Below are 72,089 nucleotides of genomic sequence, written 5' to 3' on the forward strand. Positions count from 1 at the left end.
TATGTAGTGTTTCTTCTGACAACCACCTATTCTATTTGATTTCTGGTCTTTTGACTTAATTCAAACCTATTCCTGGTTGTATTGAGATTTCTGCCCTATTTTCATGCTCATATTTGCACCAGGCTTTTAACTTATTACAGCTTCTCCCAAATCCCACCTTCATCTGTTTGCTGACTGTTCAGGATTCTGAGTCTTTCTGCCTCATGGACAAAACCCAATGGAAATATAATTTAAATATATGATAACTATTTAAAGGTTTGCTTTCTCATAACTATCTTTAGCTAATATGAATAAAATTTCACATATAAATGATTGTATCTTAGAGAATGTACATGTCACTATTTGACATTTTGAGTCCAAATTCCTAAATTATGTGCAAGGTATCCATTCACTTAAATATGTATATTCACTATTACTATGCAGATTTACTGAAATACAGTTTGTAGTCTAAAATTTGGATAAAATTTAACTTGCAGAAAAATGTGTAGATCCTTTCAAACTTTTAAAACCTTACAGTGGATATTACTATTTATCTCATCTGCCTCAATAAAGAATAGTGAGAAATAAAAATAAAATCCTCAGTCCCCCAACAGACTGAACAGACCCTCCTCTTCATCAAGGAATCTCAGAATGCAAAACAAAGCATTCTGAGATTTACCAAGATAATGAAAATGTATAGGCTGTCTTGAATGAAAGTTATAAGATGTTGGAGCTAAACCAATAATGGCCCTCAGGAAATACAAATTTTTCTTGTTAGATTGCAAGGCAAAAGCAAGCCAGTAGGGCCATTACAGCTGGCCCTACAATTATCTTATTGTAATGGAGATCTTACTGAAATGTAAAAACTAGGTAGTGGTATGAAAACAGAACTGGATTCAAATGGAAAGCAGAATTGAAAGGAAAGAAGTTAAAAGGAAATTTGAACAGATTACTGAGAATGAAAGAATTAATTTTACATAAGCCTATTTTAGGGAATACAAAGTTCACATTCCAGAATGTGGCAAAGCACACAGATATCCTATGACTTCATTTATTTCACCCTACAACAAAAAACAAATAGAAAAAAAAAAAATTGAACAGTGATTGCTAGAGCTGAGAGTGGGGAAAATTACTAAATACAAAGAGATGGCACGGGAACTTTTGGGGGTAATAGGAAAATCCTACAACTTGAATTTGACAGAAACGTCAAACTTCATAGAACTATACATCTGAAAAGAGTAAGTCTTACTGTATATAAATTATACATTAATACATCTTACTTTTAAAATTATAAAAGAAAGGATAGTGACTAGATACTGAACCCTGAGTAATGATTTGCGTGCCGAAATGTTTAAGGATAAGGATACTGATATCTGCATTGTACCTTAAAATGCATTGAAAGGGTAAAATGATTTGATAGTTGGCTGGAGGATAAAGAGATGACAGGTAGACATGTAATAAAGGAAACATAGCATAATGTCAGCTGTTTAGAACTTTTTTCAAATTTTCTTTTTGTTTTTCTCTGAGACGGTCTCGCTCTGTCACACAGGCTGGTATCAAACTCCTGACCTCAAGTGATCCACCAGTCTCAGCCTCCCAAAATCCTGGGATTACTGAGCCATCATGCCCAGTCCCTCAAATTTTCTTTATATCTGAAAATTCCCATAATAAAATAACAAGAAAAATTATACAGACACACTCATGACCGCACACATACATAATTTGTGCATACAATAAAACGTTTCAAAGTACATCATCACACACCAAAATATTGACAGCATTTACTCCTATGTAATCTGTATGCTGGGTTGATAATAGATGGGAAATGGGTGGTACTTTAACTTTTTTCTCTATAAAACTTTGTATTGTTTAATTTAACTATAAAACTAATTTTTATTAATTTTAATTATAGTACAATAAAGTAAATGAGGATGATATATTGCTAATTTTGTAAGTATATTGGAAGTTGTAGACTGGAGAAAAAGGCCTTCAAGCATGTGAATAAAATCTGAGAAAATTTTAAGACATACCCTAATGGATTAACAGAGAATTACAGGTGCATTAGCATAGGTCTCTGCGAAAGGAGTCACAATCAAGCTCTTGAGCTCTCACTTGTTCCAAACTCACCTTCAAACTGTTTTATTGAAACCTCAGCATTGATAAGGCTTTGCTTGTTCATGAATAGAACTATTATTGGAAGCAGATAAGTGCACAGTTGTGGCTTTCTCCCCCATCTTCAACGTTGCTTTCTATGTCTGAATAGATAAGACGACTGTTACTTTCCATGGCTTTTTTCCTCACATAAATATTCTGTTATACCGTGACTCCAAATCTCAATTTGGAATGTCTTTTATCAGTATTAATAAATCAGAAAAAGAGTGTGGAAGGAATTATGAAGACATTACAAAAATTTCAGGTGCGAATTTTGACATCAGCCTAAAATACTCTATCAAAGCTTAATGATTTTCATTGGAGTGTTGGAACCAGGCCCAGAAGTAATAAGCTCGATACCTAACAAGTTTGGCTCTGTGTTTCCAGTCAAATCTCATCTTGAATAGGAATCCCCACGTGTCACATGTTGAGGGAGGGAAGTGATTGGATCATGGCAACGGTTTCTCCCATGCTGTTCTCCTGATAGTTCTTATGAGATCTGATGATTTTATGAGCATCTGGCATTTCCCCTGCTTGCACTTCTCTCTTCTGCCACCATGTGAAGAAGGTTCTTGCTTACCCTTCACCTTCAGCCATAAGTGTAAGTTTTCTGAGGCCTCCCCAGCCATGTGGAACTATGAATCAATTAAACCTCTTTCCTTTATGAATTACCCACTCTTGGGTATTTCTTTATAGCAGTATGAAAATAGACTAATACAATACTTTTAAAAAATCAATTTAAAAAATCACTTGCTAAGATATCTATTAAGAAGTAGATGCAGCCAATGCAGGAGCCATATCCTTGGCATCTCCGGCTTTACTATATGACATGAGCAATGAGTTGTGCTAATTTCAAAACATATATTAATAATCATTATTGTTCAACTTTGGGTAGTCACTTAGTATGTTATATTGATAAATTTATCAAATTTAAAATATTAGACTGGGATAACAATAGGCAGGGCTAGCCTGACCAAAATGACAAATTAAAGGTAAAACTTATTTTGGTGTTATATCATTTAGATATCAAAGCATGTAGGCATGTAGGTGTGTGGAGGAATGAGGGGATAGTGCTTGACATCTGATTGCTCTATGAAGTCTTCACAAATTTGTATAAGGAAAGAACTGAGCTAGCATTAAGGCTGAGTTCTAAGGCCAGATGAAAGATGAAAAAAGCAAATACTAAAACTCGTAATAGTGATATATTTTTTAACAACAAAGTATGCGTCAGATTAAGGTCACCCATCATTGTCAGGCCTCTGAGCCCAAGCCAAGCCATGGCATCCCCTGTGACTTGCACAGATGGCCTGAAGTAACTGAAGAATCACAAAAGAAGTGAAAATGTCCTGCTCCTCCTTAACTGATGACATTCCACCACAAAAGAAGTGAAAATGGCCGGTCCTTGCCTTAAGTGATGACATTACCTTGCGAAAGTCCTTTTCCTGGCTCATCCTGGCTCAAAAACTCCCCCACTGAGCACCTTGTGATTCTCACTCCTGCCAGCCAGAGAACAATCCCCCTTTGTAATTTTCCTTTACCTACCCAAATCCTATAAAACGGCCCCACCCTTATCTCCCTTCCCTGACTCTCTTTTCGGACTCAGCCCGCCTGCATCCAGGTGATTAAAAAGCTTTATTGCTCACACAAAGCCTGTTTGGTGGTCTCTTCACACGGACGCGCATGACAATCATGCTTTTTGAACTTAAAGACAATCCATGCTACAGATATGCCCTAGGTAAATTCTCCCCATCCCCATCCCTCCTCCATCCCCATCTCAAGTGAGCCTCTTCGTGTTTTTCTGAGATCTGGCCACATTGATCTTTTTATAAATTTTAAAGCATACAATATTTTCTCCTGTTTCAGGATTGTACCTGTGTTTGTTTTGTTTTGTTTTGGATCTCAGTCTGTCAGGCATTTGAACCAGGGTTACTTCCTCCTGAATAGGGGGCGGGGTAAAAATGAGGCTGAGACCTGCTGAGATGCATTTCTAGGAGGCTAGGCTTTGTTAGTCACAAGATAAGACAGGAGGTCATCTTGTTTCAAAAGATATAGGTCACAAAGACCACACTGATAAAACAAGATGAACCAGTCGCATTGGCTCATGCCTGTAATTCCAGCACTTTGGGAGGCTGAGGTGGGTGGATCATTTGAGGTCAGGAGTTCGAGTCCAGCCTGGCCAACATGGTGAAACCCTGTCTCTATTAAAAATACAAAAATTAGCCAGGCAGTAGTGATGTGGGCTTGTAGTCCCAGTTACTCGGGAGGCTGATGCGGGAGAATTACTTGAGCCTGGGAGGTGGAGCTTGCGCGGTGAGCTGAGATCATGCCCCTGCACTCCAGTCTGGATGAGAGAGTAAGACCCCGTCTCAAAAAAAAAAAAAAAAAACAAACCTGGATGTGGTAAAGAAGTCAAAACCCACCCAAAACCAACAAGGCAATGAAAGCAACCTCTGGCAGTCTTCGCTGCTCATTAAATGCTAATTATATTACATTTGCAAGCTAAAAGCCGCCCCCACCAACACCATGATAGTTTCCAAATGTCGTGGCAATGTCTGGAAGTTATCCCACATCCTCTAAAAAGGGGAGGAATCCTCAGTTCTGGAAACTCCCCACCCATTTTTAAAGGAGTTGCCAGAACTGAAAAGCTCTCCTTTTTAGACCATACAGGTAAATTTTTAAATTTTTAACTTTTCAAATCCATCCGTTGTTTAGCATATGACCAAAAAAATCCCGTAAAAATAGCCAGCTAACAGCCCTCGAGACTGCTGTGCCTATGGAGTAGCCATTCTTTTGTTTCGTTACTTCTGTAAGAATCTTGACTTCATTTTACTCTGTCGACTCACCCTAAGTTCGTTCTTGTACGATATCAAAGAACCCTCTCTTGTGGTCTGGATTGAAACCCCCTTCAGGTAACAGGTCTAGGATCATTTTTGAAAGAAAGCTTCCCTAAACTTCAGTATAATTTAGGCTCCCTGTAATATGTTCTCTTATGTCATGTTTTTTTCAAAGCGCTTACCATATGTGTAATTATATATTTTTATATATTCAGTTGTTAACCACATTTCTCTCAATTGGCTCTAAATTCCAGAAAATCATGCACATGACTGCTGTGTTCACTCTCACTCCATCATCGACTCACACAATGCTGACTGCATCGTAAGGACACAGTACATGTCTGTTCGATGACTTAATATTCTGTTATTTATGCAAATGTCATTTCATTCTTGGAAACAGATATTGCTTTGTTTCCTCTGTAGCCCTCAGAATTCCCAGCACAGTGTTCTGCATTATTATTTCTAACGTGAAAATTGGTGAAATTTTCAAAATATTAGGAAATCATATTTATTGAGCCCATACTAGGTAATTAGTATGGGGTTAACCATTATATTTGTGAATCTCAGTTTTATTTTCTGTGAAGTTAAAATGATGTGCTAGATAATATCAAAGTTTTTTAGGAACTGCTATTCTTGGCTTTTTAAAGATTCTGCTTGCCTATCAATGTCAGTTCTATTAATTTAGTGGAGGAAAAGGTGTTTTTTTGTAGTATCTTCCTAAAACAAACCTGTTAAATAGTTCAAGGCAATCTCAATTTTTCCATAAAAGTCTGCAACAAATTCTCAAATCTGAGAGAAAACTACCTACATAATATTGAGAATATAATTTGGCTACTGAAGATATATGTATCTTTTGAGTAGACTTTCTAGAGCTTTGTTAAAATTAAAATTGGTGGACTGATACTTGTATATCAAAAGATGTCTAAGGTAGCCAAAACTGGCTTCTCATGAAACAGGAAAGGAAATCTGATTGGCAAGCTCACGTTTTCTCTAAAAGTACTTGTCTCATACCAATTTTATACCAGATGGAATATTGCTTGATGGTACTGGGCTATTATTTACATACCTGTTGTCACTCAAATTTCAGTTTTATTCTTCATATTATTATTCCAAAATTAACCTAATAGAAAACACATAATATGATATGTTGAGGAATGATGATGTATTATTCCCTCAGAGTAAAAGTCATACCTCATTTCTAAAATGAGAGAAAGACAAAGTTAATAGAACATATTTTGACGTATTTGATTAGAAACTGAGTGTCTTCATATATCTGCATTCATGATGGCATTCCAAGGGAGGGAAAATAAAGTCTTACTTGAAAGTACAAACAAAAGATAAGAGAAACTGGCACATTGACATGTCAGAAAATTTCTGTTGGTAGTTTAGTTGAAGATCCTGAGAGGAATTGTATACCGTTCCTGAAAGATAGACTTTTATTTTTAAAAAGTCTTGTATTTTTAGCACTCATTGGCATAAGCAAGTTCAATTTTGTATATGTCAAATTTTTTCACGTGCTAAAATATGTTGTATACACAAATCAACAAATGATTTAAAATATAAAATCAAATGTTATATTTGTACAATGTGTCTATATCAATATGTATTCATACATATGACTCAAGATATTCATTATATCAAACTTAGAAGCAAGCCCTATGTCAGAAAAATTAAATTTTTGTACCATTTCAACATGGGATATTTGGCTGCTTTGGTTTATTTTGCTGATTTGACCAACTGGGACTGTATTAGTCTGTTTGAAATTGCTATAAAAAAAAAAATCTGAGGCTAGGTAATGATGTATTTGGCTCATGGTTCTGCAGGCAGTACAAGAAGCATAGTGGTGGCATAGCATAGTGATGGCATCTGCTCCTGACGAGGGTCTCAGGAAGCTTACAACCATGGCAGAAGGCAAAGTGAGAGCTGGCATATCACATGGTGAAAGAGGGAGCAACAGAGAGAGGAGGTAGGTGCCACACTCTTTTAAACATCCAGAGCTCATGTGAACTCAGGGTGAGAACTCACTCATTACCATGAGGGTGACACCAAGCCGTTCATGAGGGATCCACTCCTATGACCCAAACATCTCCCACCAGGTCCCACCTTCAACACTGGGGATCATGCCTCAACATGAGATTTGAAGGAGACATACACCCAAGCCATATCATGGATAAAATTTCCTTCTTCTATTATCGTATTTTAGTTTCTTCATATACAGGATATGATATAAAAACTTATATCTGAAAATACATGAGTTATTTTATTTCTTACAATATATGAACAACCTCTTAATATAGTTAACAAATATTTTTGGCTCCTACTTATGCTTATTATACATAATTAATGTTTCATTTTTCTTTGGTGGAGATTAGACATGGAAGGTTGTGAACTTAGTAATAGAGGAGAAATGCATGAGGATTTTATGAAAAGTCTTCCCCACAGAATCTCCTTTTATAAGGCCCAAGATTCCTGGTATTGCTGTGTTCCCGTGCTGGAGGGTATGGCAAAGAGAGTGGTAACGAATAGAGTAGCTGGGAAGCGGGCAGAGGAAGAGATCAAAAATCTGAGGTTGATGTTTTCAAGCATGCCTAGCTCTGTTTACCCCTTCTTCTCAAACTAAATTATATGTTGATAACCAGGGAAATGGTTTTACAATGTTTTCAGATAACCAGTAAAATGGTCCTCTTCCTCTGAGATTGCAGTTGTCAGAGAACTTACATTTCTCCTACTTTTCAAACTTGTCGAAACATTCTTCAGAGGTTACCTGCATCGTAGACAATTTCTACAAGGTCAACCTCTATTTCCTAAAGATACATTCATATGTGGAGTTCACCAGGATTTGGGCAGTTGAAGAATCTCTCATGTAGGCAGAAAGCAAGGGCAGAGTGATCAATATCTGAATATTCCTTGCAATCGTATTTGATAGGAAACAAAATCTTTTCAGCTTAATCTGTTTCGTTAAATGTTGAATTTCTATTTCATTGAGGTGAAAGACTAAATAAATTTAAACACAATCTTGCTTAGAGATGAGAGAAAGTCCTTATGTTAGGTAAAGAAGGAGGTAGTGTAGAGAGGAACATAGTTTGGCTTCAGTGTTCCATACTGAAGCACAGCTTTTAAATGTTTAACACTAAAATCTACCCATATCTATTGCTGGGAGCATAGGAGAGAGAGGTCTCATTTGTGTTGTCGTTATTCTATTACAATGGACTCCTGAAGTATGACAAAGGAGTCTTGAGACCCAGTAGAAATCTGGATAGAAACCTGGCTCTTTTACTGTTGTTCTCACTTTATGATAGAAGGTTTAGTTCTCTCTTGCTTTTGAAAGTAGAGAGCAAGGTAGGTTGATGGTACTTTTCTCACGCATCACACCTACATCACTAAACATTAGAATGCAACTTGATTTTGCTGGGTCAATTCTTAAGTGAGTGATACTCAGAATACCCAGAGAAACAAACTAGAGGTAAGGAAACATATCCAGTTAAGAGTACACCTGCTCTTCACTCTATTAGGGAAATCATGCATCTTACTCTATTACAGAGACTCTTAAAGGAGATTGTTGTTATCTCTACCTCAAAAATAATAAAATATAGCCCAGGTATTCAAGTTCCGTAGTTTATCGATGTACACACAGCCACAGAGACAAGCTGTGAGTCAGTCCTAAGTCTTGATGTTTCTAAAAGCAAACTCCATTTGTAATAGTACACTGCCATTCACGGGCGGCTAGATAATTTGCAGGAAATAATGCAAATTGAAAATTGGGATACCTTATTCAAAAAGCAAAAATGGTGTTATTAAAATATTAAAACATAAAGGTTTTTTCTTTCATTGGCTCTTTCTTGACTCGTTGTGATTTAATATTTTTCTAAGTAAGGCAAAATATAACTTTATTTAATAGCATGAATTAGCCATTTATTTGTATATTGTGCAATGCAATTTTAAAGGCAAATATAAAATACTTAATTTGTATGCAAAATTACCCAAAATATACAATTCATATTTCTTTATTTTTGTCTTTTTTTAGTCATGGCCTCGCTGTATCTCCCAAGCCTGAGGGTAGTGGTGTAATCATAGGTCACTGCAGCCTCATCTCACCTCTACCTCCAGCAATCATCCTGCCTCAGCCTTCAGAGTAGCTGGGACCACAGACACGTGCCACCACACCCAGTTAATTTTATTTATTTATTCATTTATTTATGTATTTATTTTTGTAGAGACAGGTTCTCACTATGTTGCCTCGGCTGCTCAAATTCCTGGACTCAAGTGATCCTCCCACCTCGACCTTCCAAAATGTTATGATTACAGGCGTGAGCTACTATACCCAGCCCATAATTTGTATTTCACAGCTCAAACACACCTATCTGCTTTATTATGACCAAAACAGCAGAAATGCTGCACAACCCTGGTTAAATTGTTCTTCTTGTAATTATGATATGTGCATATTCTACCAACTCTCTCTGCTTCAAACTTACTGATGATTAAGGAATGATTGAAAAAAGGGATTATGGATTTCCTTATCTTTCCCGTCCCATTTCATTGTTTTTAATTTAAGTAAGAGGCTATCCAAGGAAGTAGCACAAGAAAGAATATTGTAGAGCTGCCTGATGATTCATTCTGGTAGAATGCCACCACTTTCTTTCTGTGTTTGGAATAAGTTATGATTTGAGTGGAAAGTGTAAGCTTTCTTGTACTTTGTACTGGCTTTGTGACTTGCTCAAGTTCTAAACATTTTGAGTGCTTACAAAACTCTATGCTTATGGGGTGTCACAATGCTATAGGTGAATGGGTTTGCAAGGAATGGCAGACACGGATGTTACATGTATCTCCTCCTTTCATGCACATCATCCTTTGCCTTTGTTTAGACAAAGACCCTTTCCAGAAATTAACATTGGATTGAAATTCAATTAAGAAATTCAAAGCAGCAAAAACAGAGCATTAAATCAAGCACAGTACAACTGCAAAGGTCACACATTCATGAAGCCAGCTCTACAGCTTTTTCACATTCTGAGCTGTGGGGCCATATAGGACAAGTAGAGCAATATTCTCTGAAATTAGCACATGACAACAGAGGACAGTGAACAAATTACATGTCAGTATACCTTCTTGCAGAGGGCATGGTAGCCAATTTGGTGAAAGAAATTCATGCCCTGGAGGTCTAGTGAATAGGCCAAGTGGGATTGACTAGGTATTTGAGGAGGTTGACAGTGATGAAATAAAGTTAAGTAGACCCAGAAATTCAACAACCATTTAATAAATAACTGTGAATGCAGTAAAGGAATGTTATGATATTGATGGTTAGTAAGCAGAGTATAGGTATAAAGAAGTTATATAACTATGAGATCACTAATGTTAACTCCATTATAAATGAAATTTAAAGCAGAGAAGTAAGAGAAGTGTCATTTAAATACAGTAAATACAAGGAGTTAAGTCCCGCAGAGTGACTAAAGTGCATGTGCTTCCAAGATAATGTACACAACACTGAAATAACTAAAGTGAATAGTCAAAAAGCAAGTTGTTATTAATATGACAGATATTATTATCAAAGCAGTTGATAGTGGAAGAGATTGACTTCTCAGTAAAGTTTTCTCTGCCTAGTTTAAGTATACAAATAAGCTGTATTTGGTTTAAAAAGACAGAATTTTTTTCTTATTTATATTAAATTATGGTTATAAAATTTACATAATAGAGTTAACATAACTAACTCTATAATATTTCTAGATATAAAAAAGGAAGACAACAATGTTGTAAAACAATTTCTATTCCCAGGTCTGACAAGTTTTGGAATGACATGTCCGTATGTTCAACGGTTCCTCAAAGGCTGTAAGAGTCTGTGTGTGTGCATGCATGTGCATATATAATTTCAGGAATTTGGCTTATATAGAAGTTAATGCAACATGGTTGTACTGATTAAGTCCACTCAGTATCTTCTAAAAGGGCATATAGAGTTCTCCTCTACATAAGCAAAGCAGATGATATCGTGATATGATTACATAAAAAAGAGACAAATATGAGGAAATAAATTCCATTTTGCCATTAGCTAAATATACTTGAAACTGTTCAGTGCAAAATATTGAAAGTAAGAGAGAAAAAATCTAACTATTTAGGAGGTACTGCAAATTTGTTTTCCCTCAAAATTCATATGTTTAAATCCTAACCCACAATATAATGGTATTAGGAAGTGGGGGCTTTGGAAGGTGATTAGGTCATGAGTGCAGAGTCCTCATAGATAGAATGAGGGCCTTTACAAGAGAGACTCCAGAGATCTCCATTGCCCCGTCCAACATGTGAGGTTACAGCAAGAAGACGGCCATTTATAAACCAGGAAGTGGGCCCTCACGAGACACCAAATCTTTTGTCAACTTCATCCTGGATTTCTCAGTCTCCAAAACTGTGAGAAATAAATTTCTGCTGTTTATAAGCTAGCCAGTCTATGTTATTCTGTTATAGCAGCCCAAATGAACTCAGGCAAGAGGATAAGAGGAATTATGAAGAAAGATTTGGAGGAAGTCATTAAAGAAGTGATCAAATGTGAGAAGAGGCATACAGTATAGAAGTGGTTCTGTCATTTTATTTTTCTGTTTTTACAAGTTGTGAACAATTAAAATGTATCAAATATTTCAGATAAATGGCATCAAAATTATTTTGTTGCATATGAGAGCACATTTCAGGAGCAGAGTCAAAATTAATTAAGCTGAAGGTAAGTTATGTTTATTTAGATATATTTAGGAAAAAACTCAACCAACCAATTCAAGAGGAATTGGATAAATAAATAATTGTTGCTGGTTAATATTAATTTGTGGCTTTTCACAATGCTATATATAAATTTCCAACATCAGTGAGTATAAAAAAGTAAGTCAGCAAAAATAATAGTATCCTTATTTTATGAAGGATGTATAGAAGAGATGATGCACAAATCAAAAGGTCATATGGTCACAGGATCCTTGGGGTGTCACTTCACCAGCCATATTCCTCTGTGGCCAGTGTTGCCTTTGCTCAAGTTTTTCTCAGGCCCACTGGCCTCATTAAGCCTAGTCAGTCTGGCAGGTTGCGCTTGGCTTGTGCCATCTGCCCAGATCCCATCCCTGCTAAAGGCAAGCCAGGCGTGGAGCGACTAGGGGTGCAAGAGCATGTGAGTGTGGGGTCTGATCACTGCGTACAGTCAAGTACACTGACTGTGACAGGGTGGGCAGTTCCAGGCACCAGCACGGGTGCCACCTCCCTTTGATGCTGTGGCTGGACCAGGCATACAGCAAGCAGTTTCCGTTGCAAGCACTGGGGAACGTGGTAGTGTCCAGAAACTTGGAGATGCCAGGAACTGCAGAGCCCCAGAGTGTCACAGCCCTGGCTTGGGGAACTGCTAAGTCTGGGCTCCCCAAAGGGTCACAGCTCTTCTCTCTCTTCTTCTTCTCATCGCCTACAATGTGACAAATAAGGGGCATGTTTCAGCCCTGTTTGTGTTACAGCACTTTCAGCCCTGCAATTTGGCAAGTCTTGAGTTCTTCTCCCACTTCTAGAAAGAATGAAGTAAACACACAAGTGAGATAAGCCAGGCGAAGAGGTGCTTTATTGAGCTACAAAACAGCTCAGAGAAGACCCGCAGTGGGTAGCTCCTCCCTGCAGACAGGTTGTCCCATCTTCTGCTTCAGTCTGGCTGAGTCTGGCATTTTTATGGGCCTCAGAAGGAAGGGAAGTGCATGCTGATTGGTCTATGGGCATGCCCAAAAAAAGCACCATAAGTTCTCATTCTGGTCCACAGAACTGGCAGCCCGGCCCACAGGCATCCAGCCCTTTCTGGCCTGAAGGTGGGATTTCACCAGAGACCTGTCCCTTTCTGCCCAGGTGCCTGTCTGCCTCCTGCCACCATTAACCTGCAGTCTAATATGCCCATGACACCTAGGCTGTTCATGCCAAGGGGTGTCAGCAGGCCCACACCAAGCTGCTCTCAGCACCCCCTTAGCCTCCCTCTCATGCTCGTCAGTACCTAACTTCCAGAGGGGGCCGAGGTGGCAGAGAGCTGGCATGTCAGACCTTTTCTGAATGTGCGCACACCTGGCAGATTGCAACAGCACCCAGGCTTGGCCTCAATTTGCTCTGAAATTGCAGCAAGAGCCAAGAGCAGGAAGAGGACAGGCAGCAGGAGTAGGCACTTCTGATACTGTGGGGGAAGGGAGGCTTCCCAGGCACCCAAGGATGCAGAGGTGAAGGGATTCCTGGGACTGCAGCAGCAGCTAGGCAACTGCAGCTGTGCCCAGGAGGCCAGGGCTCCTGCCTGCTCCCAGGCCCCAATAGCATAGGGATGCCTGGGTCCAGAGTCACGACTGGGTGTCTGCACCTGTGCCAGGGAGCGTGAAGCTTCCGCCCTCCCAACTTGGTTGGGGGTGGGGCTTCCACCTGTTCCCAGCTCCTGCCAGCTCCATGGAGCACGTAGCCCTGGCTGCACCTCCCCCACTGCAGCTGGCATCATGGCAGCAACCACTTTAGAAGGGCTGCTGCTGCCATCAATATAATTAAAATCATCTCATTTTATATAATAGTATAAAAACTTGTATGTGCGAACTAATATTGATATATATTTTTTAAATGTATTCATAGGGAAAGAAAAAATACTGGTCGAACATCTTGACTTACAACTCACATTTCATTTGTTTCTGCTCAGGCAGTTTTTGGAAAATATACCAATAAACTTTTCCTCTAAACTGTATATAACTATTGGCTCTATCTAGTTTCACATTCACATTACGTAAAAAATTTCAAAAAATATCTACCAGGGGCTTGCTATGTACAAGCCACATGGTAGGGCGAAGATAAAGAAAAGATAAAAATTTCTCTATCACAAAGCTCCTAACAAATTATAGAGAAAAGACATTAGCTTTTCTAAAGCAATAGAACCATCAAAAATATCTCCAAGTTTACTAATTAAATGTTATGTTACTCTTTTAGTGTTCTATTGCTGTGCAACACACTACCAAATCTTAGAGGATTATAACACTAGCTTTTAAGTTAGTTTTGTGATCAGAAGTTTGAAATAAGTTTCACTGGGCTAAAGTTAAGGTTTCGTTAGGGCAGCATTCCTTCTGGAAGCTCTAAGAAAGAATCTATTTCCTTGCCCTTTCCAGCTTTCAAAGGTCACTAACATGCATGACCACTTTTTCATTTTCAAAACCAGCAACAGTGGGTCCAGTTCTCACATCACATTATCTCGCCTCCTCTTCTGCCTTCTACTTCTGGTTTACAGGTCCCTTTGTTTACATCTGGCCTACATAGATATTCTAAAATCATCTCCAAATTTTAAGGACAGCTGGATAAGCAATTTTTTCTTTTTTTTTTTTTTTCTTTTTGAGACAGAGTCTTGCTCTGTCACCAGGTTAGAGTGCAGTTGCACAATCTTGGTTCACTGCAGTCTCTGCCACCCGGGTTCAAGCGACTCTCTTGCCTCAGCCTCCTGAGTAGCTGGGATTACAGCTGCATGCCACCACACCCAACTAATTTTTGTATTTTTAATAGAGACGGGGTTTCACCATGTTGGCCAGGATGGTCTCGATTTCCTGACCTTGGGATCTCCCCTCCTCAGCCTCCCAAAGTCTTGGGATTACAGGCATGAGCCACTCTGCCAGACCAGTAAACAATTTTAATTCTACCTACAACCCTATTTCTATTTGCCATGTAATGTAACATATTCACAGTTTCTGAGGATTAGGTTTGTATATTTTTGAGCATCAATATTCTGACTAATATAGGTACATCTGTCAAAATTTGAATACCAGAGGTGATAATGACTGAAGTTTGAAAAAGTAGGGATTAACTATGTAAAAGATATGACAACTAAACTAGGCTCCTATATGTATGTAAAATTCAAAACAGCAACTATGTCGATTTTGAGGTTATCAGACAGCGAAATATCTTTAGTTCAAATTACTAATTCCTATAAAGTCAGGACTAGAAGTTGCTCCATAAGCCATAAGTATAAATAGTAAACATCATTACATATACATGTTTTTTACTCAGGTCACCAAACATAAATTAATCAAATAGTTATTGGGAATCATAATTTTTGATACAAGTTTTAAGTTCAGCACAAACTTTGACAGATATTTTGCAATTTGTTCTAACATAGGCTATAAAATGGCACATGTTTTTATTATGATGCCACAATATAACTGAAAACATATTCAGAAAAGCACATGATTTAGTATAGTTTCAATTATTTTCAAGAAAATCCTACTATTTTAGTTTATATCATAATATTTTAATTCCTGAGGTTGACAATATTCAATGAAACTGTAGACTTCCAATTAATCCAAGTATACAATTATTTTTTAGAAATACACATTTCCTGAGCCAAGGAGGAATGCTGAATTTTATAAAGTATCTCTACCTCTAGATGCATCGGAGTCAGTAGCCATTTTTTTCCCTCATTTTAATCTGGATGTCTGGTGTCTCAGGGAGAAAAAATTAGTTCTTATTTCATGAACACCTCAACAGACCTCAAATCTAGATGAATGACACAATTACTTGGATACATAATCCATTTTTCTATAGTGACAATCTGCCCTAATGCTTTAGTGGCGCTGCCTTCAAAATGTGATGCTAGATGCCCAAATATATGCTTTAGTCCCTGAAGTGACAGTTAAAGAAAGGTATCTTGAATAAGTATTTAATATGGAACAAATATAACATAAAAATGCAGTTATCCTTTCTTGTAAAATTAAATGGTATAAATTAATAAGAAAGTAATATTCTTAAAATAGTTATTATATATGATGATGGTGTTTTTCATCTCTTTTTTTGGGAATAATAATATATTTTTTTATTATTATTACACTTTAAGTTCTAGGGTACATGTGCATAACGTGCAGGTTTGTTACATATGTATACTTGTGCCATGTTGGTGTGCTGCACCCATCAACTCGTCAGTTTTTCATCTCTTTTATTGTACCTGCATCTAGAGGGCCTTTGATGGGAATGTCTTTAACATAACAGATCTTGTTAATAGAAGGAGGGGCCAGCAGCATTGAATTTTCATGTATCTTGTCAAACAACTAATACATTTAGGGCAGTGGTCCCCAAACTTTTTGGCACCAGGGACTGGGTTTTGTGGAAGACAGTTTTCCATGGACTGGGGTGTGGTTGAAGGGACGGTTTCAGGATGATTCAAGTGCATTACATTTCTAGTGCACTTCATTTCTATTATTATTACCTAATAATACATAATGAAATAATTATACAACTCACCATAGTGTAGAATCAATGGGATCCCTGAACTTGTCTTCCTGCAACTAGACGGTCCTATCTGAGGGTAATGGGAGACAGTAACAGATCATCAGGCATTAGAGTCTCATAAGAAGTGAGCAACCCAGATCCCTTGCAGCACAGTTCACATTAGGGCTCATGCTCCTGTGAGAAGCTAATGCTGCAGCTAATCTAACAGGAGGTGGAACTCCAGCAGTAATGAGAGCGATGGGGAGTGGCTGTAAACACAGATTAAGCTTCCCTTGCCCATGCTCACCTCTTGATGAGTGGCCTGGTTGTTAACAGACCGCAGACTGTCACTGGTCTTTGGCCTCAGGGCTTGTTGACCCCTGATTTAGGGAATCCCTGGGGCATTATATAATATTACATATTCTCAGTAAGCAGCTGATAACCTAAGAGACTCCTTCCTATATAAATATGCTGTAAAGTAGATATAATGACAGTAGTAAATACAATAGGACTTTAATTAAATTAATATAACAGATTATTGATGAATACATGAAAAAATAGTACTACATACCTCAAAGCCCTTAGAGAAATTGTCCCAGCTTTTAGGCACTGAAGGAAATTTCTGAAAGGTCAAAAACAGATGCTTTGTGAACAAGTTTCTTCAAAAGCCATACAATATGTAGGTTCTTTTATATTGCTAATATTTACCACAATTATTTATTATTTTATTCAATTTTATAGAAAAGGGACTCCAAAATACAAAGTTTTATCCTTTTATTTTTCTTAAATTCACGCTTCTATCTTCTTTTATTTTCTTTTAGCTTCAAACATTTCTTATAACATTTCTTTTAGCATAGTTTGTTTGACAACTAATTATTTCAGCTTCTGGCCAGCTAAATCTATTTGTTTTTACTTTTGAGTGCAAATTCTCCAACATAGAGATTCTAGGTTTCACCATTTTTTAGCAATTAAAAAAGTAATATTCCATTGTCTTCTGGTCTCCATTGTTTCTATTAGGAAGCCAACCATCTTCCATGGTTTTCAACCATTTGACTCCGGTTTGCATGGTTTTATTTGTATTATCTAGCCTGAGGTTTGTTGAGCTTCTTGGATCTGTGAATCGGCCACAGATCCTTTGTGAGTTGTTACCTTTAAGCTTTTTGCATTCTCTTTCCAGATATTTCTTTTGTCCAATTATCTCTCTTTCGTTTTTCTCTGTTTCCATTTTGGATAATTTCCAGTGAACTCTTTCACAGTCACTGACACTTTATTTAGTTGTGCCCAGGGTTTAGGAAAACCCTTCAAATGAGTTCAACATTTTGATTTAATTATTTTAGCAAACAAGTTCAATTTATTTTATCTCTCCAGCCCTTCTCCTTGAGTTCTGTGAACCACAGCTTTGCCCATAGGAAAAACACTGTAGGAATCACAGTATATCTGCCCACTTTCATCTTCAGCAGCCAATGTCCTGCAATCTGTGAAGTCCTGGGATAATTTAAAGGGATACGAATATAAATGAACTCTTTTGTTGTTTGATGTACTAACTCTGAGATCTTATAAGGGATTGTGGGATAGAGTTGGTGGGTTGCAGTTAGGACCCCACCAAATTCTAATCCCAGACACTAGCTGATATGCAACCATTAAAGTTATTTAAAACATCATTAATTCCTCCTTACTCTCATCTGTATTTGATCTTCCAAGAGCTGCATGTCATCCAGGGAGGAAAGCAGCTATAAAATATGCCACTGGAAGGGAGGCTCATTGCTTTCTGAATTTTATTTCACTTAGGCTTGTTTGGACTTCCCAACTGCCCAATATTTTTTTTTTAAAGATTTTGCAATTTATCTAGTAGATCTCATCGTTAGGATGGGAGTGACAATCTCTTGTGACTTTCTACAATTCCAACTTAAAGATGTCCATGAATTAATTTAGTCCGTAGTTAATTTTAGTAACCTAAAATGTGTGTAAGTATAAGAGTTTCCCTCTAATTCATTAAATTTCTTCTTCTTCTTTTTCTTTTTTTAGATGGAGATGGAGTCTCACTCTGTCACCCAGGCGGAAGTGCAGTGGCACAGTCTTGGCTCACTGCAACCTCTGCCTCCCGAGTTCAAATGATTCTCTTGCCTCACCCTCCTTAGCAGCTGGAATTACAGCCCATCTAATTTTTGTAGTTTTTAGTGGAGAGGAGGGTTTCACCATGCTGACCAGGCTGGTCTTGAACTCCTGAACTTAAGTGATCCACCTGCCTCGGCCTTCCAAAATGCTGAGATTACAAGCTAGAGCCACTGTGCCTGGCCTAAATTTCATACTGTAGGCATTTACCCTCTATTGAATATAATACACCAAATGAAAGTATAGAATATCAAGAAACAATATGGAATAATTTCTTATATACAAAAACTTTAAAATTAGTTAAGAAAACAAGTGAAATAAACATAAGTAAAAAGTTAATACCATTGAACAGTGATAAATTGTGTGGCACAGTTAAATTTTAATAAGAATTAAGCTTATTTAGACCTCTAGTTACATTTAAGACATCATGGGTGAGAGAAGATTACAGTTAAACCTTGACTCTCTCTTAAGTAAAACAAAGAAAGATGTAATAGCATAAGAAAAATTGAATGTTCTTCTGGTGTCAAGTCCCTTATTTTTTGTGTGTGTGTTTAAAGAGTGTATTGGGGATAATAATTTCAATATTGTAAATTATATGTAGGCCATAAACAGCACTGTAAGTAATCAGTATAAAACAAAAGTTCTGGGAGAACCAGGTACTAAAGATAAGACAAACCAAAGATTATTAGAATAAAATATTACATCAAAATAACTAAAGAGGATATATTTCCCTAGGAAAGAAAAACAACAAAATTTCAATTAAGTTGTTGGATTTTAAAAGCATACAATTTAAAAAAAAGAGTCTGACATTATCAAAGGCCAGAGTAAAACAGTGAGTTAAAATTCTTGATTAAAATGTTAAACTGCTAAAATATGAAATATATAGTCTTGATGTTAAGGCCAGCATTGAGTGTAGGCGTTCCATCCATGTTTACTACTTCTATATGTGTTGCAGAATTCAAATGTGAAAACAGCTATTGTACATAGTGGAACAGCAAAAGAAAAGGTAGAACTGACCATTAAAACTGATCATGTTATAGAGAAGGTAAGAATATTTTTATTAAGGAGATAAAATGCATATACATAAATTTTCTGTGTTCAAAGATTATAAACTTAACTGAGAATAAATATAAGTCAAAGCACTTGGAAATGTGCTGAAATAGTTACTAAATTAACAGAGCTTACGTTAATGTTATATAGACTCAAGCAGTCTAAGGTCATAGATTGCTTACAAAGTATTTTTTAAAAATCTAATTCATTAGATAATTCTGAAATAAATGGGAATTTTGTAAAAAGTCTGCAAAAAAACTCTTCAAATTTTACATTAATAGAAGATTGAAACAGATTGAAACATAGTGAGTGAAAATAGATTCATTCAAGATGAACATTATTTCCATTATTTCTAGTACCCATATCAAAATTAGAGATTTAAGATGATTACAGAAACGCTATAGTTACCTTTAATTATGTGGGCACTAGAAGCTTTGATTTTTATTTTCTTAACATCACAGGTTATTTCTAGGTATTTTGTTAATATAACAAATTACAAATACATTTTTAGTCAAATAGAAAAATAACTTTTGAAATAAAGGGTTTATGTTACAAAAGTAACTAAACTTTACTTCTAGTATAGTTTAAGAGAAACAGAACACTGTGTATTTTAATTTTGCAAATAGTTATGTAATTTGAAATGCAACTTTAACTGCAGAAACTTGGATGTGGAGAGTGTAGTAAAATCATTAATAACTTATCTTTATAACCATTTAATTAAAAATACTTTTATAACAATAAAAATACCTTATTATTGTAAATTCCAGTGGTTATATCTGTACTTGTAAAATATATAAAGGAAGTTATTTCAAATATGTAAATAATGACACTTCTGCAATTACATTTAAAATAACTTCAACGACACAATAAACTACAGTGTTAAACCATAGAAAAAACAATATATACTTTTACTATGTTAAAAATACATATTACAAAAAATGTGATATGGACAATGGATTAGAATTAAAAGTTAATTAACATTGAATAATTTCAAAATATTATACAATTAAATATTATTCTAATAGTATGTTTTTGGCTAAAATACAGTTTAAAGATGCTCTCATGTTTTTCTAATTTATTCACAGGTAAACAAGAAATTTACTTTAAAACAATAGCCAAAATTTAAGATTAATATTGATCTCAAATGTGTGCATTTTGTTGTTAAATAATTTTAGACTTAACTTTCCAAAATGTAGTTTGATCTTATATAAATCTATTTTATATTTTCTGTTCGCTATTTTGAACCGAAAATTTTGCCAGAGATGCTAAACTACTATCATTGACCATTTTTAATGGTGTTTTGTGATTTTAAAATGCATATTTAACACATCAATCATGAATATACATGTAAAATAAGAATTAATTTGCATATTTGTATTATATTTTCTTATTGATTCTCATGACTAATTATCTTATATATTTATACTACAAATTAGGAGAAGAAAAATAAATTTTTATGAGTTTTACTCTCAACAAAGCAGGAAATCTGGCATTTTATGATTTTAGATGATCATATTAACTAGAATCCAGAGTATCAAACTGAGGGCATAAAAATATTTTTTGGCTGCAAACTTTTCTAGACCCAATGGTAAAGCTAGATTGATGACTGTTTATAATAGCAATAATCCCTGCAAAATCAGTCATTAACACAGTTAACAACTAATTTGTTGGAGTGCTAACTGCCCTTGGCTTTGCCTCAAGCTGTTAGCAAGCTGGTCATTAACTGCTGGTTACAATTGATTTCTTGGGGCCCTATTTAACAGAAATTTGATTTCAATTCCACACCCACAGAGGCTAATTTTGATTTGGTAAACAAGTAAGTCTCTTTTCTTAAGGTTAGCCTTGATACAATTTTGTTCTTGTATGATATATCAAAAGGTATTTCCAAAAAGTTAATGTGCATGAAAAAAATATATGATTATTCCAGAGATAGCTAGATCAATGCCTATGTCTCTCAGCCTATGTGGCAGGACAGTCAGAAAATATAGGACAAGTAAAACAGTGAAGAATATAAAATCTTCAGTTAAACATGTTCATATATTGCGTATTTCCAAGGGCATTCTATTGAATGAAACCAGTATATATTCCTCAAATGGTATTATATTATTTAGCCATTTATGGTAACAAAAGGAAAGACTAACAAGAACTAAGTATGAAAAATGCCTTCTTTCACTAAGCCTAATCACAAAAATTCCCAACATATTGCCATGTGCGATTTTCAAATAAAATCCAGCATTCTTCCACTGAAAAGTGCTGTTTAGTATAGGATTTTAATCATGTACTCATTCATTCAACAAATATTGATAGAGCATAAGCTGTGTGCTGGGCATTGCTGTTTGTATTTGAGTAAAACAAAGATTACAGATTTGGGGAAACTTACTTTATACAAACAAACAATACACATAAATGAGATAAATAATGTATTAAAAAATGGTAAGTTCTTTAAAAAAGAATAAAAAGAAAGGGGAGTCCGGAAGTAAAAGTAGGTGTTATGGTCAGGGTCAAGTTTGAAATTATACAAATAGGATGGTCAGAATAGACTTCAGTAAGAAACACAGTTTCAACATAGACTTGAAAAAAGTAAGAGAGTTAGTCAAATAGATTGCAAGAAAAACACATTTGAAACAGAAGGAAGAGCTAGAGCAAAGTTCTTTTTTTTTTTTCCATTAGGTAAAATATACATAAAACAAGACTTACCATTTGCACCATTTTAAAATGTACAATTTGGTGACATATGGTACATTATCAATCTTGTATAGCCACCATCAAGCTCTATTTCCTAGTTTTTAATCAATCAAGACAGAATCCCTGTAACTACTACAAAATAATTCCCAATTACCCCTTCCACTTTCTGTCTTTATGAATTTGCCCAGACTAGATACCTCATAAAAGTAAAATTTTACCTTTGTCTTTTTATGACCGACTCATTTCACTTAGAATATTTTCAAGGTTCGTCTATGTTGAGGCATATATCAGAACTTCATATTTTTTAAGGCTGAATATTATTTCGTTATTTACTTATCTGTTGATCGACAGTTGTGTTGTTTCCACCTTTTGGTTTTTATGAATGATGTTATTGTGAACATCGGTGTATAAATATCTGTTTATGTCCCTGATTCAATCCTTTTAGGTATATACCTTGAAGTAGAATTGCTGCTAATGTGGTATTCCTTAACTGCTTGAAGAACCACAAACTGTTTTCCACAGTGCCTCTCCAATAGATAGGATTTTCAGGGTTTTGTTTGGTTTGGTTGGTTGTTTTGTTTTATAACAACCTTCTGAATGGAAGTGAAGTGCTATCTCATTGTGGTTTTAATTTGTATATCTCTAATGACCAATGATGTTTAACATCTTTTCATGTGCTTATTGGCCATTTATATATCTTATTTGGAGAAATATTTATATAAGTGCTTAGTGCATTTTTGAAATGGGTTGTTTTTGTTGTTACTGAAGGTATTGTGTTGAAAGAGGTTTTATATATTCCGCATATTAATTCCATATCAGATAGGTGATTTGCAAATATTTTCTTTCCTTCTATAGATTTTATTTTCACCTTCTTCGTAACTTTCTTAATTTTAACAAAGTTTAATCTATTCTTTTTGTTTTGTTGCCTGTGCTTTGGGTCTTATATCCAAGAAAACATTGCCAAATCTAACATCATGAGTATTTTTCCCTAAGTTTTCATTTGATTTTTATAACTTCAGATCTTATTTTTAGTTACTCATCTATTTTGAATTAATTTATATAGAGAGTGTAAGGTAAGAGTTCAATTTCATTCTTTTGCCTGTGGGTATGCAATTTCCCCATCACTCATTAGTTAAAAAGACTGTCCATTCACCAGTTATTGACCTTGGCACTCTTGTGAAATATCAAGTGACTACCCATGTGAGTGTTTCCAGCCTTTCTATTCTACACCATTGGTCTATGTGCCAGTACCAGACAGTTATGGTTACTATAGGACTGCATTAAGTTTTGAAATAAGGAAGTATGAGTCCTCTAACTTTTCTCTTTTTCAAGATTGTTTCAGGTATTTGGGATCTTTTGGAATTCCATAGGAATTTGGGGTTGAATTTTTCTATGTCAGAAAAAAAAAAATTCACTGAGATTTCATAGGCATTGAATTGGATTTATAGATAGATCTCTTTGGGAAGTACTGACATTTAAATAATTTTAATCCTTTTAACCGAGAACATGTTTTTTGTTTTATTTATTTATTTTTTTTCGTTTATTTGTGTCTTCTTTAATGTTTGTCAGCAATATTTATTAAGTCTTGCCTCCTTGGTTAAATTTATTTCTAAGTGTTTTATTATTTTCAAAGCTATTGCAAATGCATGTTTTAAACATTTTTCTTTTTTACTATTAATTGCAAGAGTATGCAAATGCAACTCATTTGTATGTTCTATAACTTTACTAAATTAGTTTTTTAACTCTAACAATTTTTTGTTTTGCTCTCTTTTCATGTGTATGTGTGTTCTTCAAGAGTATCTAAAAATAAAATCATATATCTGCATACAGAGAAAATGTTATTTCTATTTTTCTAAAATGAATACTTTATGTATTTTTGAAATCTAATTGCATAGACTAAAATTTGCAGCACTATGTTAAATATAAGTGATAATAGTGGGCATTTTTGTTTTGTTCTTAATCTTAGATTAAACACTGTTAGTCTTTCACCATTTATATGATGTTAACAGTGAATTTTTAATATAAAACATTAATCATAGTGCAAAAATTCCTTTCTAATCATAATTGAGTTTTTAAAAAAGTTATGAAAAAGTTTTAGATATTTTTGAATGTTTTTATCTGCCTCAGTTGAGATAATTATGTGCTCCTTTCCCCCTCCATTCAATCAATGTGTTGTACTACATTGATTGGTTCTTGTATGTTAAACTACTGTATTAGCTCAGTCTCTCACTTGCTGTAAAGAAATACCTGAGACTGGGTAATTTGTAAAGAAAAGGGGCTTAATTGGCTCATGGTTCCACAGGCTGTACAGGAAGCATGATGCTGACATCTGTTAGGCTTCTGGGAAAGCTTTAGGAAAGTTACAGACATGGCAGAAGGTAAAGGAGTGAGTGCTTCACGTGACCAGAATGGGAGGAAGACAGAGAGAGGGAGGAGGTGCCACAAACCTTAAACAACCAGATCTCATAAGAACACCATCAAGGGAAAAGCACCAAAGTAGGAAATTTGCCCCCATGATCCAATCACCTCTCACCAGGTCCCACCTCCAACACTGAGGATTAAAATTTGATATGAGATTCAGGTGGGGACCAAATCCAAACTGTATCCAAACTATCATTATATTCCTAGGATAAAACTGACTATTTCATGGTGTATAATGACACTAATACCAATTTGCTATTATTTTCCTGAGTTAATTTTACATATTTAGTCACAAATGACCATTTCCTATAGGTTTCTTTTCTTGTAGTACCTTTGTCTTGTTTTTATATCAAGGTAATGCTGGCTTCATTAAATGAGTTAGTCATTGTTTCCTCCTTTTCAATTATTTGGAAGAGTTTGAGAGGAGTTCACTTCAATTCTTCATGAAGTATTTGAAAAAATTTACCAGTGAAGTCATGTGGTCCTGGGCTCGTCTTTAATGGAAAGAATTCAGTTACTGATTCAATCTCTTTATTTGCTGTAAGTATGTACAGATTTTCTGTTTCTTCCGGAGTCAGTTCTGATTCTCTCTGTGTTTACAGAAATTTGTTCATTTCATCTAGGTTTTTAAATTTTGACATATAATTGTTAACAGTATTTTGTTACATTTCTTTTTATTTCTGTAAAATTATTAGTATTATCTCATTTTCCATTCTAATTTGGTAATATGTATCTTCTTTTTTATCTTAATAAATGTAGATAAAAGTTTGATAACATAATTTTTTCCAAATAACCAAATTTTGTTTTGTTAATTCTATTGTTTTTCTATTCTGTATTATATTTTTCTTTGCTTTAATTTTTATTTATTTTCTTTTGCTAGATTTGGACTTAGTTTCCTTTTTTCCTTTTTTTTTTTTTTTTTTTTTTTTTGAGACGGAGTCTCACGCTGTTGCCCACGCTGGAGTGCAGTGGCGCGATCTCGGCTCACTGCAAGCTCCGCCTCCCGGGTTCCCGCCATTCTCCTGCCTCAGCCTCCTGAGTAGCTGGGACTACAGGCGCCCGCCACCGCGCCCGGCTAATTTTTTGTATTTTTAGTAGAGACGGGGTTTCACTGTGGTCTCGATCTCCTGACCTTGTGATCCGCCCGCCTCGGCCTCCCAAAGTGCTGGGATTACAGGCTTGAGCCACCGCGCCCGGCCTCCTTTTTTCCTAATTCTTTAAGGTGTACTGTACTGTTGTTCATTTTAGATATTTCTGGTTTTAGTAGGTGTTTAAAGCTGCACTTTTTCCTCTTAGCCCTGATTTATCTGAATCTCATAATTTTTTGTAAAGCGTGCTTATATTTGTATTTTTTCAAGGTATTTCTAATATTTCTTTTTTAAAAAAAGTTTAAACTTATTCATTGTTCCAGTGTGTATAGTTTAGCTTTCAAATGTTCGTGATTTTTTTCAGTTTTTCTTTATGATGATGATTTCCCATTTTATTCCATTATAGTCAAAATAGATATTTTATATGTTTATTATCTTTTAAAATATTAGACTTTTTGTGGACCAATATATGATCTGTCTTACATTCTAGGTGCACTTGAGAAAAATACGTATTCTGCTGTTGAGTAGTTTTCCAACCAATAATTAGTTAGTCTAATATTTTTACACTATTCTTCATGTTCTCTATTATTGACTTTTTGTATGCTTATTCTATTCATTATTAAAAATTTGGTTTTGAAGTCTCCAATTGTTATTGTTTAACTCTTTTTAATTTGGTTAATTTTTGTCTCTTACATTTGGGGGTCTCTTATTAATATGTTTCTAAATGTTATATGTTCTTGGTGAATGAAACTTTATTATCAATATGTAAGATTCTTATTTGCTCACTGTTACCTTATTTGGACTTGAAGTGTATTTTGGTGGCAATATTATATAAAGTACATTTTGTTTTCTTTTTTACTTTCAAATTCTTTGTGTCTTAGTGTCTAAAGTGAGTCTCTTGTACTATAGATAGATCTTTTTTAAAGTCCTGTCTACTAGTATCTTCCTTTTAAAGGAGGGTTTAATCCATTACATTTAAAGTAATTACTGATAAAGAAAAATTTACTTCTGGCATTTAACTATTTGCTTCTCTATCTGATATTTTTGTGCTTCTCATTTCCTCCTTTACTGGTTCTTTTTGTATTTCATTAATTTTGTGTAGTTATTATCTCATCTAACTTCTTTCCTTTTCTGTATTGTTTTAGTTATTTTCTTAGTAATTAACTTGTGCATTACAATTGATAACTTGACCTTATAAAAACATAGTTTGAATACTACTATCATAGTTTTATTAATACACAAGCACTGTGCTCCTATACATCTCTTGACACTTTGCCTTCATATTTTTATTGTCATGGATTACATCTCTATACAATGTCTGCCTTTTAAGATAAATACATTATTGTTTTATGCATTTCCCTTTTAAATAATATAAGAAAAAAAGGATCTACAAACCAAAAATACAATAATACTGATAATTATATTTAACCTATGCAGTTATCTCTACCAGTGTTCTTTAGTTTTTCTCATGACTTCAAGTTACTGTCTAGTGTCCTGTTACCTCAAGACATCCATTTGGCATTCCTGGTAATACACATTGACTAGTAATTTCCCTCTGCTGGTGTTTGTCCAGAAATATCATAATTTCACCTTCGTATTTGGAGAATAGTTTTTTCAGATACTAAAAACTTGGTTGAGATGTTTTGTTTTTGTTTTTTATTCTTCCAGGAATTTAAATATGCCATCCCACTGCCTTCTGGTTAAATATATTATCTCAACCCATAGTCTGATGAGAAATCAGTTATTAATCTTATTGAGTATTCCTTGTACACGATGAATTACTTCTCTCTTGCTGCTTTCAAAATTTTCTGTCTTTGGGTTTTCACAGTCAGAATATATTTTTTGGTTTGCATTTTTGGGTTTATCCTGCTTGGAGGGCTTTGAGATTATTGGGCATGTGTATTAATGTTTCTCATCAGATTTGAGTAGTTTGGGGCTTTTATTTTTCAGCTATTTTATGCCTCTTTTAATTCATTTTCTTCTTCTATGGAGTCTCCCTCACTCACCCAGGCTGGAGTGCAGTGGTGCAAACTTGGCTCACTGCAACCTCTGCCTCCCAGGTTCAAGCAATTCTCCTGCCTAGGCCTCACAAGTACTGTGATTACAGACACGTGCTACCACTCCTAGCTAATTATTTTGTATTTTTAGTAGAAATGGGGTTTCACCATGTTGGCCAGGCTTGTCTCAAACTCCTGACCTCAAGTGATGTACCCGCCTCGGCCTCCCAAAGTGCTGGGATTACAGGCTTGAGCCACGATGCCTGGTCCTTATTTATTTTAGTTCTTTACTACGGTTTCTTTCAGCCCATTGAGTGTATTTGAAACAGTTGATATTTTAATTTTAATTTTGTCTTAGATTCAGAGGGTACATGTGTAGGCTTGTTACATGGGTATGTTTAGTGATGCCAGCATTTGGGCTTCTAGTAAACCTTTCACCAAAGAGTGAACATAGTACCCAACAGGTGGGTTCTCAGGCCATGTCACCCACTCTCCTTACCCTTTCAGAGTTCTCAGAGTCTATTGTTTCCATCTTTATTCCCTGTGTACTCATTGTTTAGCTCCCACTTATTAGTGAGAACAGAGTATTTGCTTTTCTAAGTAAATTCACTTAGGATAATGACTGTATCCATGTTTCTGCAAAGGAAATGAGTAGTATTCCATGGCATATATGTACCACATTTTTTAAATTCAATCCACCATTGATGGACATTTATGTTGATTCCATGAGTTTGCTATTGTGAACAGTGCTGTGATAAACAAGTGCAGGTGTCTTTTTTTTTTTTTTTTTTTTTTTTTTGAGACGGAGTCTTGCTCTGTCACCCAGGCTGGAGTGCAGTGGCGTGATCTCGGCTCACTGCAAGCTCCGCCTCCCGGGTTCACACCGTTCTGCCTCAGCCTCCCGAGTAACTGGGACTGCAGGCGCCCGCCACCACGCCTGGCTAATTTTTTGTATTTTAGTAGAGACGGGGTTTCACCATGTTAGCCAGGATGGTCTCGATCTTCTGACCTCAGGATCCACCCGTCTAGGCCTCCCAAAGTGCTGGGATTACAGGCGTAAGCCACCGTGCCCGGCCAAATAAATACTTTCTTTTCCTTTGAGTTGATACCCAATAGTGAGATTCCTCAGTGAAATGTTCAGTTATTTGAGAAATCTCCATTCTGTTTTTAATAGGGGTTGAACTAATTTACATTCCCATCAAAAGTGCATAAGTATTTTCTCTTCTTCTCATCTTTCCCAACATATTTTTTAAATTATTTTTTCATAATACTCACTCTGGCTGATATGAGATGATATCTCATTGTGGTTTTGATTTGCATTTCTCTGATGATTAGTGATGTTGAAGATTTTTTCATGTTTGCTGGCCACATATGTGCTTACTTTTAGGTGTCTGTTTATGTCCTTTGCCCACTTTTAATGTTTTTTTCTTATTGATTTATTTAAGCTCCATATTAATTTATTTTATTACTCCTTTGTTGGATGCATAGTTTGCAAATATTTTCTCCCATTATGTAGACTGTCTGTTTTCTCTGTTGATAGTTTCTTTTCCTGTGCAAAAGTCCTTTAGTTTAATTAGGTTCCATTTGTCAATTTTCAGTTTTGTTCCAATTGCTTTTGAAGGCTTAGTCATAAATTCTTCGCCTAGGCCAAGGTCCAGAAAAGTTTGTCCTATATTTTCTTCTAGGGTTTTTACAGTTTGAGGTCTTACATTTAAGTCTTTAATCTATCTTGAGTTAATTTTTATATATTGTGAGAGGTAGGAGTCCAGTTTCATTCTTTTATAAATGGCTAACGAGTTTTCCCTGCACCAACTGCTGAATAGGCTATTCTTTCCTCATTGTTCATGTTTGTTGAAAACATTCCCCCTAACATCCGGAACAAGACAAAAGTGTCCTTTCTCACCATTCCTATTCAGCATACTTCTGGAAGTCCCAGCCAGAGCTATCATGCAAGAGAAAGAAATGAGACATCCAAATATGAAAAAAAGAAGTCAAATTATCTCCTGGTGGGTTACATTATTCATTACTTAGAAAACACCGAAGATTTCTCCCCAAAGACTCTAGACCTGATTAAAAACTTCAATAAAGTTTCAAGACGCAAAATCAAAGTATAAAAATCAGTAGTATTTGCATACACCAATAATGTTCAGGTGATAATCAAATCAAGAACTCAATCCCATTTATGATAGTCAACAAAATAAATAAATAAATAAAATATCTAAGAATATATTTTACCAAGGATGTGACAAAATCTCTGCAAAGAGAACTACAAGTCATTGATGAAAGAAATCATAGATGACAAAAACAAATAGAAAAACATTCCATTCTAATGGATTGGAAAGATTAATATCACAGAAATGACCATTCTACCCAGAGCAATCTACAGATTCAATGCAATTCTTATCAAATTACCAACATCATTTTTCATAGAATTAGAAAAAAATTCTAAAATTCTTGTGGAACCAAAAAAGAGCCTGAGACATTCTCAGTATTTCTATGCAGTAACTCTAGAAATTTGATTCTCTAACTCCTCTAGGATTTCTGATTTTTGTTTGGTGACATGTGAAGCTGTTTTTTACTTTTCCAAATTATTTTTGCAAGATGTGCATTCCTTGTTTTGTGCAGTCACTGAAGTTTCTGTTCTGTTGTCTCTGCAGTCTAATAGTGACAAAGTTTTTTTTTTTTTTTTTTTTGAGATGGAGTCTCACTCTGTTGCCCAGGCTGGAGTGCAGTGGCGCGATCTCGGCTTACCACAACCTCCGCCTCCCAGGTTCAAACAATTATCCTGCCTCAGCCTCCTGAGTAGCTGGAACTACAGGCGTGCACCACCATGCCCAGCTAATTTTTGTATTTTTAGTAGAGACGGGATTTCACTATGTAGGCCAGGCTGGTCTCAAACTCCTGACCTCGTGATCTACCTTCCTTGGCCTCCCAAAGTGCTGGGATTACAGGTGTGAGCCACTGAGCCCAACAGTTGACTAAGATTTTTTAAAATTTGTTTCCCAAAGGAAAAAAAAAAAACAGCTACAAAACAACAAAATACACTAGTCCTTTAAATCTTCTTGATCAATGTATCTGGGAAAGCTGTCCTGTCCCAGAGGACTAAAACCAAGGGAAAAATCTATGCCAGTTCGGGTCAGGGCACTGCTATATCCACTAAAGTGCACGATCCCAAAGTTTCAGAGAACATGGATCCAATTGCCTGCTCTGACACAGGCCAGCTGCTCCTGAAGTGCAGCCCCACTCCTTCTTCCCCAGCTTTTATTATGTGGTGAGGAATGGGAGATGGTAGCTTATTTATGCATGCCACATTTTTGTCTATGAGTAGCAACCTCTCCCTTCGTCCAACACTCTGCTTGTTGTTGTAAGTGTTTAAGCAGGTACCACTGTTCTGAATTACTTAATTGTAAATCTCTCTTTCCAGCTCAATTGTTGCTTTGGTAGAGGAGTATTAGACAATAATGTCAAAGAGGAAGGAAATGAAAAGAAGGAAGACATATCATGCAGCATTTTATAGTTCATTGGAAAGAAAAAATATATCTCTGATGAGTGAAATGGGAAGTCATTGAGGGTTTTTAGGAAAAGAGTAACATGATCGGAATGAGATTGCGAAAGGAAAATTCTTGCTGCTATGGCTTAGTAGTTTATTGGATATGTTTGGTTATTAAACAAAAGTGATAGATGGTGGTTGCCTAGTGAATATAAGAAAGAGTGTTTTCAGGTACATGCAACTGTTATCATCTGTGAAGGCTGTAAGTGGAGCAGATTTTGGCAATAAGATCAGGAGTTCACTTTTTATAGACGATACTGTATAGGGCTTGAGATATTTACGAAACATTCAAATAGACATGTGAAAGAGTTGAATAGAGCATGGAGTTTGAGATAGGTATTTGGTAATTAACATATGAATAGTATTTAAACTATTGGACTGTGCCAACCAATGGGTTCTGTGTCTACAAATGTTTTCATTTCAGCTTAATTTTTGAATGACAGAATTCTAGGCTAGCAATAGTGTAGTCTGGCTTCTATTCGTGTGTGTGTGTGAGAGTGTGTGTGTGTTGAGTAATCAATTTTCATCCTGCATTTTGCACTTTGAAAGGTAACCTGGAATTTTTTCTGCAGTTGCTTTTAAGATTTGCTTTTTGTTTTCATTTATCAGAAGGTGTACTGTGATGTTTCTACATGTGGATTACTTTCTTATTTTTTCTGCTTGAGGTAGGCAAATCTAGCATTTGTGTGTTACCTTGAATCAATGTTATGTATTCTCAGCCACAATCTATTCAAATTCAGTTTCTGGTCCATTCTCTCTCTTTTATGGATCTTTAATTACACATATGTTAAACCATATCACAGTGTTCTATATATCCTACCGTGTTATTTATTTATTTATTTACTTAGAGAAGGAGCTGCACTCTTGTTGTCCAGGATGCAGTGAAATGGCGTTATTTTGGCTCACTGCAACCTCCACCTGCCAGATTCAAGCGATTCTCCTGCCTCAACCTCCTGAGTAGCTGGGATTACAGGTGCCCACCACCAGGTCCAGCTAATTTTTGTATTTTTAGTAGAGATGGGTTTTACCATGTTGGTCAGTCTGGTCTCCAACACGTGACCTCAGTTGATCCACCCGCAGCCTCCTGAAGTGCTGAGATTGAAGGTGTGAGCCACTGCGCCCGGCCCTTTTTTAATTTTTAAACTTTCTGTCCTTTTGTAATTGAGTCTAAATATTTACTTATGAGCAGTGTTCTATTTAACTAAAAATCCCTTCACTTTTTCTAATGTTATATTAAATCCATCCTTTCTGTTCTTCATTTTGGTCAGTTTATTTTTAAGTTTTGCTTAAGAGTTTCTAGATTTCTGACAAAATTATCTGTTATTTGATTGTCTAGCATACAGAAATTATATTTATTTCTACAAATAATTTCTGTAGATTCTTTTTGTTACACAGATTTTTCTACATGTTGTCTACCGGCATTTCTTTGTACCTAGCTATGTCTGTTTGTGTTTGGATGTTATATTTAGAAAATTGTTTTAGAAATATTTTGAAGATCATAATAATATCATCCTCCAGGAATTTTTTTTTCTTTCTTCCAAGGAGATAGAGGTTACAGTCACTCCAGCACCATCCTAAAGCAATGTCAAAGATTAGAATGATTTGAAGATGTACTGCAGTCTCTGTATTATTCTGAATTAACCTTTCTCATATAATTGAGAACTTCAGTATCTCCACCCACTGTGATAGGGTTCACTAGGCTATCCTTCCTTGGCAAGACATGGAATCAAATCCTTCTCCCCACCTTCATAGAAGGCTATCAATGCTCCACTCTACCTCCTAACTTCTCGCTGCCACCTCGAGAATTAAATAGCTTCAGGAGTCTCTATTGCTAGGCTCACTCCCTGGTTTTGAGCCTTTCCTGGCTCCTTGTCTGGTAGTTATTTGTTGTCTTCTTAACTTGCCAGTGCTTTCACTTATTCAAGGAGAATACTATTGCTGTTGCTATTCAGCAGCAATCCTGAGTGAGGTTTGTTCCAAATTACTCACTCACCCTTATTTTTCTCCTTCCTTAGAGCAGAGTTGTTTGTTACGAGTTGCTGTAATGTCCTGAGTCGGTTGGCCTCCAGTCAGGAGTGACGCTTTCGAGAAATCACCATCTGTGATAGTGGAAGGGGGATATAAACTTGCTCAAAGTTGGCCAGGATAAGCATTCGGGTTTCTCAGACAATGGGCAAGGTCAGAAAATTCCCAAGAGTTTGTGTCTTTTGTGTTCACGTACTGGGCAGTAGAGAAATAGTATCAGGTGGGGACAGGATTGGGGGATCTGAGCTCAGACTATCCTTGGGTAGGGCTTGCCAGGGCCACTGTTGGGGATGGAGGGGTAGTTCTTGAGCCAATGAGGTTCAGAGGGAATTATGGCTGCCTCTGTCACCAGGGAAGTGGGGGAAAGCCAGTAGCATTAGGCCTCACCCAGCTCCCACACAGTTGATGTGGCTGGTCTGGCTCCTGCCATGCCCTGCCAACAGCATGAGTTTATGTCCAGGCAGACCATGCCCCAAATTACTCACTGTTATTAAAGAGAGAGCTAGCTATCTTTATGAATCTTCAATCAAATCTCTGGTTCAATAATTATTTAATAAAAAAAATCTAAGTTTTTTGAAATAGTGGCACATATCAATATATTGACTTAAACATCCAGGTCTGTGTTTAGTAACAATGCTCTAATTCTCTGGGTGGAGAGCTCTATATGCATTCATGTACCACATAATGACATTGCAGTAAGCCAAGAACAGTGATTGCATAAGTTAATAATGCCATTTTTGACTGCACTTTTTCTGTGTTTAGATATATTTAGATACACAAATACATACATTGACTTACAATTGCCTTGGTATTCAGAACAGTAACATACTATACAGGTTTGTAGCCTAGAAGCAATAAGCTATACCATATAACCAAGGTGTAGTAGGCTATTTCCTCTAGGTTTTGAAAGTACGTTCTATGATGTTTGCACAGTGATGAAATTGTCTAATGACACATTTCTCAAAATGTATTCCCATTGTTAAGTGATGCATGAGTGTGTGTGTATATATGTATATATAAAACATGTGTGTGTATATATACCTACATTTGTACATATAAACATATGCATGTGTATGTATATACTTACATATGTATATATGTGTATCTCCTATTATTGGTACTTCTTGATAGCTTGATTTGGAGTTTAATTTCTATTCACTGACTTTTTTTCTCAGTTTTTCAGAACTATCATTTTACTTCATGTTCCCTGATACTGCAGAGCACATGAAAACTATGAAAATTATCACAAATTCATGTAGTGGCTCAAAGAGATATCACTAGTTAACAGATAATGAAATGAAAATTTTGAAAGAGGTATTAAAAATTACAGCTGGTAATATTGAAGCAAATGTTGGAGAGATCAGATTTTTAACTAGAACAAGGAAGAAAGTAATGTACTGCTTATTCTTCAAGTCATCATTATCATTATTGTTTTGCTAGCAACAGCAGCATAGAATGTTATTATTTGCCTTTTACATGCATCCAAATATATTAAGAACATCCTATAGATTTCATACCCATGCTTGTGTCTGTATTTGAGTAATTTTCTAGTTACTATTTTTGGTTTGCACACACACCCCACTCTTCAGATTAACTCCAACACTTCAGTTGCAGAAGCCACACAGTTAGAACTGTGACATTTGTGATCAGAGAAATGTGCATTCCCTAATTATTAAAACATTCTCCCAGCATGTAAAATATGAGAGGGTCATAATATCTTATCCTCTCTGTCCTTGAAGTTAAAGATACATTCTGTGATCATAATTTAAAGATAACATACAAATGCATCAGGCTTATTTCAACATTTGTCTCTATATTTTTTCAAATATTTATATAATAAAATTACCAATTTTTTTGATAGTAGAGCTATATAACTTCTTATCCTTTTGCCTGAGGCAAAGTGCTTGTATTTGATTTATCTTCTGTACTTGTCTTTCTTTTAACAATATAAACTTTTTCTCAGACAAGTGCAATGCTGTGTGTGACCCCACAGGGAAATATTTTTCTTTTTAAGGAATGTGTACAAAGTACTTAATAAGTCATGTCATCCCATGATTTACTGTATATTATATTTTTGGTGACTACAGTTAACTTTCTCGGTCTCTAGATGCCAACATTTTAATAAAAACAAGACATTTTCAACGAAATGTCAGAAACAAAGTGATCAAAGTGCTGTGGGAGCAGTTTGGCAACAGTTTGAGCTTTGAATTTCCTATTCACTTTCCAAAACATTCACTTAAAAAGCATTTATTGAAGCTGAACTGCCTTTATCAGCCTGATCAGAGCACCATAAAGAGCATGCATGATTCAACTGCCTTCCCAAGCTTTAAAAAATATAACTTTGATATATGTCTCACAAGTGCAGCACAATAGTTTTCATGCTCACGTTTGTTAAGATTTAGTGCAGCCATTAAAGAACAGAAGGGCTCTTTGGTGGCAATCCTCAGACATACCAAATATCCCAAAGCAAAACCTTCTACAAATCAGAGATTAAGGTACTGACAAAAATTTCCACTTGATTGCAGTTTTCCCCTTTAAACCTTATATCAGGAGTGACTATCTTTTCGATCAAATCTCTTAGGGAGGTGAATAGATAGGTTTTTTCCCTCTTGGAGGAAAATATCAACTGAGAGATAAAAAGTGACATTTTATGTGTCTTGTCCAAAAGTCAGTCGATTTATTTAAAAAACAGTGTGTGAGCCTGACCTATACATGAAGTCTGTGGCATGTCTCTTGTCAAGTATTGATCACTTAAGTCTTTACTGTTTGCCTACTGCAATCTAGCTAATAATCTCTTTTTATTTAGTTTGTGGCTTTGAATTCTTATCATGGCTTTGCTGATTTCTCTGGGACCTATTAGATCTTGCTTTTGCTGTGCAAATGGCTATGGAAATTAAGCTTGCTGAAGCACTATTCCTGGGCAAACACTCTTTGTTTTCTATCAGTTCATGTGTCAAGTGGTTTGCATGCAGATAGGGTACATTTGGAAGCAGCGGGTGCCATCAATCTTCATAACTTTGCTATATACATCGTTTCACCTCTCCCTGGTTCAATGGGAGATTGTAAAGGATGGCTGAGCAATCAGGCTATTCCCTTTGACTGACATCAGATATTTCTATCTAACTCACTTCAGCACTTTTGGTTCAATGCTGGACGCTTAGAAAATAAGGCACTAGGTGATGTGGTCAAATGTCCACATATTTTAGCATATTTACCATCTCTCCTAAATTTCAAAATTGTATTTTTGAACTTCATTTACAAATCAGAAGCAAAACTGAATTTTGTTGGTTTATGTATGTCCTCCACTCATATTATTGTCCAAAATTCTTGAAGGGTTAGTACAATGGTTGCCTTACTGCCTACATGACTTCATTGAGTTATCTCTCATGGAACTGAGAGTATAAGTCATTTACTTATTATTAATAACAGTTACAGAAAGTGACTCACATTGATGGCCTTTACGCTTCACTTGTTTGCATTCTAAGATGATCTACAATAAATGAATTAAACTTCAATCATTTTCAAGGCAGTAGTTGACATAGATTGAGGAAGTTATAATATGTATATTACAGTTTAAAAGTGTCATTGTGCCACATATTCTCTGTATGTGTTCATGTATGTCTTGGTGTATAGCTGTATATATAGAGATACAGATATAAAAATAAAAGGAGAGAGGAATGTACTATTCTATCACATATCCAGGTTAGTGAATTGACCAATAGTGTTCAGAGTTATACATTAAACTCAGTGTGTCTACTGCTTCCAATTAACAGATCAAAGAAATAACTCAACAGTAAACCTAAATTATATTGACTACATATAATATCCACAAATTTTCATTTGTGTTTTTCTTGAAATGATTTTGGTATCAAAATGTCACGATGGAACTACTATAGATAGAAAAGTAAGAAATAAGATAATTACTTTTTAATTTGAAAGCCATATCCAATGATCACTTGCATTAGCTCATCAAGTTCATGTATAAATATTGGAGCCATATTATGGATACATAAATGAGGATGATAAAGGAAGAAGGTAAAATTTTAGCAGCTGCTAAAATTGTTCTAATCAATAATGACATAGAAAGATTCAAACTCTTTCCAAATTGACAGAATCCTTTAGTACTTCAAATGTTCTGTTTGGTTTATAAATAAATGTGTGTTGAAGACTCCATGAAAACCTCTCAAACATTCTTAAATCTGAATTCTGAATTGTTGAATAAATTTAAAATTGTGAAAAAGTCTTTGTACATGCCTCTGTGTGTGTGTTTATAGACTCACTAATGAAAATATATAATTCTTATGCTTGGTCACTGAAAACAAAGTTATCAATTAGGATATTTTAGAAAATACATTCTAGGGAATATATGTCGTTTGTTTATTATTGATAACTGCATTAAAATGGTAGTTATGTGTTAAAAATATAAATGTTCTCAGAATTTATGATTCCTCTTTAATATATGTAATATTATTTAACCCTATTGCTTCTGAATAATTAGAATCTTAATGAATTCAAATTAGAATGTATTTATTAGATTGGTGCAAAAGTAATTGCATTTTGGTCATTACTTTAATGGCAGAAACTGCAATCTAATATTTTGAGTAGTTAAAATGTGTAAACATAATTATTAGCCATCTCATTTGTCCTTTGTTCTTCTTTTATTAATAAATAATTGGAAGTCTAAAATTACATTTATCCATTATCAGTCTTTTCCTTTAAAGACTCTTTGTCCTCTCCATCTCACACTCAAAGTCCAATCATGTGGCAGCAACAAGGAGCAGTTATATCCTGAGGAAACTCTGGACATAGTTGCTTAGTCCAGAGATGAACAGTAGGTGTAAGTGAAAGGAATGAGGCACATCCCCCATATATCTCCCAACTTCCTGAGTCCAGCACAAACACATTCCTCCATATTTCTTTCAAACTTCAGAAAAACATCACCTGGGAGATCTCCGATAAGGAATGCTAAATGTATAATGTTAACCAATTGTAATGCTGTAACCGAGAGAATTACCTTGTTCCCTGTAACTTTACATATCCTGTTTACATCGGGCTATAAAAAGCAAGCATTCGCATTGTTCGAGGCCCTCCTGTATGCTGTGGAATGGAGGGACCAAGTTCCAACTAGTAAAGATCCTTGCCTCTTGGCTTTGACTATGGACTCTGGTGGTCTTCTTTGGGGAACAAACGGTCTGGGCATAACATCAGCTGATCAATCAGAGTTATTCTCTGGAACATGACCAGGATGTACACAATAAAGTAATCTCTTTTTTGTCAGAATAACTTTTTCTACATTAAAAGTACTTACAGGCAGGGCATGGTGGCTCATGCCTGTACTCCCAGCACTTTGGGAGGCAGAAGTGGGCAGATCACCTGAGCTCGGGAGTTGGAGACCAGCCTCGCCAACAAAGCGAAATCATGTCTCTAGCAAGAATACAAAAATTAGCTGGGTATGGTGGCAAATGCTTGTAGACTCAGCTAGTCGGGAGGCTGAAGCAGGAGAATCGCTTGAACCCAGGAGGAAGAGGTTGCAATGAGCGGAGATCGCGCCACTGCACTCCACCATGAGCGACAGAGCAAGACTCCATCTCAAAAAAAAAAAAAAAAAAAAAAAAAAGTGCTTAGAGAAATGCTTAGCATAGAGTAAGTTCGTAAAAAGTGCCAGTTATTGTTAATTTATTATTTTTATTTGTAGATTTAGAGAATGGGGGAGTTAAAATCTTGTTTTTAAATTACAAAAGCCAGTCTTTTTTTTTCTTATTTTGAGGCAGTGTCTCACTTTGTCCCCCATGCTAGAGTGCAGTGGCAGGATCATGGCTCACTGCAGCCTTGACCTCTTGGGCTCAATTGATCCTCCCACCTCAGTCCCCCAACCCCAAGTAACTGGAACTAGAGACATGCACCACCACGCCTGGCTAATTTTTTAACATTTTGTAGAGACAGGGCCTCACTATGTTACCCAGGCTGGTTTCTAATTCCTGGGCTCAAGTGATTCTCCCACCTGGGCCTTCAAAAGTGCTGAGATTACAGGCATGAGCCATTGCACCGATCCTTAAAGGCCAATCTTATACACAGTTTGCAACGAGGCTCCCATGTGCAGCAGTGGGAATGCAAACAAAGCTGAGGACCAAGCAGAGGATTTCGTTGTCAGAATAGTTGAGCCCCAGAGAAGCCTGGCATGCTATAGAAAAGTCTGGTTTTTTGGCCGGGCGCGGTGGCTCACGCCTGTAATCCCGTCACTTTGGAAGGCTGAGGCGGGCGGATCACAAGGTCAGAAGATCGAGACCATGGTGAAACCCCGTCTCTACTAAAAATAGAAAAAATTAGCCGGGCGCAGTGGCGGGCGCCTGTAGTCCCAGCTACTCGGGAGGCTGAGGCCGGAGAATGGCGTGAACCCGGGAGGTGGAGCTTGCAGTGAGCCGAGATTGCGCCACTGCACTCCAGCCTGGGCGACAGAGCAAGACTCTGTCTCAAAAAAAAAAAAAAAAAAAAAAGAAAAGTCTGGTTTTTGAATGGGAAATAATGTGACCTTAACCCATGTGATAGGAATATCTGCTTTGATTTTGTTTTTTTGTTGTTGTTGTTGTTGTTTTTTGGAAATTTTGTATATTCAGATTCCTCTGAACTTACTGGTCCTGCAGAAATGTCCCACTCATCCACATTTTGCATTGGCACACATTTCTTGTTTGAGATGTTGCAAAGTTGCCTCTGTTTCAGGACTGTAACACTCCTTCTCCAATCAGGATCTGCTCCCACTTCCCACTACTGCTATAAAATTAAGTTACATCTGCTGAAGATATGAAAAAGAGAGAGAGAGAGAGAGACAGAGAGACAGAGAGAGAGAAAAGAGACTTTAAAAAATTAAAAAATCAAAGGATCTGAAAAACCTAACTAGCATGTACCACCAGAAAACAAGAGTGTGAGGGACTGAATTTTGAAGTCCTTTGGTGATTAGAGAATTTATTGATTTTGGAGCATTGACCTGAAATACTTGAAAAAGACTCCAGGACACGAGGTAAACTTGCTACTAGGATGACTTGTAGAAACAGGGACAAATCAATAGCCTACTCTAAGTGACACTGAAATGTCAGAATTACCATTGCACACTGTGAAGCAATGGGTTAAAATACTCAGAAATTAGGCTTACTGGAATGGCAATTTTGTATAAGGGCTTTAAATGTGTCAAATTATGTTACAAGGGAATATCAGAAGATACACCATTTACCAAGTGTACTAAGAATATGTTAGTGAGGGGGCATCAGGAAATGTTTAAGCCAGGTTTGACAGTATGAGAGACCATTACGGAACTAGGCTTGTTGACATCCAGCAGGACGGTAGGACTCTGAAACAATGGTACTTAAGTATTGACAGTCAACTGGATGCAGTTAGTGATGTGTGGCGAGGTCAAAAGGGCACATGGGGAGCCTCACCCATAGCAAATTAAAGAAATGGTATCCCTAATTATAGAAATTGGCACCTCAGGGAAAAAATGATTAGGCATTAAGCAAAAGGGACTTACTCATTTTTAATCATTTAATGAAAGCAAAAATGGATGACCAGGAGGCTGAGGGATATCACTGTAAAAAAGTCAGCACTTCTTTCCTAGTTTTTAGTACTGAGAATGTATTTTGACCCAGACTCTTCAAGTGCTGGAATCCCAAGTGGAAAAGTCCTGCAGCACCAATGCAAGTGAACAGCTGAGATAAATATGTACTGAGGGAAGAGAAATCTTCAAATATTTGGAGGTCTCTTGGATGCGGGCCATTAATAATGAAGGATATGGAGAACCATAATGGCACTCTTATTAGATCAGGAGAATTTGGAATACATGTAACAAGTGAAGTCTTGTCCAAAGTTTGACTCCCGCTGACTCCAGTAGCCCTCACATTCCCTATAGACCCTCCATAGCTCTCACCAACAAGGACCTCACAGTTGCCAACATCATAAACATCAGTTGCTTGAACTGACAAAGGCACCATGTTCCTCCAGACCTGGAAGCAACCACATCCCTCCACACATGGTGTGAGGTGCCATAGCACTTTCTAGCATGCCTCTCAACTTCTGCAGTTGGAGGTCTTTCTTTACCAACCCCAGTCTGTAAGTCAGGAAGAGGTGACTGCTTCTTCCAATGAGCAGATACCTATGCAAGGCGATGATCAGGAAGAATCAGGAAAACATGACACCAGCAAAAGAACACAGTAAACTTCTAGTAACTGACACCAGAGAAATGAAGATTCGGCCAGGAACAGTGGCTCACGCCTGTAATCCCAGCACTTTGGGAGGCTAAGGTGGGTGTTTTTAGATCATGGGGTCAGGAGTTCAAGACCAGCCTGGCCAACATGGTGAAATCCCCTCTCTACTAAAAATGCAAAAATTACCGGGCCTGGTGGCAGATGCCTATAATACCAGCTACCCAGGAGGCTGAGGCAGAAGAATCATTTGAATATGGGAGGCAGAGTTTGCAGTGAGCCAAAATCATGCCATTGTACTCCAGCCTGGGCAACAGAGCAAGACTCCATCTCAAAAAAAAAAAAAGAACAAGAAAACAAGAAAAAAAAAAAAAAAAGAAAAAAAAATGAAGATTCACAAATTGCATCACAAATAATTTAAAATAATAGGTCTAAAGAAGTTCAGTGAGCTACAAGGGAACACAGATGAACAATTTAACAAAACCTGGAACACAACAAAGGAACAAAATGAGAAGTTCAACAGAAAAAAGGAAACATAAAGAAGAAGCAAACAAATTTCTGAGCTGCAGAATACAAGTGAGATAGAAAATGGGAGCATCAATAGCAGACTCAAAGCAATACAATAAATAATAGAAAATTTCAATACCCTACTTTCAACAATAGATAGATCATCCAGACAGAAAATCAATAGAAAACATTTGACTTACCCTACACCACAGACCAAATAAACCTAACAGGCACATATAGAATATTCTATCCAAAAGCAAAACAATATTTTCCCAGATAGATTGTATGTTAGGCCACAAAACAAGTCTTATGAAATCCGAGAATATTGAAATCATATCAAACATCTTTCTGAATACAATGGTATGAAACTGGAAATCAGTAACAGAGAGAAAATTGAAAAATAAGCACATACGTGGAAATTAAACCACATGCTTCAAAAGACTAATGTGTCAAAGAAGAAATCAAAATGGAAATAAACAGAAGTCTTGAGACAAATGAAAATGGAAACACAACATACCACAACTTATGGGGTGCAGGAAAAGCAGTTATATTAATAAAAGCAAGGTTCATGGTGAAAAACACCTAAATGAAGAAAAAAGAAAGAACTCAAAAAAATGAAAAACCTAGATTTACATAGCAAGAAACAAAAAAAAGGAGAACAAAACTAAGCTCAAAGTTAGCAGAAGGAAGAAAATGATCAATATAAGAACAGAAATAAATGGAGACTAAAAAGACAATATAAACTGTCAGTGAAACAACAAATTGGTGTTTAAAAATATAAACAAAATGGCAAACTTTTAGCTCAACTAAGAAAAAAATTGAAAAATCTCAAATAAAATCAGAAGTGAAAGAGGAGACATCATGACTGATACCACAGAAATACAAGGAATCATAGGCAACTGCTGTGAACAATACACATAAAATTGGATAGCCTAGTAGAAATGAATGAATTCCTAGACCCATTTAACCTAGCCAGACTAAATCAAATCATAATGAAGTAGAAAATCTGAATAGACCAATAGTAACTGAGGAGATAGAATCAGTAATGAAAAAAATCTCTCAACAAAGTAGAGCCCAGGACCAGATGGCTTCACTGATGAAGTCTACCAACTATTTAAATAAATAGATATTAATTCTCAAACAATTGAAAAGGAGGGAATACCTTCATACTTATTTTTCAAGGCTAGCATTAACCTGATAATAAAGCCAGACAAGGAAGCTACAAGAAAAGAAAATTACAGATGTATATCATTGATGAACATGGATGCAAAAATTCTCAACAAATACTATAAAGTGAATTCAGTAGCACGTTAACAGGATCATCCACAAAGATCAGGTGGGATTTATCCCCAGGATGCAAACATGGTTTAACATATGCAAATCAGTAAATGTGGTAGACTACATTAAAATGTTGAAGAATAAACATTCTATGATCATCTCAATGTGCAAATTTAACATCCTTTCATAATAGAAGTTATCAACAAATTAGCTACAGAAGGAATGTAAATGTACCTCAACACAGTAAAGGCCATATATGACAAGCACACAGCTGACATCATACTTAACAGTGAAAACTTCTCTGAAAAGTTTTCCTCTAAGATCCCAAACAAGACAAGGATGCCCACTGTAACCATTTTTATTCAACAAGACAATCTAGCCAAAGAAATTAGGTGAGAAAAAGAAGTAACAGACATCAAAAAGAGCAAGGCAAAGGTAAAGTTATATCCATTTGCAGATGACCTGATCTTATGTATAGACTCCTCTAAAGACTCCATAATAAAATCTGCTTGAACTAATAAAATAATTCAATAAAGTTGCAGAATACGAAATCAGTGTGCAAAAATCAGTTGTATTTCTCTACACTACTAGTGACTTCTCTGAGGGATAAGGAAAACAATCCCATTGCAAACAGCATAAAACGCAACACAATATTTAGAAATATATTTAACCAAGGAAATAAAAGATCTGTACACTAAAATCTATAGACATACTACCCAAAGAAATCTACAGATTAAATGCAATCCCTTTCAGAATTCCCATGGCATTTTTTCACAAAACAAAATAAAATAATCCTAAAATTAATTTGGAACCACAAAAAAAATCCAAATAGGAAAATCAATCTTTAGGCAAATAGAATAAAGCTGGGGGCATCACATTTCTTGATTTGAAACTCTACTTTAAAGCTATGGTAATCAAAACAATGTATTACTGGCATAAAAATAGGCACATAGATGAATGAAACAAAATAGAGCATTTAGAAATAAACTCACGCATATGGTCAACTAATTATTTACAAAGGTGCTGAAAAGGCTGACTATCCTGTCACTTCAAGAAATAGCGTTTGGACAACTGGATGTCCACATGCAAAAGAATGAAACTGGAACCTTATTTTACACCACACCCAAAAATCAACTAAAAATGAATTAAAGACTTGAAATCATAATAGCCCTGGAAGACATATGGAAAAGGCTCCCTGATACTGATCTTGATACTGATTTTTTTGTATGACACCAGTAGCGCAAGGAACAAAAGCAAAATTAGTCAATGGGCTTACATCAAACTCAAAAACTATTGCACAGAAAACAGTTAATAAAATGAAAAGGCAACCTTCAGAATGGGAAGAAGCTATTTGTAAACTATATATCTGATAAGAGTTAATATAAAAAATATACAAGGTACTCAAAAACTGAATAGCCAAAAAAAAAAAGTAAAACATAAAAAAAAAAAGAAAAAATAAAACTGATTTAAAAATAGCAAAGGACCTGAATAGACATTTCTCCAAAGGCCAACAAAAAGCCAACAGGTATGCCACAGAATGAATATTTTATTTTTTGCTTAGCAAATTTATTCATTGTTGGATTTTTTTTAATGGAAAAACATATCAGCAATTTCTTTTTTTTCCCTCATTGTTTTCTTCTGGAGTGCTTTTTTCCCAGTATTACTGAGGTATGATTGAAAAATAAAAATTGAATATATTTATGAAGTATAACATAATGTTTTCGTATACATATATATTGCAAAATGATTAACATAATAAAGTTAATTAACATATCCATGAATTAAATAATTACTATTTTTTATGTATGTGTATGTTTGGGCATTGGGGGGTAAGAACACTTGAGATATACTCTCTTAGCATATGTTTGGGCATTGGGGGGTAAAAACACTTGAGATATACTCTCTTAGCATATTTTAAGTATAGAATACAGTATTAACTATAGTTATTACACTGTAGGTTAGGCCTCCAGAACTCATTCATTTTATAATTGAAAGTTTCTTTGACCCTTTGACCAGTATCTTCTGTTTTCTGCCACATCCCAGGCCCTAACAACCCAAATTCTACTCTCTATTACTTACGCATTTAACACTTTTTTAGATTTTACATGCAAATGAGATCATGCTATCTCTCTCTTTCTATGTCTAGCTTATTTCACCTAATGTAATGTTCTATGGGTTTCTCCATGTTGTTGGCAAATGGCAGTATTTCCTTTTTTAAGGCCAAATAATAATGCATGGTGTTCTTTATCCATTCATTTGTTGTATGACACATAGCTTGTTTCTATATTTTAGCTATTGCGAATAATGTTGCAATGAACAGGAGAGTGCAAATAACTCTTCAAGAATGTGATTTTTTTTCCCCTTTTTGGATATATACCCAGAAGTGGAATTGCTAGATCACAAGGTACTTCTATTCTTAATTTTTAAAGAACTTTAATACAGTTTGCCATAATGATTGTGCATTCTCATCTACAGTGACAAGGGTTCCTTTTTCTCCAATCTCCTCCAAGACTTTTTCTCTTTTTGGTAATAGCTATTCTAACAGCTGTGGGGCAATATCTCAATTTGGTTTTTATTTGCATTTCTCTGATGATTAGTGATGTTGAGCACTAATCACATCACATTTTTTTAATGGTGCTGGGATAACTGGCCTATTGTTTTTGTTAGCTTTGTCAAAGATCTGATGACTGTAGGTGTGCAGAATTATTTCTGGGCTCTTATTTGGTTGTATTGGTCTATGTGTCTGTTTTTGTACCAGTACAATGCTGTTTTGGTTACTGTAGCCCTGCAGTATAGTTTGAAGTTGGGTAACATAATGCTTTCAGCTTTATCCTTTTTGCTTAGGATTGCCTTGCCTATTTGGGCTCTTTTTCTGGTTCCATATGAATTTTAAAATAGTTTTTTTTCTGTTTAGTTTTGTGAAGAATGTTATTGGTAATTTGATAGGAATAGCATTGAATCTGTAATATGCTTTGGGCAGTAGAGCCATTTTATTTATATTGATTATTCATATCTGTGAGCATGGAATGTTTCTCCATTTGTTTGCTTCATCTCTGATTTCTTTGGACAGTGTTTTGTAATTCTCATTGTAGAAAACTTTTACCTTCCTAGCTAGCTGTATTCTTAGGTATTTTATTCTTTTTGTGGCTACTATGAATGGGATTGCATTCCTGATTTGATTCGCAGCTTGACTGTTGTTGGTATAAAGGAATGCTAGTGATTTTTGTATATTTATTCAAAAGTTCCTTCAATGAATCAGCAAACATACAACTTAAAACTGCAGTATTGTATGAAATTATTTTAGTATGTTATTCTTTTTGAGTATTTGTGCTTATGTGTTTTTATTCACATATTAATATACATGGTAATTCAGGTGGCTTTGCTTTCTTCACAATTTTCATTTGAATGATACTATAACTCAAATGTTGAAGTATTACTTAATTTATAATTTAATGCAATTGTAAGTACATGAACATATTTTCAAATTGATAAGTTTTGCAAATGTTACAAATTTCAATGAAATTCACAATCAAAATAGTGGATAGAAGTTTAAAACCTTTCTTGTGGTATATTACAGTTTAAAATATACCTTTATGTAAAATAATGGTAATACAATTACATTCTCACAAAATTGTTAGTTTTGTTTTGCCCATTGTCCCTATGCTTTAGAGAAAACAACACCAGATGTCTAGAGTGTCATTACACTACTAAGCATAGCATTCAAGTCTTGAAAATGGAATCTTGAAATCCACTAGTTTTGTTGCACACACTTGTAAGACTTAATGCAATGTATGCTACTAAAAAGTTTTAGTATGCCTAGGAAATTAACTTATAAAATAAAAAGTTTAAAGACAAGCAATCATTTAAGAGAAAAGAAGACTTTTCCATTTTTTCCCAAAAATATTTGAGTATAAATTAAGGGACACTTTATTTTTAATATCTTTAGTTTTTTTTAAAAAATTGTGCCTGATATACACATAGATATGTATTACTCAAAGTGATTATTCTAGCTATCTGCTGGAATCTTAATTTCTAATACTTTATAGAAATATTTATTCATCAACAGTATTACTATGTAACATTAAATAGGTGATAACATTAGTTTATTTTAATTTTTCTTTTTACTTTCTATTATGCTTTCTCTCCTTGTGAATACTGAAGATGTACCAATACAAATAGTTGTATTTTTCTTTAATCCAGTTCAGCTAGACAAAGTCTTAATCTATAGTTTTGGTTTGTTTTACCAAAATCCTACTAAGTTTTAGAAAGCATGATTTTCTGAAATCTCAAATAGGTAAAAATGGCCAATTACTTGGTTTTAGCTTTTCTTCAGTAAATTTCATACAATACAGATAAGATTATGGATATTAAAGTAGACTAATTTTAATTAAAATATCTATACTTCTTGAAATACAAATTATATAAAAGAGAATAAGATAAAGCTCTCGCTTACAATACAATGTCAGTGTATGATTTTGCATGTTATATAGGCAAACATGAAATCTAAGGAATCACAACAAATTTTAAAGTAATACACATGCTTTAAATAATTGATATGGATATATGTGGCTAAAGGAAAAACCCTAAAAGAAGCAAAGTAATAAACGTGACTATTTTGCTTAAAGAATAACAGAATATAGCTAGACTCTTGAATTTGTAGGTTCAAGATATGAAAGATATTTATACTCTCAATGTTAAGAGTTTGCATGGCTTTTTATGTTCTTTAAAAATTCAAAATATATAATGTAAATATCTAAAGAGTATGTAATTTTAATTCTCAATAGTTTACTTTTTCTAAATGCTAGATATTCAAATTCTTTCCTGCTTCATTTAATCTAAGAAATTAATTCTACTTTTAGCAGCATATTTACAGAAATCCAAGCTATAAAGGCACCTGCTTATAAGACAGGTGGTGCTATCTGCTTATATATGAGGGATAGGATCAAGAATAAAAGGTTGACTTTATTAAAGAACAGCAAGGTACAATTTGTCCTCAAAAGTAAGTAGCCCTATGTTTAAAAAAAACCTGTGCTCTAGAGGAGCTCAGGGAATCATGAGTAAAATGTGTGAAATATCAAGAATAATTCAGAAAAATGATAGTGTTAAATATCAGCAAAGGAAATACATCTTTCCTCCTACAACCTTCTCTTCCCATTTTCTTCTTTACTTTTAAATGTCATCTCTGTTCTCAAATTATTTAGGATAGTGCTTGCAAAAGGGTAGTATAATTTCTAGGTAATTTGACATAGCCCTTAGATAAAACTGTTGTTTGTATATTTCTTTATTTGTGCTTCATTTAATATGAGTCCACTATTTTGTATGACTTAAATGGGTCAAAATTTAATAAAATCATATGAAAGGTGTAAGCTTTCCAAAGGGAGTAGCTTGATTTATCTTTGGATTTTTTTAACCTCATTTCATAAAGTCTTCTTTTTTTGTAAGTGATTTACATGCAATTCTTTCATTTTATATATGCATATATATAATTATAAATTTAAATTTAGAGTAACACTGTAATGAGATATGCCACAGAGTAATTTTACATTCATTACTAGTTAATTATACCAATCGGTTAATCCATATATTAGGGAAAGTTTTGATTTTGTTCTTTAACATAAATATTAAAACCACACATTTTTAACTTATTTTCTCTAATGAGTAATTAGAGCTGAAAGCACGTATTTAAACAATTGAAATTCTTCTGCTTTGATGTAAAAGGACAACATTGTTCACACATTTCTTAGAACTAATTCAGACCCTTGGAAGAAAACAATTTAAAAAATAAATTTTTATAAGCTCATATAAGATTGAAATATGCGATATTAAAAACTCAATGTCCCTGACATGATTCTGTCCTGAGTGGCTGTTCTCTTGAGCAGTGGTCGTTTATCTCCACCCGCCTTCTCCCCCACCTAAGTGCATGCCGCCACCCGATGAAGATTCGAGGGACATGGACATGTCCCCCCGAGGCCCCAGAATTATCTTTTCAGTAGTGAATTAAAGGCCGACAAAGATTATCACTTTAAGGTGGATAATGATGAAAATGAGCACCAGTTATCTTTAAGAACGGTGAGTTTAGGGTCTGGTGCAAAGGATGAATTGTACATTGTTGAAGCAGAGGCAATGAATTACGGAGGCAGTCCAATTAAAGTACCGCTGGCAACTTTGACAATGTCTGTACAGCCAATGGTTTCCCTTGGGGGCTTTGAAATAACACCACTAGTGCTCTTACGGTTGAAGTGTGGTTCAGGGCCAGTGCATATTAGTGGACATCGCCTAGTAGCTGGGAAGGAAAAAGCAGAGTCAGAAGATGATGAGGAGGAGGATGTGAAACTCTTAAGTACATCTGGAAAGCTTTCTGCCCCTGGAGGTGGTAGCAAGTTTCCACAGAAAAAAATAAAACTTGCTACTGATGAAGATGATGATGAAGCTGATGATGATGAAGAGGATGATGATGATTTTGATGAGGAGGAAACAGAAGAAAAAGCACCAGTGAAAAAATCTATAGGAGATACTCCAGCCAAAAATGCACAAAATTCAAATCAGAATGGAAAAGACTCAAAAACCATCATCAACACCAAAATCAAAAGGACAAAAATCCTACAAAAAAAAACAGGAAAAAACTCCTGAAACACCAAAATAACCTAGTTCTGTAGAAGACATTAAAGCAAAAATGCAAGCAAGTATAGAAAAAGGTGGTTTCCTTCCCAAAGTGGAAGCCAAGTTCATCAATTATGTGAAGAACTGCTTCCAGATGACTGACCAGGAGTCTATTCAAGATAGTTGGCAGTGGAGGAAGTCTCTTTTAAGAAAATAATTCAAACAGTTTGTCAAAAATTTTCTCTCCTATTTTATTTCTGTTAACAGTTGATATCTGGCTGTCCTATTTATAATGCAGAGTGAGAACTTTCCCTACCATGTTTGATAAATGTCCAGATTCCACTGACAAGAATGTGTTGTCCAAAATGCCTGTTTAGTTTTTAAAGATGGAACTCCACCCTTTGCTTGGTTTTAAGTATATGTGGAGTGTTATGATAGGACATAACAATAGTGGTAGTCAGACATGGAAATGGTGGGGAAACAAAAATATACATGTGAAATATTAACTTTAAAATTTAATCACCGTGTCAAACAATTCAAAGAAACAAAATAAATTATTTGAAAATGAAAATTTTGTCACCGATGAGAAATGAAGCCACAAGTAAATTGGCAGTAAGCAATGAAGGAAAGAAAGTGTGATGGTAGAATTATTTGTTTCAACTAGTTATTGGTTTTAACTTGCTAAAAAGTTATTGTCAGAGTCAAAAGAGATGCAAAATGAGAAAGATATGTTTTGTATTATCAATTATGTATATTTATTTGTAATTATTATGGATGTGTAATAGTTTGATGTAGTTATGGGGTATTTGTGAAATTTTGATACAAGAAAAAAATGTGTAACAACCAAATCAGGATAATTGGAGTATCCGTCACCTCAAGTATTATCATTTCTTTGTGTTAGGAACATTGTAATTCCACTCTATTAGTTATTTAAAAATATACAATGAATGATCGTTAACCATAGTCTATTGTGCTACCAAACACTAGGTATTCATTCTATCTGACTAAATCCTGGTACCCATTAACCGTCCTCTCTTTTTTCCCTGCTCTCCACACTCCTTGCCAGCCACTGGGACCCATCATTCTTTGGGCCTAATGCACAAATCTGAATATTTGTTTAAAACTATATTTAAGTGTGGTAAGTTTTATCCAACAAGTGTATGTAGTGTTTATTTAAATCTATGATAAATTTAGGACTTAAATAAACAAGAATAACACCATGAAAGGTCTCCTATTTCATGGCAAGTGATTGGATTTTTTCCATGTATTTCATGAGATATTTAAGAGGTTTGAGAGTATAGAGATTGTGGTAGAGGTCAAGAGTATATATTTTTTTTTCTCTAGGTCACCTTTGTGACCTTGTGTGTCACAGAATTGACACAAAAGTTCTTAACATATAACTATGCAAATGAGAAATGAACAAAGCCTGAATTTTAGTTTTAGAGGGTGACTTAGAGAAAAATATATACATTCATGCCCAGAGGGAGTCCATAGAGATATTTCTTTATACAGGAATGCACCACACAATGATTTTTTCGGTCAACAACAGATTGTATATACTGTGGTGGTCACTAAAATTATAATGGAGCTGGAAAATTCCTACCACCTAGTGATACTGTAACAGCCATAATGTCTTAACACAATGCATCACTCCTATTTGTGATCGTGCTGTTGTAAACAAACCTCCTTTCATACCAGTCCTGTAAAATATATAGCACATACAATTATGTACAATTTATAGTGCTTGACAATGATAATGAAACTATGTTGTTGGTTTATATATTTGCCATAATTTATACTTTTATTTTAGAGGGTATTCCTTGTACTTATTTTTTTTTAAGTTAACTTAAAACAGCCTCAGGCAGGTCCTTTGGGAGGTATTCTAGAAGAAGGCATCGTTATCATAGGACATGATAGCTTCATGCATATTATTGGCCCTGAAGACTTTCCAGTGTGACAAGAAGTGGAATTAGAAGACAGTGATATTGATTATCTTGATACTGTGTAGTCCTGGACTAAGATGTGTTTGAGTCTTACTTTTTAACAACAAAGTTTAAAATTAAAAAGAAATAAAAATTTAGAAATAGACAAAAGCTTATAAAATAAGAATATAAAGAAATGAAGTATCTTAGTACAGCTGTACAATGTATTTGTGTTTTAAGTGAAGTATTATTATAACAGAGCCAAAAAAGTAGAGCAAAAAAAAAAAAAAAAAAAAAGGCCAGGCACGGTGACTCACTCATGCCTATAATCCCAGCACTTTGGGATGCTGAGGTGGGTAGATGACTTGAGCTCAGGAATTCAAGACTGGCCTGGGCAACATGGCTCAACCCTGTCTCTACTAAAGAACACAAAAAGGCCAGACCTGGTAGTTCATGCCTGTAATCCCAGCACTTTGGGAGGCTGAGGCTGGCAGACCGTTTGTGGTCAGGAGTTTGAGACCAGCCTGACCAACATGGTGAAACCGCATCTCCACTAAGCATAGAAAAATTAGCCAGGCATGGTGACACGTGCCTGTAATCCCAGCTACTGGGGAGACTGAGACAGGAGAATCGCTTGAACTTGTGAGGTGGAGGTTGCAGTGAGCTGAGATCATGCCACTGTACTCCAGCCTGGGCAACAGAGTGAGACTCTTGACAGAACAAGACTCCATCTCAAAAATAAAAAATAAAAATAAGTAAATAAATAAATAAATAAAAATAAAAAACACAAAAATTAGCCAGGCATGGTGTTGCGTGCCTGTGATCCCAGCCTGAGATAGGAGGATCGCTTGAAACCAGGAGGTGGAGGTTGCAGTGAGCCGTGATCATGCCACTTCATCCCAGCCTCGACAACAGGGTGAGACTGTCTCAAAAAAAAAATAAAATAAAATAAAAAGAGAAAAGAAAAAAGTTAAAGAAAACAAGTTTATAAAGAAAAAAAAATTAAAGTAAGCTAAGGTTAATTTACTATTGGAGAAGCAATTTTTAAAAAATAAATTTAGTGTAAGCAAAATGAAGTAGTGTATAGCAATGTGCTAGGCCTTCACATTCACTCCCCACTCACTCACTGACCCACCTTGAGCAGCTTCTAGTCCTGCAAGCTCCATTCATGGTAGGTGTTCTATAAAGTAGTACCTTTTTTCATCTTTTGTATTGTATTTTCATTGTATCTTTTCTATGTTTATACATATTTAGATACACAAACACAAATTTTATTATAATTGCTTCAATATTCCATGCAGTACATGTGGAACAGGTTTGTAGACTAAGAGCAATGGATTGTACAAGATAGCCTAGATGTGTGACAGACTATATCATCTAGGTTTGTGTAAGTACACTCCACTCTATGATGTATGCACAATGACAAAATCACCTAAGGATGCATTCCTCAGAATGTATCCCCATCATTAAGTGACAAATGACTGTATTTGTCTTGTCACTAATTGGACTGAGAAAAAAGTTAAGGAATTAATAGGAGAGAAAAAATAACTAATATTCATTTCTTTTAAATGATAGTATTAAGAAATAGTACCTCAGGCAGAGAATGATGATATCATTATCTTTCAGCCTTCATGGTTGCAGGTTTATGCACCCCTTCAATTTTGTAAAAATACAAAAATATGATCATATATAAAATGAATTTCTTTTAATTGTAGTTTTATCTTTATATTTTTATTCATCTCTCCCATTTCTGTCACTGTCCTCTCAAGCAAGTCATCACTTTCCCTACACCTGTTCCTTAACCCATCTTAACACTTCAAAACATAAATATGTATATACACACATAAACATACAAAGATGGATGCTCATCTACATATACAAGGTTCATTTTATGTCATGGTTTTTAAAAAATGAGAAGTATGCACACTATTCTGAATCCCACTTTTTCTCTCTTAGTAACACCTTTGGAATCCTTTCAAGTCAATTCTAAAACCTTTTAGTCATGGTTTTAAGGGGTCCATTATCTCCCTGTGGTTGCCTTTTGTGAAGTGTGTCATACTTTTAGAAACATACATTCCTGTATTGATTAGCATTGACACTATTTTCTATTATTCCACATTATTAGAGTGGCTGTATGTATTTGTGTGTACATGCCAGGCTAATTTTACAGTGGCAGTTGCGTTTTTTTACTCTCAAAATATCACAGTGCCTACATGCTAGGCTAATTTTACAGTGGCAGTGCGTTTTTTCACTCTCAAAATATCCCAGTGCCTAACTCTGTTGCTAGGGAGATGTAGTAGTGTTTTGAAAGGTAAAGAAAATAAGACTAGCTAGGAGCTTTAAAATCTGAAGATGGGCATAGCAGAGAAGCCTGTGAGTTTTCTTTTTACTGCTATATCATAGAATAAATGCTGGAGAAGCTAGTAACCTGGAACAATAATAGCTACACACACACACACACACACACACACACACACACACACACACACACACACACAGCTAGCTAAACATAAGTCTACTCTTTCCAGCCAAAAGAACAGAAAACAGGTGATCTAACAAGATACATAACTTTAGACCATAATTGCTTTCTAGCAGCCAAAGCCCACAGAACTGACATTGGTCCTACACCCAATTTCACCATAAAATGTCAAGTGTTGAGCCTAGATTTCCAACCACGCCACATTTCAAAGAGACACTCAACCACTCTTCACATTACCTCCCAAACAAAGGCGTTATCTGAGAAAATCAACTAGGGAGTCAGGACTGTCATCCAAATGTGTAACGAAGCCCCTCACTGTGGAGTCAGTGGAGACCATGTGGGAAATAGTAACAAGGTATCTTCCAGTCAGGGAGGTATCAGTGAAGTCTTCATGGAGAGCAGTACTCACACTGTGCCAGAAATACTGATGAGCCCATCACTTATAATGTCAACGGAAGCTGAGTAGGGAACCAGGAATTCCACCTGCCCTCAGCATTAACAAAGCAGAACTCTCTACCTGCTACCAATGTGCTATCAAAAGAAGGCAGCTAAAATTAAAATTTTACATAAGATCCGGAGTCTCATAACATAGTACCACCTTTCACTTCCCCTACCCCCGGCCCTGCCGCCAACAGCAACAACAACAAAATTAACAGTGAGACTCGGACCTTTGGGACTACAACCAAAAAAAAAAAAAAAAAACCAAAAAAAAAAAACCTAACTTTTGTGTTACTCAAGTTCTTAAAGGAGAGGAGAAAAAGATCAGGGACAATAAAGCATAGGAAGAAATCGCAGCTGAAAATTTCACACATTTGAAAGAGACATAAACCTATAGTTTCAAAAACCAGAACAAAACCCAAACAGAATAAACCTAAAGAAATCCACACCAATGCACTTAATAGTCAAACTTCTGAAAACTAAAAACAAAGAAAAAATTTTGAAAGCAGCAAGAGAAAAATGACAGCTTACCTTTAGTGGAAAAAAATAAGTTGAATTACAGAGGATTTCTCATCAGAAACCATGGAGGCTAGAAGGAAATGGCATGACACTCTTTAAATGATGAAAGGAAATAACTGTCAACCCAGATCCTATATGCAGTGAAAATATCTTTCAGGAATAAAGAGAAAATCAGTAAATTCTAAGATAAAGAAAACCATAATTCAACACCCATTCATGACAAAACTCAGTGAACTATAGAGAACTTTTCCAAATTAATGAAAAACACCTACAAAAACATATAGCTAAGATTATTCTTTTTTTTCTTTGTTTTAATTATACTTTAAGTTCTAGGGTACATGTGCACAACATGCAGGTTTGTTACATATGTATACGTGTGCCATGTTGGTGTGCTGCACCCATTAACTTATCATTTACATTAGATATATCTCCTAATGCTACCCCTCCCCGCTACCCCCACCCCACGACAGGTCCCGGAATGTGATACTCCCTACCCTGTGTCCAAGTGTTCTCATTGTTCAATTCCCACCTGTGAGTGAGAACATGCAGTGTTTGGTATCCTGTCCTTGAGACAGTTTGCTCAGAATGATGGTTTGCAGCTTCATCTGGTGTCCCTAAAAAGGACATGAACTCATCCTTTTTTATGGCTGCATAGTATTCCATGGTGTATATGTGCCACATTTTCTTAATCCAGTCTATCATTGATGGACATTTGGGTTGGTTCCAAGTCTTTGCTATTGTGAATAGTGCTGTGATAAACATACAACTACATGTGTCTTTATAGCAGCATGATTTATAATCCTTTGGGTATATACACAATAATGGGATTGCTGAGTCAAATGGTATTTCTTGTTCTAGATCCTCGAGGAATCGCTGCACTGTCTTCCACAATGGTTCAACTAGTTTACAGTCCCACCAACAGTGTAAAAGTGTTCCTATTTCTCCACATCCTCTCCAGCACCTGTTGTTTCCTGACTTTTTAATGATTGCCATTCTAACTGGTGTGAGATGGTATCTCATTGCGGTTTTGATTTGCATTTCTCTGATGGCCAGTGATGATGAGCATTTGTTTTATGTGTATGTTGGCTGCATAAATGTCTTCTTTTGAGAAGTGTCTGTTCATATTCTTTGCCCACTTTTTCATGGGGTTGTTTGTTATTTTCTCATAAGTTTGTTTAAGTTATTTGTAGATTCTGGATATTAACTGTTTGTCAGATGAGTAGATTGCAAAAATTTTCTTCCATTCTGTAGGCTGCCTGTTCACTCTGATGGTAGTTTCTTTTGCTGTGCAGAAGCTCTTTAGTTTAATTAGATCCCATGTGTCAATTTTGGCTTTTGTTGCCGTTGCTTTTGGTGTTTTAGACATGAAGTCCTTGCCCATGCCTGTGTCCTGAATGGTATTGTCTAGGTTTCCTTCTAGGATTTTTATGGCTTTAGGTCTAACATTTAAGTCTTTAATCCATCTTGAATTAATTTTTGTTTAAGATGTAAGGAAGGGATCCAGTTTCAGCTTTCTACTTATGGCTAGCCTGTTTTCCCGACAGCATTTATTAAATAGGGAATCCTTTCCCCGTTTCTTGTTTTTGTCAGGTTTGTCAAAGATCAGAGTGTTGTAGATGTGTAGTATTATTTCTGAGGGCTCTGTTCTGTTCATTTGGTCTATATCTCTGTTTTGGTACCAGTACCATGCTGTTTTGGTTACTGTAGCCTTGTATAGATATAAGTCAGGTAGTGTGATGCCTCCAGCTTTGTTCTTTTAGCTTAGGATTGTCTTGGTAATGTGGGCTCTTTTTTGGTTCCATATGAACTTTAAAGTAGTTTTTTTTCCAATTCTGTGAAGAAAGTAATTTGTAGCTTGCTGGGGATGGCAATGAATCTATAAATTACCTTGGGCAGTGTGGCCATTTTCATGATATTGATTTTTCCTATCCATGAACATGGAATGTTCTTCCATTTGTTTGTGTCTTCTTTTATTTCACTGAGCAGTGGTTTGTAGTTCTCCTTAAAGAGGTCTTTCCCATCCCTTGTAAGTTGGATTCCTAGGTATTTTATTCTCTTTGAAGCAATTGTAAATGTGCGTTCACTCATGATTTGGCTCTTTGTTTGCCTGTTATTGTTGTATAAGAATGCTTCTGATTTTTGCACATTGATATTGTATCCTGAGACTTTGCTGAAGTTGCTTATCAGTTTAAGGAGATTTGGGGCTGAGATGATGGGGTTTTCTAAATATACAATCATGTCATCTGCAAACAGGGACAATTTTACTTCCTCTTTTTCTAATTGAATACCATTTATTTATTTATCCTGCCTGATTGCCCTGGCCAGAACTTCCAACACTATGTTGAATATGAGTGGTGAGAGAGGGCATCCCTGTCTTGTGCCAGTTTTCAAAGGGAATACTTCCAGTTTTTGCCTATTCAGTATGATATTGGCTGTGGATTTGTCATAAATAGCTCTTATTATTTTGAGATACGTTCCATCAATACTGAATTTATTGAGAGTTTTTAATATGAAGGGCTGTTGAATTTTGTCAAAGGCCTTTTCTGCATCTATTGAGATAATCATGTGGTTTTTGTCTTTGGTTCTGTTTATATGATGGATTATTTTTATTGATTTGTGTATGTTGAACCAGCCTTGCATCCCAGGGATGAAGCCCACTTGATCATGGTGGATAAGCTTTTTGATGTGCTGCTGGATTTGGTTTGCCAGTATTTTATTGAGGATTTTTGCATCGATGTTCACCAGGGATATTGGTCTAAAATTCTCTTTTTTGTTGTGTCTCTGCCAGGCTTTGGTATCAGGATGATACTGGCCTCATAAAATGAGTTAGGGAGGATTCCCTCTTTTTCTATTGATTGGAATAGTTTCAGAAGGAATGGTACCAGCTCCTCCTTGTACCTCTGGTAGAATTCAGCTGTGAATCCATCTGGTCCTGGACTTTTTTTTGTTGGTAGGCTATTAATTATTGCCTCAATTTCAGAGCCTGTTATTGGTCTATTCAGGGATTCAACTTCTTCCTGGTTTAGTCTTGGGAGGGTGTATGTTTCCAGGAATGTATCCATTTCTTCTAGATTTTCTAGTTTATTTGCAAAGAAGTGTTTATCATATTCTCTGATGGTAGTTTGTATTTCTGTGGGATTGGTGGTGATATCCCCTTTGTCATTTTTTATTGCGTCTATTTGATTCTTCTCTCTTTTCTTCTTTATTAGTTTTGCTAGTGGTCTATCAATTTTGTTGATCTTTTCAAAAAACCAGCTCCAGGATTCATTGATTTTTTGAAGGGTTTTTGTGTCTCTATCTCCTTCAGTTCTGCTCTGATCTTAGTTATTTCTTGCCTTCTGCTAGCTTTTGAATGTGTTTGCTCTTGCTTCTCTAGTTCTTTAAATTGTGATATTAGGGTGTCAATTTTAGATCATTCCTGCTTTCTCTTGTGGGCATTTAGTGCTATAAATTTCCCTCTACACTCTGTTTTAAATGTGTCCCAGAGATTCTGATATGTTGTGTCTTTGTTCTCATTGGTTTCAAAGAAAATCTTTATTTCTGCCTTAATTTCATTATGTACCCAGTAATCATTCAGGAGCACTATGTATCCAGTAATCATTCAGGAGGCGTTGTTCAGTGTCCAGTTTCCATGTAGTTGTGCAATTTTGAGTGAGTTTCTTAATCCTCAGTTCTAATTTGATTTATATGTGGTCTGAGAGACAGTTTGTTGATTTTTGCTCATTTACATGTGCTGGAGAGTGCTTTACTTTCAATTATGTGATAAATTTTGGAATAAGTGTGCTGTGATGCTGAGAAGAATGTATATTCTGTTGATTTGGGGTGGAGAGTTCTGTAGATGTCTATTAGGTCCACTTGGTGCAGAGCTGAGTTCAATTCTTGGATATCCTTTTTAACTTTATGTTTTGTTGATCTGTCTAATGTTGACAGTGGATGTTAAAGTCTCCCATTATTATTGTATGGGAGTTTAAATCTCTTTGTAGGTCTCTAAGGACTTGCTTTATGAATCTGGGTGCTCCTGTATAGGGTGCATATATATTTAGGATAGTGAGTTCTTCTTGTTGAATTGATCCCTTTATCATTATGTAATGGCTTTCTTTGTCTCTTTTGATCTTTGATGGTTTAAAGTCTGTTTTATCAGAGACTAGGATTGCTACCCCTGCCTTTTTTGTTTTCTATTTGCGTCATAGATCTTCTTCTATCCCTTTATTTTGAACCTATCTGTGTCTATGTATGTGAGATGGGTCTCCTGAATACAGCACACTGATGGGTCTTGACTCTTTTTCCAATTTGCCAGTCGGTGTCTTTTAATTGGAGTATTTAGCCCATTTACATTTAAGGTTAATATTGTTATGTGTGAATTTAATCCTGTCATTATGGTGTTAGCTAGTTATTTTGCTTGTTAGTTGATGCAGTTTCTTCCTAGCATCAATGGACTTTACAATTTGACCTGTTTTTGCAGTGGCTGGTACTGGTTATTCCTTTCCATGTTTAGTGCTTCCTTCAGGAGCTCTTGTAGGGCAGGCCTGGCAGTGACAAAAGTTCTCAGCATTTGCTTGTCTGTAAAGGATTTTATTTCTCCTTCACTTATGAAGCTTAGTTTGGCTGGATATGAAATTCTTGGTTGAAAATTATTTTCTTTAAGAATGTTGAATATTGGCCCTGACTCTCTTCTGGCTTGAAGAGTTTCTGCTGAGAGATCCACTGTTAGTCTGGTGGGCTTCCCTTTGTGGGTAACCCGACCTTTCTCTCTGGCTGCCCTTAACATTTTCTTCTTCATTTCAACTTTGGTGAATCTGACAATTATGTGTTTTGGAGTTGCTCTTCTTGAAAGGCAGATAAAACCACAAAGATGGGGAAAAAAACAGAGCAGAAAAGCTGAAAATTCTAAAAATTCGAGCACCACTCCCCTTCCAAAGAAACTCAGCTCCTTGCCAGCAACAGAACAAAGCTGGATGGAGAATGATTTTGACGAGTTGAGAGAAGAAGTCTTCAGAGAATCAAACTTCTCTGAGCTGAAGGAGGAAGTTCAAACCCATCGCAAAGAAGTTAAAAACCTTGAAAAAAGATTAAACGAATGGCTAACTAGAATAACCAGTGTAGAGAAGTCCTTAGATGACCTGATGTAGCTGAAAACCATGGCACGAGAACTATGTGACAAATGCACAAGCTTCAGTAGCTGATTCAATCAACTGGAAGAAAGGGTATCATTGATTGAATATCAAATGAATGAAATGAAGCAAGAAGAGAAGTTTAGAGAAAAAAAAAAGAGTAAAAAGAAATGAACAAAGCCTCCAAGAAATATGGGACTATGTTAAAAGACCAAATCTATGCCTGATTGGTGTACCTGAAAGTGACGGGGAAAATGGAACCAAGTTGGAAAACACTCTGCAGGATATTATCCAAGAGAACTTCCCCAATCTAGCAAGGTGGGCCAACATTCAAATTCAGGAAATACAGAGAATGCCACAAAGATACTCCTTGAGAAGAGCAACTCTGAGACTTTTTTTTTCTTTTGCTCAAATAATATTTTTTTCTGGAAACGTTAAAAAAAGAAGTTTCTGCCCCTAGTATTAAACAAGAATCTTCTTTCAAACCAATCATCCTGTGGATAACATCTAAACTCCAGACAAACAAACAGCTATCTAAGGGCACTGGACAGAAATCAAGTGGAGGCAGACAGTGGAAGGAAGTTGAAACCTGTAAGAAGGAAAATGTCACTGGATATATTTTTGTGTGTTTTCTTCTTTTTTAAATGGCTTTTAGTCTTAAATTACAACCCAGAATATGTCATGTGGGTGGCTAAAAGTTGGATTTAAAGTCAGCGGTCTTACTTTTGGAGTACTAGAGAACAAAATTGAGGCAACTATAGACGCTGGAACGTAAGGGAAAAATGCCAGGTAGGAGTTAAACAGAGAGGGGCACTCCAAATTCTGAGCATAAATTCAGTCGATCCCTGAGATTATGAATCAGTCACACATGGTTATGGCAGTTTCAAGCAACCCAGATAAACCTAAGGCTAATTAACAGCACAGGTTTTCACTGCCACTCACTTTACAAGGGTCAAGAGTTTGCAATTTGAATTCTGTCAATTGTATCTGGATTTTGTTTATAATATTTTGGAGAGTCATAAGATTCTGTTATGTTCCTCCAAACAGCACCCCATTGTGTGTGTGAGTGTGTGTGTGTGTGTGTGTGAATGTGTTTGTGATCTTTTTCTCCTCTTTCACACACACTCTTTGGAGAAATGTTACAGAATTTTGAGTGCCATTTATATACCTAAATATAATCTTATAAACTATTTTTCCTTTGACTTTGTGTTTATTACTTGAAATTATTTAGCTTTGCCATTGATAGTATACTGGTATCAATGTTACCTCCTTATCTTTAAGATAATTATTCCTGTATTAGAAGTGCATTACATGTTTTTAATATATATTTCATCATTATCTAACCACATTATGAAATATTTATTGCTTTATTTTTTAAAAAACTTTTGACTGCTGAATTTTGTAGTTATATGATTCTAATATTAGCATAAATTATTATTTTGTTAATGTAAGCATGAGATAGTTTGTTTTTAGCCTTTCTGAAGTTGTTATAATACTGACGGACCTGTTTACTGTTATTGTGACTAGAGGCAACCTTCAAACGTTTCTGGTTGTAACAGATCATTTTATTGTTTTGCTTTTTACAATAAATATTTTTTACTCTTGTGGAAGATAATTTTCTATTCCTATTTTTCATAGCTCAGTCATTGAGAAAGCTTATCTTTGTCAAATAGCATTAGAGTTTATTATATGAATTTTCATTTTTAATTGTTGGAGAGAGAGAAATAGATAAATAGATGGATTTCTGATAGGTAACCCAATTATACTCAGGTAATAAATTCTGCATGATACTAGTATATTACATGCTGTCTTGTGTTACCTGTGCAGGTTTCTTAACAATCAGGAAGTTGTACTCATTTTGATTCATTTTTATTGACTTTATTGAGGCACAATTTACCTAAAATAAAATTCACACATATGTGTAACAGCTCAATGTGCTTGAAAAAATTTATTTACCAGGGTTATATTATATCAGGTTATAATACTTTTCCATCAACCCATTACGTTTTCATTTACCTTTTGGTAGTAAATCTTCATCCCCAATCTTTACTTCAAACAACACCGATTGGATTTCTACCATAGTTAAGTAAATCTACTTACAGAAATTCAAAAAAGAGAATCCTACAGTAAAAATATTGGTAGATTTTACACAGCATATTCCTTTTGGAATTCAGACACTTAGTTTTGTGTATCAGTAGTTCATATTTTTTTAATTTATGGCTTATTAGCATCCCACAATATTAATATACCATGGCTTATGTATTCCTTTGCTATTTTTGTTGTTTAGGTTGTTTCCAGTTTCAACTGTTAAATATAAAACTTATAAATAATTATGCATAAGTATAGTTTGGCCAAATGTTTTCATTTTAAAAATTAATCCTAGGAGTGCAATTGGTGGGTCATATCTGCCAAACTGTTTTCCAAAGTAGTCTTGTCATTGTCTACTTACATTTACATTGGTGAGAAATCTGGTTGCTCCACGTGCAGGCAGTTATCATCAGAATTTTTAGTTTTTGCCATCTAATGAATGATAGATGATATTTTATTGTTTTTTAAATTGCATTTCCCTTATATAATTTATATTACACATTCATTCATTTGGTCACTGGACATTTATTCGTAATGTATTTTTTTGTAGTATCGGTTCAAGTCTTTCATTCATTCGTGGTTTTTTTAACTTACTGATATTTAGTCATAAAAATCCTTCATGTACTCTGAACACAAGTCTTTTAACAGATACATGTATTGAGAAGGTTTATCACTGGCTGTGACTTGTCTTTTCATTTATTTTAAAATTGTATCTTTTGAAAAGAAGGTGGTTTGACTGTTTATGTTAGTTCAGTTTATCATTTTAAAATGTTAATGTTGTATTCTGTCTAAATAATCTTTGTCTGCCATATGTGATGAGGATTTCTTCCTCGATTTTCTTCTAGAAACTTTAGCATTTTTCCTGAAGTAGGGTTGAGGTACATTTTCTTTACCATATGATCCAGTTGTTTCACTTAAATGTTTTTATAATGTTTTTCTATCTTCATTGAATTCTATTGTCATCTTTTACATATGTCTATTATGTTTTGATTTATTGTTAATTATGTTGGATTATAGTCAAAGAGAAACACCTTAGAATACTAGATGACTCTTTCACTATTTCTCTCTCTCTTTATTCTGTTGCATGTTTTATAACTATCTAAATGGATTATCATAAATCTCTCATGGGTTTTTGATGATGTTGATTATTCTGTTACTTTAAGAAAGTAACCAGAGGAAACAATCAGTTAACTATACTGTCAAATCCTTCCATTTATTTTCTTTTTGCATACCGTATTTCTTAATGCTCTTAATCTGTGGAAAATGTTAAATAAATAAATGTTAAATCAAAGTCTCTGACAACTTGGGAAAGTAAAACTTCAAAATTTTTGAAATTATACACTGTCGGACAAACTGCAATATCTCCAGAGGTTTCTTCAGTCATATTCAGAAGCTCAAAATATTTTCAGGGTTTTTGGTTCTCTTAATAGGGTTGACATCAACTTGCAATAATACTGAATGTTCACATGCTTTTGAATACATCACGGGAAAGAGTCCATACCCTGATTACTAAATGCTTAATTTTAATACTTATCTTGTTCTTCTTTAAATGTCTACTTTCTTCAGAATTGAAAGGATCTCAAAAAGTCATTTGGGTTTTCAAATAACACTAGATGAATAAAAGTTTTCTTCAAAAGGTTAAAAGAACCCATAACTTCTCAAATTGAGAAAACACAGATGATCCCTTTTGGTAATTATAAAAGGTCATATTTTAATCTAGTGCCTCAAACTGATAATAGGGAACAGCAATAAGACTATAGTTGAAGGTCATAACATCACAGGGAACTCAAAGTACATTACTATAAAATAAATTGAATGTAATATTTTTCTCTGGAAATTATTGGGTTTAACCAAGTTGAAACCCCCATATTTGATGTGAGTGTTTTTAAGGAGATATGTAGCTGACACTACTGTGGCAATTACAATAAAGAAGGGAAAGAAGTTTGGTGGATTATAATATTATTTAGTCGTATTTGTATTTATATAATTTATTTAGTTCATATGGAATAAAAGTAGTTTTTATATTTTTTAATTTTATAACAATATATTGATCTTTTTTATTTTAAAAATTGCTTTAAAAATATTTTTCTTTCTTCCATATTTGCTTCCTGCCAGATATAATATCTGATTAACTTCTTTGGCAAAAGCTCTCCAAAATGCAAATAAAAAAATTCCAAACTCCAATTATATGATGCTGCTTTTCTCTTGGCACATATGTTCTAGTGTTTGACAGCACTGTAGGGTGACTATAGTTAACAATCATTTCTTTTCAAAATAGCTAAAACAGAAGATTTGAAATGTTCCCAACACAAAGATATAATGAATATTTGAGGTTATTTGATGATTACACATTGTATGCATGTATCAAAATAGCATGGGTACCCCACAAATATGTAAAATTACTATGAATCAATAAAAAATAAAATTTAAAACATACAATAAAAATGAAAACATAATATTCAACTAAACTCAACCCCAAAATGAAGAATTGTGTTAAAGTTGTAGCATTTTATGTTTTTAATACAAAATTTATTATTAATTTTGATACCAATGAAAAGGTTACAAGTAGAAAAGTAATAGTGAAACAGGTATTTTCTCAAAATACTTGATGATTTCTTGTATCTAGAGCAGAAGAATCTAATAATTTTACTGGCTTATAATTATTCTTTATGTACCCTGTGAGACAGGAATTTTTATGACAACATGTGATGATGTCAAACTAGGGCTAAGTTTGTAGTCAAAGTTTACCATATAGATTGTAAATAGATAAGGACTAACACATATCTTCTTGGTTTTCCTTACCTACCTTGCCATATTGCACCCTATAATGTACTTCAAAAACTAGCTACAGAGACCCTGAAAGTGTCTTAAAATATTTGTCAAAGAACAGGTGCAGAATGGCTTGTTCAAATTTTTCATTGTGGAGTCACAAGGACCAAATGCCAGGAGCTTACTTTTAAAGCAGGAAGGAAACCCTCAGGGCAAAAGTTAGTGGCAGCAATTATATGCTGATACTTTCTGTCTCTTTTAATGGCTCAATCAACACCATTTCTCATGTTTTAACCTGTGTGCAGATGTGACCTTGTGGGTTGAAATTGGGAGTTCACTAAAAAATACTATTGGTATAGGGAAGTTACTCTGACCTAATTACATCAAGGTCAAAATGTATAATTGTGAGGCAGATTTGATATACCACATTTTTAAAATCTTGCTTGGGATTTCCAATCCCAAAATTATTTGTAGATTGATATTTCTTGTCTGGTCTCAGAGTGCCAAATTTTAAGGATTGCCAATAGAGTTGTATTGATACTAGTTATAATAAAATAATAACATTCTAATAATAAAAGTCATCAAATAATAAACTCCTCTAATAAATCCAGTGATAAATTTCTACTCCCAATAATGAGGGTACATTTTGTATCAGACCAATTGTGTTTTGCCAAACACAATTGCAAATTCTGGATAGAAACAACTATTTGAATTGACTAAGAGTAAATTAATGCAGGAGAAACCAGAAAGGACTCCACCGTGACACAAAGAAAACTGCAGAGGGTAAAATTTGTATACAACACTTCACTTGAAGGCACTCTCCAAACCAAGCAATACAAGATGTATAGATGAAGAAAGTACAACATTATTACTTGTTTGAAGATCCAAAGAATGAAATTTAAGATTGCCAGATAATCTAAAAATTAAGAGAGAAAACTAAGGAAGAAATTGAAACAAGGGGAATAAACCCCATATTCTGCCTTCAAACATTTCTCTAGTCCTTTCTTAACATCAGAAGTATGCGAGCATTGGAGAGACCCCATTCATCCAGGCAATATAGCTACAGCCAGAATTTAAAAGAATTGAATAGCTTCAACTGCTGCCCATATTAAGCAAGACAATTTGGAGTGGAGAATTTAGGTCAAGTAAACTACTCGCCAGCACAGAAATCAGCACTCCTCAGGGAAGGAACAAATCCAGAGTCTCTATGATGTGTCCTTTTCAAAGACAAAGAGTTTAAAAATATGGAATATAATAATGCATAGAGATTAGCATAAATTTAAAATAACTATTATAATATGCTCAAGGACTTGAAAAATGTTTATTTGAACAAACAGATTTGGAATCTCTGCAGAAGAATACAAACTAAAAAAAGAAGAAAATGATCCTCTCACATTAATAGACTTCTTCTTTTAAAGCAGCATTACATGTATAGGAAAAGTGAGAATATAATACAGAGACTTTCCACATACCACCTTACCCCTTTCACAATATACCCCTTCTTAAGATCTTGTGTTTTTGTAGTACATTTGTTAACATTGATGAGCCCATACTGATACACTATTATTAACTAAAGTACGTAGCTCACATTAGGCTTTGCTCTGCTGTACAGGTCTATTGGTTTTGACAAATGCATAATTTCATGTATTCACCACTAAAGTCTCATACAGAATAGTTTCAGTGTCCCCAAATTTCCTGTATTTTACCTATTTATTCCTTCCTTTTTCTCTCTACAACTCCTAGCAACCAGTAATCTTATTATTTATCCATATGGATTTTTCCTTTTCCAGAATGTCATATAGATAAAAGGATACATTATGTAGCCTTTTCAGACCTTTTCTTTAAACTTAGCAATATGCATTTTTGCTTCCTCCACATCTATCAGAAAAGGTCTCAAAAGGTCTGTAATACCAGCACTTTGGGAGGCCGAGTTGGGTGGATCATGGGGTCAAAAAATCGAGGCCATCCTGGCCAACATGGTGAAACCCCATCTCTACTAAAAATTCAAAAAGTTGGGCATGGTGGCACGCGTCTGTAGTCCCAGCTACTCAGGAGGCTGAGGTGGGAGAATTGCTTGAACCTGGGAAGTGGAGGTTGCAGTGAATCGCAATTGTGCCACAGCACTCCAGCCTGGTGATGGACCAAGACTCTGTCTCAAAAAAAGAAAGAAAGAAAGAAAGAAAATATATATATATATACACACACACACGCATACATACATATATATATATACACACACACACATACATACACACACACATATTAAAAATAAAATTTTATAAATAAAAATTCTAGTAGCTGAAATAAAAGTAAAATCAATAAACAGCTATAACAGTACAGGAAGACAGAAGACATTTTTAGTGAGTTTGAATAGATATATAGTTATTACTGGATCTGAAGAACAAAGAGAAAAATAATTTTAAGTAGAGATTCAATCTCCTGTAAGGCAATATAAATGTATCTAACTTATATGTAATTTGATTCTCAGAAAGAGAGTTAAACTGAGGTAGAAATATATCTGAAAAAATAATGAGAAAATTTCTTCAGGTATGGTTAAAAAAACATCAATTTACAAACTCAATAAGCTCAGTTAACCCCAAGCAGAAATAAGAAAAAAAAAAAAAAAAAGAAGAAAGGAAAGTCACATCTAGGCATAATAGCCTAGTTAGTGATAATCACAGATGTAAAGGAGAGGATATTGAAAGGAACCAAAAAAATAAAAATAAAAAAGTAACACTACACAAATGGGAAAAATGGTAAGAAAGATGATTGAATTTTCACTAGGGACATGGAAATCAAATGACAATAGAAAATGCTGATATAAATGGCTAATGACAAATTCTGTGTCCAACTAAAAATGTTTTAAAAATAAGATTTGCTATGGTTTAGTTGTGTCCCCACCCAAATCTCACCTTGAATTGTAATAATCCCCACATGTCAAGGGTGGGGCCAGGTGGAGATAGTTGAATCATGGGGGCCATTTCCCCTATAATGTTCTCCTGAAAATGAATAAGTCTAACAAGACATGACTTGGATGCTGTTAAAATCATTCAGTTTTATGGATTCACAAATATATGGTTTGGAATTGAAACTTATGTTTACAAGGGAAGAAGAGCATAAAAGTTTGAAAAATGTGCAGCTTGGTGAAACAATTAAAAAGAAAAACCCATTTTCTGGGAAGAAATTCAAACTTGCTATAGAAATTTGCCTAAGTAGCAAGGGGCCGAAGGTTAATCACCAAGACAACGGGGGAAATGTCTCCAGAGCATGTCAGAAACCTTCATGGCAGCCCCTCCCATCACAAGCCCAGAGGCAGAGCTATCCAAGACCAGGGGAACCCACCTCTTTCATCAGTGTGACCTGAATGTGAGACAAAGAGTCAAAAGAGATCATTTTGGAGCTTTAAGGTTTGACTGTTCCACTGGATTTCAGACATGAATGGGGCCTGCAACACCTTCATTTTGGCCAATTTCTCCGATTTGGAATGGGTGTACATACCAACTGCCTGTAACTCCATTGTATCTAGGAAGTACCTCACTTGCTTTTGATTTTACAGGCTCATAGGCAGAAGGGACTTGCTTTGTCTCAGATGAGACTTTGGACTGTGGACTTTTGAGTTAATGCTGAAATGAGTTAAGACTTTGGGAGGCTGTTGGGGAAACATGATTGGTTTTTAAATGTGAGGACATGAGATTTGGGAGGGGGCAGGGGCAGAATGATATGGTTTGGCTGTGTCCTCACCCAAATCTCACCTGGAATTGTAAAAATCCTTACATGTCAAAAGTGGGGCCAGGTGGAGATAATTAAATTACGGTGGCCATTTTCTCCATACTGTTCTTGTGGTAGTGAATAAGTCTCATGAGATCTTATCGTTTTATAAATAGGAGTTCCCTTGCAGAAACTATCTTGTCTGCCACCATATAAGACATGACTTTGCTCCTCATTCACCTTCTGCCATGATTGTGAGGCCTCCCCAGCCATGTAGAACTGTGAATCAATTAAATTTCTTTCCTTTATAAATTACCTAGTCTCAGGTACATCTTTATTAGCAGCATGGGAACAGTCTAATACAAGACTGAAATTCTTTTTTTTTTTTTTTTTTGAGACGGAGTCTTGCTCTGTCGCCCAGGCTGGAGTGCAGTGGCCGGATCTCAGCTCACTGCAAGCTCCACCTCCCAGGTTTACGCCATTCTCCTGCCTCAGCCTCCTGCGTAGCTGGGACTACAGGCGCCCACCACCTCGACCGGCTTGTTTTTTGTATTTTTTAGTAGAGACGGGGTTTCACTGTGTTAGCCAGGATGGTCTCGATCTCCTGACCTCGTGATCCTCCCATCTCGGCCTCCCAAAGTGCTGAGATTACAGGCTTGAGCCACCGCACTCGGCCAAGACTGAAATTCTTATATTTTCAGAAAAAAATAAGTCAGCAGCAAACATATACTACTAAAAAAATTAAACTAATTTCTTCAAGTTGAAGGGAATTGAAGGCAGATTGAATGTCAAATATAAAGGAAGAAATATCAAGCACAAGAAATGGTATAGTTTATGTTTAAACTATAAAATACTGTCACTTTCATCTTAAACTCTTTAAAAACATAAGATTAATTGAATCAATAACTACATTGTGGTTTAAAGTTAGTGGATAGATACAATGTACATGGAAATAAGAGAACACGGATGTGAGGTAAATGGGTTATACCATTTCAAATACTTTACACTTAGAGTAAAGTAGGCTTCTATTAACTCTAAATGGTAGGCTTACAGCATGTGATCCTTACAGCATCTATCAAAAGACCAAACGAAAGAAATCCCTAAAACAAAAAATAAAATTTAAAGCCACAATTAAAAAAAACCTAATAAAAAAGTATACAAAAATCAAATAACCCAATTTCTAAAAATTTTTTATTGTTTCCCCCCAAAATCTAAACATATTAAAGCAGAGTTTCATATACTTTTCTTGGTCTTCTAATATTATGCATTCTTTATGACAATTAAAATAATAGAGCAAAAAAGTTTTCTTTTTAAAAGATACTGTTAATTATAAATTACCATTGTCTTGAAGAAGTTGGAGCTCTGTATATATGTTATGCCAAAGTTGTTAATAGGGAGATTCATACGACAATTATTGGAATACAATGTAACAATATATCATATATAATTGCAATTGACTCCAAATTATGTCTAATAAGCTATTTTTAATATAGCCCTGAGTATCAACACAGTAATGTAAAAGTATCCTTTTCTCACCTAACACTAAAGCATCAAGATTTAGTACTAGAGTACTAACACAATTTTTGAGTATAAAAAGTGGGTAAAATGTTTTTTAAGTAAAAGCAACTAATGTACATTGTATTTATATGCTCAAGAGCTATGGTTTTATAAATCTGATAGATATTGTGTTTATTTTATTGAAAAATAATGCATTATCTTTCCAGACAGGGTAAAGTTGGCTGTCTCAATGATTATTTCATTTAATTCTATTTCTGCTCATTCTTTCCTTTCTACTTTAACAGAAATTTTCACTAGGTAAACCTAAACAGAATGCCAACTTCCTATCAGGAAGAGTTTAAAGTCATTTAAATTTCCAAATGACTTCTACATTTTTCCAGTGTTTCCCCAACCAACATTAAATTCAGTGAAATGTATTTGAATGCATTTGCAATATACTACGTAAATGTAAATCAAGAACATTGCATTATTCTTATCATATTTATGATATTCTTGCCATAACGTACTTCCAATACAGTTGTAACTTCTAGTAACCTATGATAGCACTTATAGTCTCTATTACCATAATCCCTAAAGGAGCATCCACAAAAAAATACAATTTATTTCAACTAAGAAATGGAAAGCTTCTTTTCTGAATAACCTTGGTGCTAGTCCTAAGACAGATACTCTATAAAACCAAAGTGAGATGTTTTATCAATTCACCGTTTTCATCTTACCATAGTTGCTTTATAAATATGAAAGAGTGTATCTGCTTTATTTCTCTCCTCTCTCTGTCTTACTCTTGCTCTTCTCTCTTCCTATACATGTAAGATTATTTGAAAAAGACGTAAGTTTCCAAGAGTGATGAGTAAGTTTCTATTCACCTTTTATTGTACAGAAACATTAATGGTTACCAGAGGCAGTGTCGTCTTCAGAATGCACTTGTTCTAAGATGCTGACAATGACAATTTTAGAGTTTACTATAGTGGTCAAAGTTTCAGAAAGATTTTTTTTTTTTTGGTCTGTTAAATTGCAACCAATGCTACTAATAATCTGCACAGTGATACCAGTATATTATTCTAATATTCTAAACAGCTGTTATACTTTATTAACCTTTGTGCTTCTACAAATGTTCCAACACTACTAATTAATAAATTGCAATTTAATGGCAAGTAGAGACAAAAATAAAATCTGCAGCAAATTATTAAAATGCTCATTCATTAAAAAGAACTATAACAGAAAATTAAGAACATACATTATATAACCATTTCAAAATTGGCATCGAATGAAAATATTTACCTGGCTAAGCAATTTTGAAAAAAATCTTAATTTCTGAAGCCCTTGAAATACAATGCAAAGTGATACTCTGGAGAAATACGCACAGGCCAAAAGTTGAGTATGATGAGTAAGATTTCAGAGGCCACTGAGAAAAAGCATAAAAGCTCAGTCTCTGGAGATAGACAGCCTGGATTTCTCCAAGCTCTGCTATTTATTAGTTGCATGATCTTGGGCAAATTATTTAATCTCTTTATGCCTCAATTTTCACATCAGTAAAATTAGGATAAAAGCAGTACCTCCTTCATATGGTTGTTGTAAGAACTAAATCAATTAACAATTTTTAAGCACATGAACAGGGGCTGGCACATAGTAAGTACTGTGTAAGTATTTGTCACATAATTTTTGAAAAAACTTAAATGCAACATTTCATCAAATGCACAATTCTATAAATAATTCCATTTGCCCTTTGTAGTCTTAGAAAATTGGATCTCGAACTAAACGAGAAAGTTAATTAGCAGCTGTGAGTAATTAAGATGCTCTTTAAGCTCTGAGGAAAAGTAGAGGAAAAGAGATCAATAGTAGGGAATTGGTAGAGGTAGAATTCAGTGTTCTCTC

The 72,089-nt window shown here is 35.1% G+C and overlaps 1 pseudogene; it reads left to right on the plus strand.

Annotated features, from left to right (window-relative positions):
• Positions 1-18,702: 18,702 nt before the first annotated feature.
• On the plus strand, positions 18,703-51,622 carry LOC105489957 (uncharacterized; annotated as a pseudogene).
• The last annotated feature ends 20,467 nt before the right edge of the window (positions 51,623-72,089 follow it).

This window comes from Macaca nemestrina, chromosome 16 (genome assembly GCF_043159975.1).
Source record: "Macaca nemestrina isolate mMacNem1 chromosome 16, mMacNem.hap1, whole genome shotgun sequence".
In the NCBI taxonomy this organism is placed as follows: Eukaryota; Metazoa; Chordata; class Mammalia; order Primates; family Cercopithecidae; genus Macaca; species Macaca nemestrina.